This window comes from Echiichthys vipera (assembly GCF_963691815.1).
Source record: "Echiichthys vipera genome assembly, chromosome: 10".
Lineage (NCBI taxonomy): Eukaryota > Metazoa > Chordata > Actinopteri > Perciformes > Trachinidae > Echiichthys > Echiichthys vipera.
Window position 1 is genome coordinate 936,545 of NC_139835.1, and position 72,089 is coordinate 1,008,633.

General features: G+C 41.9%; 3 protein-coding genes across 4 annotated transcripts in view; 1 reads left to right on the top strand and 2 right to left on the bottom strand.

The window, feature by feature from the left end:
* Positions 1-9,677: 9,677 nt before the first annotated feature.
* Positions 9,678-24,121, bottom strand: LOC310953210 (uncharacterized protein). 2 transcript variants are annotated; one of them, XM_083922172.1, is made up of 7 exons: positions 23,874-24,121; positions 23,601-23,662; positions 19,665-19,770; positions 14,506-15,657; positions 13,100-13,163; positions 11,521-11,645; positions 9,678-9,979 (listed from the first exon to the last, which is right to left on the bottom strand). In XM_083922172.1, exons 2-7 carry the CDS (start codon positions 23,643-23,645, stop codon positions 9,948-9,950), a joined length of 1,524 nt encoding a protein of 507 aa, XP_083778298.1. In that variant the 5' UTR covers positions 23,646-23,662; positions 23,874-24,121; the 3' UTR covers positions 9,678-9,947. The 2 variants fall into 2 exon arrangements, with proteins under 2 accessions (XP_083778298.1, XP_083778297.1); XM_083922171.1 differs by having other exon boundaries at positions 23,601-23,667.
* A 323-nt stretch (positions 24,122-24,444) lies between these two features.
* wdr4 (WD repeat domain 4) lies at positions 24,445-53,854 on the top strand. Its single transcript, XM_083922320.1, has 11 exons — positions 24,445-24,539; positions 27,736-27,804; positions 29,752-29,898; positions 30,184-30,340; positions 36,442-36,554; positions 38,071-38,131; positions 38,876-38,980; positions 42,823-42,887; positions 45,843-46,029; positions 50,616-50,685; positions 53,506-53,854. Exons 1-11 carry the CDS (start codon positions 24,457-24,459, stop codon positions 53,664-53,666), a joined length of 1,218 nt encoding a protein of 405 aa, XP_083778446.1. The 5' UTR covers positions 24,445-24,456; the 3' UTR covers positions 53,667-53,854.
* A 17,951-nt stretch (positions 53,855-71,805) lies between these two features.
* The window catches only part of pde9aa (phosphodiesterase 9aa), a gene marked incomplete at its 5' end in the record, with an annotated part of 78,828 nt that continues 78,544 nt past the window's right edge, over positions 71,806-72,089 (bottom strand). Inside the window, 2 exons of the mRNA XM_083921497.1 lie at positions 71,806-71,942; positions 72,032-72,089. The exon at positions 72,032-72,089 is cut by the window's right edge and continues 7 nt beyond it. Coding sequence (XP_083777623.1) covers positions 72,046-72,089 — 44 coding nt within the window. The 3' untranslated portion in view covers positions 71,806-71,942; positions 72,032-72,045. The remainder of the gene's footprint in view (positions 71,943-72,031) is intronic.

The following is a 72,089-nucleotide window of genomic DNA, read 5'->3' on the forward strand; positions in this document are numbered from 1 at the left end:
AAACTGCACTACAAGATGCAATTAAAAAAAACAAAGACCAAAAAGAATCCCATAAAGATGAAACAAGAAGGGTATGAGGATACGGAGTATTGAATGAAGGCTGTGGAAAAAAGAAAAAGTAAAAGACAGATACTTGAAAGTGTAGAGAAAGCTAAAGCAAAAGATGTGCTGTTTTATAGGAAGGAGGATGATGAGACAGGGCCAGTGACAGGAAGAAAGGAGAGACATAGGGATGAGGAAAGTGAAGAAAAAGGAGCTGCTGCAAAGCCAATGGTTGCTGCAGGGCCAAAGGTCGTAGTGCAAGGATTATGTTGGTATTTTCTTTCAGGACAGGAAGAGGAGATTTACTACCAAGAGGTTTCAGAGAGAGCAGAACAGACAGGGACACAGGGGAAGTGCTGTTAAATGATCAGGACCTGCTCTATATGCATAGTATAAAACCAGAGGTCATTTTGTATGTGAACGGTAAACCTTTTACCTTTTTATGTGACATAGGTGCCTGCCGGACTACCTGCAGATAACTAATAGATAGATGAATAGATAGATAAATAAATCGTCATCGTAGCAGCGGTAAAAAACAATCAGGAGTAACATAAATTAAAAAAATTATAATAATAAAGAATGAATAAAATACAATATAAAATACAAAATATAAACTATAATAAGAGTACTGTATCGCAGATACATACTATATTAAAATATACTATGTGGTTACCAGGGTTTAAAACAAATCAAACAAGTGTCACTGTGAGATCTGCCAGTGGAAAGCTGACTCAGGTGCCAGAGACAGAACCCATGTGGATAAGAGACCCAGATCCATCTGGACTGTCTTGTCAGCTGTCCATCTTAATGTTTCCAGAATGTCCAGTCAACCTTTTGGGCAGAGACACTTGTTGTTGTTAGGACTAGCACGAATACCTACACCTGGACCAGATAGAGAATACGAAGCTAAACTAGGGAAAGACACTCCTGCTAAAATCACTGTAACTTATTTGTATGGAGATTCAGAAAGTACAGCAGTCTGGTGAAAATTCCAAGCTGTATCGGATGTGGACCCCACCTCACATCTCCCTGTATAAAAGTAAAAAATCAACAATGGAAAGATTTGGGTAAAATAGTGCAAATGGGGGAGAGTGCAACAGACGGGGTTGCCACATCAGTGAACACGTGGTACAGCTAAAATACAGGTATGACCAGAAAAGCATTGTTTTGGACAGTTCAAGTACAGGGAGGTACTCATCTGGACCAAAGAGCTCAGTGAAACATTATGTTAGTGGAAAATGAGGAAGAACTGCTAAAAAGTTTTCCAGATGAATTATGGTCTAAAGGACCAACTGATGTGGGACAAGTAAAAGGAGCATTACCAGTGCAAATAAGACCTAAAACTGAGTACAGACCATTTGTGAGACAATATCCATTAAAACAGGATGCACAAGAGGGAATAAAACCTGTAATTGAGGATTTAATTGCTGCAGGAGTAATGATTATATGCGAAGACTCCCCCTGCAACACTCCTATTTTTCCAGTAAAAAAGCAAGCACCATCTGAAGGATGGCGCATGGTGCAAGATTTACAAGCAGTAAATAATGCTGTAATTCAAAGAGCTCGTGTGTTCCTGACCCTCATACGCTGCTAAATACTTTAAGACCAGATGCAAAAGTGTTCACTGTAGTAGATATCAGTAACGCATTCTTTTCGGTGCCAGTAGAAAGAAAAAAAAGAAAAAGAAAGGTCAATTCTGGTTCGCCTTCACCTTTGGGGGGAAAAGATACACATATACCAGACTTTCCCAAGACTGAGGGTCCAACTATTTACTCACAAGTGATGAGTGCAAGTATGGCTAAATTCCAACCTCCAGGGGAAAGCCAAATGCTCCTGTATGTAAATGATATTTTACTAGCCTCCCCTGATATGGAGACATGTAAAAAGACACTATAGCACTCCTAAAATATTTAGCTGAAGAAGGTCACAAATCAAGTAAAAAACAAGCTTCAGATGTGCAAAGAGCAGATAAAATACTTGGGACACAATCTTAGTGCAGGAGGACGAATAATAGTGGAAGACAGAAGAAACTGCAATCATCCAAGCTCCCAAACTAGTGACTAAAAAAATAGATGATGTCATTTTTAGGATTGACAAATTATTGTAGAACTTGGGTGCCTAACTAAGCAGAAATAGCAGCACCCTTGAGTAAATTAATGTATGAAGAAGATCTAAAAATGACATCCCCATTATGCTGGAATGCAGAGGCTGAAGAAGCATTCTGCAAAATAAAACAAGTTTTGGTATCTAGCACAGCACTAGCATTACCAGATTATGGGAAACCTTTTGTTCAAATGGTAGATTGCAAAGGATATTTTGTGACCTCTGTATTAGCTCAACAACATGGAGACAAATTGAAACCTATAGCATATTTTTCATCTAAACTAGACAGTGTAGCATGTGCATTGCCTCACTGTGTAAGAGCAGTCATAGCAGCCTCCGCGGCTGTAGAAACAAGTGCTACAATAGTTTTGTTTCATCCACTGGTTTTGAAAGCACCACATGCTACTACTACAAACAAATATGACATTCCTGTCACCGGCTAGACATCTGTCTTGCATGTCTACTTTGCTGTCACAACCCCATCTGACCATTGAAAGATGTACAACTCTGAATCCTGCTACGTTGTTACCCCTCCCAGAGGATGGTATACGACATGATTGCCAGGAACTAGCAAAACAGACAGCTAAAAGCAGAGCCGGTCTGAGAGACCAACCATTACAAAAAGGAGAAGTGATATTTGTAGATGGTTCTTCTAAAAAGAATGAACTACATAAAACCCTGACAGGAGATGCAGTTGTAACTCACACGACGGTGCTAAAAGCAGAACAACTGCCATCACATTATTCAGCACAGGCTGCTGAATAAATAGCCCTAATTGAAGCATGTAAATTAATGAAAAAAAAAAGAAGTAACTATCTATACTGATAGTCAATATGCATATGCTACAGTTCATACTTTTGCACAATATTGGAAGAACAGAGGCATGATAACCTCAACAGGGAAACTAGTAACACATGTTGAACTTTTAACAAATCTATTGCAAGCAGTGCAACTTCCAAAAGCATAAGCAATATGTAAATGTGCAGCACATACGTTTGGCACAGAGTGTTTCCCTAGGAAATGCATTTGCAGACGAAACAGCAAAAGCAGCAGCAACAGGTCACACAACTGTGTTGACAGTGCAAGAATGCACAACTCTAGATCAAACTACCTTAAAAGAAATGCAAGAACAAAGTCCACAAACTGAAAGAGAAGTTTGGATAAAAAATGGAGCAAAATTACAAGACAACATATTCAAATGACCAGACAGCAAACCTATCCTACCAAGAAACTTGTATAAATGGGCAGCAATATTGAGCCATGGGTTAACACATGTCTCAACAGGAGGGATAGATACACCAACCTATGGATTCAACTCTTATTCAAAATTTTTTTTCTGTAGAACATGTCTGACGTGTGCCAGGCCCAATCCACAAGGTAATCTAAGTCCGCGTAGAGGAACGTTTCCTACACCTAAATATCCATTCCAAATAATCCACATGGATTTTATAGAATTAAACCAAAGTGAAGGAAAAAGTGGGAAAAAGTAGTCCATTCATAATAGATGCATTTTCTAAATGGATTGAACTTTTTCCAACCAAACATCCAGATGCTTTGACAGTGGCAAAGGCACTCTGTAAAGACATCATCCCTAGGTACAGGATACCTGAGAAAATCTATAGTGATAATGGAACTCATGTTGTAAACCAGATAGTAAAAAATATAATATAATATAATGTTTCATATTGATCTGAAGAATCATTGTGCTTACCAACCACAAAGTGCTGGAATAGTAGAAAGAATGAACGGAACTATTAAAAATAGATTAAAGAAGTGCATTGAAGAAAAGACATGGACGCAATGTTTAGATTTAGTAAAATTATACATAAATATCACCTTATGAAATGTTCTTTGAAAAACCATATAGACTACCCCAATTTAAAAAAAATAATAGGAAACGGATGATGAGGCTAAATTAGCTGATTAGATGGGGTCCATGTTGGAAAAACAAAAACAGAAACAAACTAATGAAAAACCTTTCTGTCCCTCAGCAGGAACTCCACCTAGTGGAACTGGGAGACTGGGTGTTAATAAGAATCATAAAAAAGAAACATTGGTATTCACCTAAGTGTGAAGGGTCGTATCACGTATTGCTGACAAACCCCACAGCAGTAAAGATAGCAGAATGATTAACATGGATCCATTTAATACACTGCAAAAGGATCATTTTGGTTAAAGACTCCGTTAGGGGGAGTGAGCAAAATCTGATAATAGGGTGGATTCAGACGCATAGAGGCTGGATAGACCCGAAAGTCAGTGAAGCGTTTATAAGACACCAAACCAAGTAGAGGAGATACATTTAGCCAAAATGATCCAAAGATGGTTAGGAGATGCCATTTATTGCTGAGTGACATCTATCGGTTTAATAATAATGATCCTTTGTTCCTAATAAGTCTATGCATGTATAAATGTAGTGAACAAGGAGTTTTTGCATTTGAAGAACCTACAGTAGCGTATACTCCAGATGAATGGTTCCAGGCAGCAACAGGGGTATCTGGACATAATAACAATTGGTTATTAATGGTTGAACAAGCTGCTAACATGTCTAAACAGAATTGTGTAGCATGTATGAGTCCTAGACCCCTCTTACAAATATTCCCAGCTATAATTATCTAAATATGTGTAGCTGATATAATGAATAACACAAATCCTAGGGAAAATTGTAGATACTGGGATTCTATTTTCCCGATCACTGCGATCAACCTTAAGAAAGTAATGTTTTCTAAAAAAGTAGCACCAGGCAACTTTACATGTATAAACATGACAGAAGGAGAAAAACGACTAGGCAATCTCTCAAAAGAATGGTGTCAAGTAATTGTGCCCGTAGATGGACAATATAAACCTGTGTCACAAAGCGACATCTGATGGTGCAGTGGTGACAAGAGATTGTTTAATAATTTACCGAGAGATGTGACGGGATACTGTGCTCTCATAACATTGCTCTTGCCAATATCTATTCATCCTATGTCTGCTGCAGATTTAGCAGCTACTCGATCCAACGAAATACCTGAACAGTGGCAACGTGTGAAAAGATCTGCAAAATGGATATATGTAAGAGATCCAACATACATTGATGCTATAGGAGTTCCACGAGGGGTGCCAGATGAATATAAAATAGCTAACCAGATATCTTCAGGTTTTGAATGTATTTTTTGCTTGTGGTGTACAGTTAACAAGAACGTTGACCGAATCAATTACATCCACTACAATGTGCAAAAGCTAGGTAATTGGACACAAAGTGGGTTCGAAGCAGTTCATGATCAATTAGCTGCAACTTCCCTCATGGCATTCCAAAACAGAATAGCCCTGGACATGCTATTGGCCGAGAAAGGAGGGGTATGTGCAATGTTCGGTGAACAGTGCTGCACTTAAATCCCTAACAACACTGCTGCTGATGGCAGCCTCACCAAGGCAATAGCAGGGCTCCGTACTCTCAACAGTAAGATGAAGGAGCATTCTGGAGTCTGTACCACTATGTGGGACTCCTGGATAGATGCTTTTGGGAAGTATAGAACTTTGGTGTCCTCTATCCTAGTCTCAATAGCAGTTTTTGCTGCAATTTTAACCTTGTGTGGATGCGGTTGTGTTTCCTGTATGTGTGCTTTGCTTAACTGTCTCATTACTACAGCTATTTCACCCATGAAGAACAAAATGGAGCAGCTGTATCCTTTGCTTGGCAGCGATCCCCAAAGTGATGATGAAAGCAAAGATGACGACAACCAGGAAACTCCTTTTGATTTGACGAAACTGTATCCTGATCCATCCAACTATGACTCTGACATGTATTAAGAAACTTCCGACTGTAAATGTATTTTGTGCTCATGAAAATGATCTTACAGCTGAAAATCAAACACGTGGCTGACTGAAAGTGATATGAGAATTTGAGCAAATATGTGATAAACAGGAGGGAAATGTTGGATTAAATGTGCATAAAGTAATCTCATATTTACTCAAATTGCCTTTACATATAGTCTTACCTTACTTGGTGTGTGTGTATTGCCAATTCGTGCTAAGTGGATGCAGGTCAAGGAAATCAGATAAGCGTGACTGTTGAGGAGTCACCAAAAGGGGGGGTCTGTGAAAACACAGACCCTGCTCAACTGATTAATGACAAGACATGTTTTAAGGCTTCTTTAGAGTTGTAAAGTCATAAAGACAATGAATTGTCCATATGTCTTGAGTTGCAGATGTGTGACCCTCACCTTAAGAATGGTAATTCATTGTAAACATTGTAACCACCAAAAGCCAATAAAATCAAGGGGTCCGGCAGAGATTTCCTCAGATCGGTAGGAGATTTGTAACTGAGCAGATCTCTGTCCGTTCTCCTTGCGAGTAAAATAACTCTTGTCTTTCCCTCTTTTGTTAAGTTTTGGGTGTTTTAGGTTGCTTAAACCTGACAGATTAACATGTCTTTATCAGCAAGTTATGTACCACAGTCTTTTAAAGTAGCTGTAATTAAACCTCTTCTTAAAAAGCCCAGTCTTGATCCTGAGGTACTAGCCAACTATGAACCTATATCTAACCTTCCTTTTCTCTCTAAGATCCTCCAGAAATTAGTCGCCAATCAGCTGTGTGACTTTTTACATAATAATGAGTTATTTGAGGACTTCCAGTCAGGATTTAGAGTAAATCATAGTACTGAGACAGCACTGGTAAAAATTACTAACGACCTTCTAATAGCTTCAGACAAAGGACTTGTCTCTGTACTTGTTTTACTAGATCTTATTGTGGCCTTCGACACTATTGACGACCACATCCTGCTACAGAGACTGGAGCATCTAATTGGCATTCAAGGAACCGCATTAAGCTGGTTTAAGTCTTATTTATCAGATAGATCTCGGTTTGTAGATGTTAATGACAAATCCTCCATGCACACTAAAGTCAGTCAAGGAGTTCCACAGGGTTCTGTCCTTGGACCGATTCTATTCACCTTATATATGCTCCCCATAGGAAATATTATAAGGAAGCGCTCCATACATTTTCATTGTTATGCTGATGATACACACTTGTATTTGTCGATCAAACCGTAAGAAACCGATCAGTTAGATAAACTTCAAATGTGCATTAAGGAAATAAAAAGCTGGATGACCTACAATTTTCTGATGTTAAACTCAGATAAAACTGAAGTTATTGTACTTGGCCCCAAAGGCCACCGAAACTCAATAGCTAAAGTTATTGTTACTCTGGTTGATGTTGTGTTGTCCTCCAGCACCACAGTAAGGAATCTGGGTGTTATTTTTGACCAGGATATGTCCTTTGATTCTCATATAAAACTAACAACAAGGAGTGCGTATTTTCACCTGCGTAATATTGCGAAATACTAGGAACATTGTGTCTCAGAAAGATGCAGAAAAACTAGTCCATGCATTTGTTACTTCTAGGCTGGACTACTGCAACTCCTTATTATGAGGCTGCTCCAATAAGTCTGTAAAGAGTCTCCAGTTGGTCCAAAATGCTGCAGCTCGTGTACTAACTAAAACAAATTGAAGAGAACATATTTCTCCTGTATTAGCTTCTTTGCACTGGCTACCTGTAAAATCTAGAATAGAATTTAAAATCCTTCTCCTTACCTACAAAGCTCTTATTGGTCAGGCTCCGTTGTATCTTAAAGAGCTCATAGTACCGTATTACCCGACTAGATCGCTGCGCTCTGAGAATGCAGGGCTACTTGTCGTTCCTTGAGTCTCCAAAAGTAGAATGGGAGGCAGAGCCTTAACCTACCAAGCTCCTCTCCTGTGGAACAAACTCCAAAGTGTTATTTAAGAGTAAACTTCAAACTTTCCTCTCTTATAAAGCCCGTACGAGCCCTTAGCCATGTTGTTATTTTTAAGCTGATTTTGTTCTGCTTAATGATGCTGCTATAGGCCTAGTCTGCCGGGGGATAATCCTTTTCCTGATACCCTGAGCTTCTCTCCACTCTGTTTGTATCATTCATGTCTCATCAATGCATGTTACTAATTCAACTTCTTCCCAGTAGTTGTTTGTGCTTTGTCGTCTCTCAGTTCTCTGCTGATCGTGGTGGTGCCTGCTGCCGTGGTCCTGCATGACGCTTCCTGCTACTATTATAACTATTAGTCATATACAGTATACTATCACTAGTCTTATAAACTATGGAATTTGTAGCAATAAAAACACCATCGGTGGTATGTCTCGCTGTATCGTAGCTGCTATTACCATTACTCATCATTGATCATATTTACCACCATAATTATCATTTCCATATTCACCTTAGCTGTGCTTGTTTCTACTATTCTGCTATATTAACTGCCATAACATATAAGTCATATTCTCATGACTATAGATATTATTATAGTTACTGTTACTTTTGTGGTTGCTTGCATCTCTGGAAGTGTGGCTGTCTCTCTGTCTGTCTTTGTCCCTCTCTCTGTCCATCTGTCTGTCTTTTCTCTCTCCTTTTCTTCCTCCCCAACCGGTGTAGACAGATGTCCGTCCTTCACAGAGCTGGGTCTGTCCCACGTTCCTGTCTGTTATAGGGAAGGTTTTCGTTGCTACCGTACTCTATGGGGTAATTGTTGGGTCTATGTAAATCATAAATAGGTCATAGAGTGTGGTCTATACCTACTCTATAGTGTCCTGAGATAACCTTTGTTATGATTTGGCACCATAAATAAAATTGAACTGAAATCAGGCATACAAACAGGAACAGACGTGTATGCAGTCATTTATTAGAACAGTCTTCTTTTAACCGCGTACGGAGACATTTGATAACTTTTGTACATCCTGAAATTATATGAAGTCACGCAAACAGAGCTTCATCTGAATCGTGGTACACTTGTTCATAATAGATCTGACTCCTGCTGACGTATACTTCCGAATGCCCAGACATATATAGTGCTCCTGTCTCGGGTTTGTTGGCAGAGGTCTAGCTCAGTGGTACATCTGTCACAATGTCAGTACGCCTACTCTAATCGGTCCTTCGGCCGCAAGTTCAACCACGGGCGCTGTCCCCTGTCTTTTACTCGCCTCTGCTTTAAGAATCAGATCTTACCGTACATTCACACTAAAAGCGATGGAGGCGATTAAATCACCCGGTCAGCGTGTATCGCGTTGCTTGCTCACATTTGTCACACTTTTGATCATCGCGTCTATCGCAGGTAGCAGCTGAGGCGGCTAGCTAACTGAAGCTAACCTCCGGCTCAGCCTACCCTGCTGTTGTCCTAAATGGAAGCCCCCTGGATATTTAATGGAGAACTTCGATGACGCTTACCGCAATCTCAACGCTGATTAGCTGTCGCCGCACAGCTTCATGCGATGTCGCTTGAAAAGTTAAAATTTTTCAACTTCAAGCGACACACGATGAGGCGATACTATGGCGTGTCATCGCGTCATTTACATTGATTTTGAACGGCAGCTTGACGCTTTCATTGCAAGTTCATTTCAATTAACTTACTGTGTGTGTGTGTGTGTGTATAGACTTAAGTGTCAATTGCTACACAGTGATAAAATGTTCTATTGTGACATTTTCGCACTTTCACAGACAGCGTAAGAAACACATGCAAACAACAAATGTGAACTGGAATTTGTTTTATTCACATTCAGCTCAAACATGGATCAATCTACACAAAGCTTATTTTCACAGCTCTAAGTTTACTTTGCCTACCAAAAATGTACATCTAATGCTCCATCTTCCATTCCCTTAAACATGAAGCCACTTAATCAGCTCTATTCTATCATACAAAGCTAGATTGCAATGGTTTTATTGTAACATTGACATTAAGCAGACGGTTTACACTCAGATGTACAGGGAAAAAGCAACATTAGAAAAATTCAAGTGCTGATGTTCACTTCTGGGAAACTTCATCAAACTTGGGCTCTGAAAAACACAAAGTACAGATATTAACTAAGTGCATGTTTGAGCATGTGCTTATATTTACATTTTCTAAACCTCATCAAAGCATCCAGACAACAATCTCTGAGGCAATTTATCAGTAAAACACCACCATGAGCTATCAAATCAATAAGGGTTATTTCCCTGGGAGAATTAGAGATCAATGTATTTTGTTTAAGGACTGTGCAAGAACAACACTCATGTAAGTTTATTGCATATCACACTGTGTGAGATGGGTCTAATAAAATCCTGGTTCCAGTCTGTGTCAGACTATAGTATCAATGTGAAGTGGTCACATTGTTCAGTTAATGCGAGGTGAATTTTAGCACTAGTGTCAATAGAAAATAAGCGTATGAGAGCAGACGCACATCGTCAGTTCATGAAAAAGGAGCAAAAGACTGAGCAAGTTGAGGCCATAGTGCCGACACATGGCAAACAACTTTGCAGATCACTGTTGATTAATAACCAATAACATATTTTTCTGTTGCTATTTAGGGCCCGTCCACCAGGAGATGTATTTTCCTGTAACTGCACAACTTTAGTCTGGTTTAGTCGCCCATCCACAGCAGCCGGCGTTATCGGAGACTGAAAACAGGATCTTTAGAAACCGGGTCTAAGAGTGGAAAGATTTGAAAACGCCCCCCATGGCGTTGTCATCTGGACGGTGAAAGCTCATACTTTGTTAAACAATAGCGCATCGCCCCACCTCCGACCTTTAATCCTGCGACGTCACATACCAACAACAGTGCTGCTGCGTGAGAGGAGAGACACAGACCCATAGACTGTTTACTGAACTGGACTCTGAGCCACATGCATGGGAATGAATTAGGCCGAGCACAGATTTCTCCCTTTTCCCTGATGCTCTGAATAAGGAGCTAAACTGATCTCTAGTCTCTTTTTTTCAATCAAGTTTTAAGTAGGTGTGAAAAGTCTCTAAATCTAGTGAGAAAGCGGCGCCTGTGAGTGCTTTGGGATGGGGAAGGGGCTCCCAGCAGCACCCTCTGCTCTTTGAGGACACTAACTGCAGAGTGATTGGTGCATCAGAGTTTAAAACAGCACAAAAGTCTCCACTAACACCAGAAACAGTGGACAGATTTCTCTCTAGGATGGAGGAGGATTTGGGAAGTCTCCAGATTTGGAGAGAAACTCTCCGGTGTTAGGATTCTCCACAGCGTCTCCCCATCTCTTCTTCTCCTTGTTGGTGTATTTCTGTGGAAGTTACAGCGCCACACCCAGGCCTGGCATGTGTAATACAGCGTTTTTAGCCAGTTTCACTGGTTTTGTGTGGACGCAGATATTTCTTGAGTCGAGGCTGTGTGATGGAAAACTTTTTAAGAAGGACAGAGATAAAGGAGGTCGTTTTCGAACGTGTGGACCTACCCTTGGTTTAAAACCCTTCAGTATGAAAGAAGACTTTGTTCAGGTGTCAACAGCAGGGAGTATACCACACACACCAATAAGAGTAGTGCTGTTCAGAGTGCAACAGAGTTTGAATGGTTGCCCAGTAGTTGATTAACTTGACTCACCTGTGAATTTGAACTCTGGAAAAGATGTGAGGTCTCCACCACCATAGAATCTCTGAAGCTTTGCTACCTCCTCAGCCAAGGCCTTTTCATACTCGGAACCTGCATCGACTAGCCCCCCAGTAGTCCTACAGGAGGACAAAGATCAGGATTTAGCACCAAGCTCCATTTAATTTTCTCACAGATGTAATGCTCATGGCCATGGCATTCTTGGTTAAGTCAATACAAATCAGCACATTCAGATTTTTTTTTTTTTAAACTTTGGATGGAACACAAAGCAAATGCAGACTCATGCTTCATTTGTTTACAGGTCTTTTACAAGAGTTTTGTAAAGGGACATACACACACACACGCACAACTATATTTAGTCTGAATGAATTTATTTTTTAAAATGACGTTGTGTTTCCATGGTAGCAGCCAATAGCGTTGGGCGTTGCTGGTTGCCAGGGTGGTCTGTTGTTGGGTGCTACTGTAGGCTGACACTGGGTGAAATGGAGTTTACTAATCCTGCAGCTGCTTCAGAGCCTCAGTGAAGGGGACGTTATTTGTCCCAGCAGCTGAGTGAGCGGAGACGGGCAAAAACCAGAGTCAATATAGGCCAAGCATTCCCCTCCATGGACTGAGAGAAACGCCATTAAAACGCACGCCCAAATGGCTACGGTTCTCCTTAATCGCTAACATTGCTTTCACCTTTACTTAGCTGGAACGGCTAACGCTAACTGTCAGTCAAACTTGTTTTTTGGTATGATTTGCCGGAGGGGATGGGTTCAGACAGGCTCAAAGGTGGAGGACTACAAATACTTGGGAGTGGTGATCGACAACAGACTGGACTGGAAATCTAACACAGAGGCTGTGTACAAGAAGGGGATTTGCAGACTATTTCCTGAGGAAGCTGAGATCCTTCAACGTGTGCAGCAAGATGTTGGAGATCTACCATTTTCTTTGCTGCTGTGTGTTGGGGCGGCAGCATCAGAGCCAGTGACACCAACAGACTTCTTAAAATCATCAAGAAGGCTGGCTCTGCACTTGGTCTCAGACTGGCGTCTTTTCAGTCCGTGGTGGAGTGGAGAACGCTGAACAAACTGTGATCCATCATAGACAATGATCAACACCCTCTCCATCACTCAGGGGTCAGACACAGGAAATCTTTCCTGCCACATGCATCACACTGTACAATAACAGTAGAACAGAACAATCAGAAGCAACTTATGTTTTTCTCATAATCTGTCCACTGCACTTTAGATTATTATATGTTTACATTTGCACTACAATTAGTCCGCTTATTTATACATTTTATTTTTAGGTACCTTTATATTGTATTTTTATATTACTGCTTTGATGTGTCTTTTTGTAATGCTGCAATTTTCCAGCTTGGGATCAATAAAGTATTTCTATTCTACATATTCAACTTTTAAGCTACCAGATGTGGTCCAGCTCAACAGGTTCTTGTTTTGAACATGCCACTACAGTTTAAAACTCTGACACTTCTGGATAAGCTGAACCTGTACAGAGTAACAGCCCAATCAAGCTGAGAGAAGTGGGATGAAATCATAGCCTGCTTTGTGGAGATAATGAGACTTACTGGCTTTTTGTGGAGTACTCGCGTATAGAGTCCAAGAAGAGCTTCTGAATCGGGTCTATTTGAGCTGAGAGTCACAGGGAGAAAAAAACAAATTAATTTCTCTTCACAGAAGTATACTCAGAAACCAGGATCATGTGTTTGGATATCATCTGTCCATTTGGTAAGAACAAACAAATAACAACCAATCCGATTTTAAGTGTAACCCTCATGCATATAAGAGCACCTGGGAGTAGACAGAGTAGCCAGCTACAGGGGTCAGAAAGGAAGGAACATGTGAAAGGTCAGGTCAGTTGACAGGGTAAAGGTTACTGTGATAGGTCATGCCAGGCAACATACTTACAGAACTGCTGGCAACAGTCAAACAAACATTTATCAGTCAAGTCCAAAGGACCAATTTAAACTTTGTCTCCACACACAGTAACCAGGGAGCAATCTCACCAAGTGCTTTTACCATGAAAGAAAGTTAACTTTTACGCATTATCCATTAACAAAATACACCCAGCAACAGGATCACACATATTACTTTTAACATGCAATTCCCAAATAAGTGAGAGAAGTGTAAGGGACGGAGGAGGAGAGAAGTTTAAGGAAAAAATATATATATAGATAATAATAATGTGAAGGCTGCAACATTCTCCTTCACCAGTGGAAACAGTACCTTCAACATTTAGCTTTAGTGTTTGACAATCACAAATACAAAAATCCAGCAGAACAGATCCATTAAACCACAACGCAAAACAAGGAGACAGTGCTCATTATTATTTTTTATCATGTTGGGACTTGTTAGATGAAACCAGGTATCTTAAAACCAAAGAAAACATCTGCAGTTAGGAGAAAAAAAAGCAATGAGTAAAAAAGGCAGCAAGGACGGATCATAGTGACTTATGCAGGAAGATGGAAAGAAGTTCTAGAAAACTAACAAAATGAGTGCAGTAAGCAGGCAGACATTAGTAAGTGTTAAACAAAAACTTGAATAAAAAGGTGTTCGGAAATAAACCATGTCAAAAAGCTCAAGGCAAAATGCTGTGTAGTTAAGGCATGTGTCAAAAACAAGATGACTGAAGCAGCACAAACATATTAGACAATGAGTAGAACTACAGCTACATGACAGATGAACCAGCCACATGGGGCAGGGGTGCAATATGGCATTAAGACGGGAAGATATTGTTTGAGAGTTATGGGCTAAAATGGACCAAGTATCAATAAGGACTATTATAAACAACCTGTGCAGGGCTACAACAAAAAAAGTGTGTTTGTGATGTCAGGTATCTTTATGGTTTATCCTTATGCTCATCACAAACGGCTGCTGTTTATTCAAATAAATGGAGATGAAAATGCTGGTAGACTGCAGGGTCCACAGAGGAAAAGAGAAGGATTGTGGGGGTGGGGGAGGTTGTAGTGTGTACCCTCAAATGGTTCAACTGGTTCAGCTGGGGCATCCGCCTGCAGCTCCTCTCCTGCAGCTTCAGCTACGACTGGTGCAGGGTCCACCAGCTCCTCGGTGCTGTCAACAGGAGCAGAAACTTCAGCTGGAGCCTCAGCAGGGGCAGCTTCAGCCAAAGGCTCGGCAGCAGCTTCACCAGCTTCAACAGGGGCAGCCTCCGCTTCAACAGGGGCAGCCTCCGCTTCAACAGGGGCAGCCTCCGCTTCAACAGGGGCAGCCTCCGCTTCAACAGGGGAAGCCTCCGCTTCAACAGGGGAAGCCTCCGCTTCAACAGGGGAAGCCTCCGCTTCAACAGGGGAAGCCTCCGCTTCAACAGGGGAAGCCTCCGCTTCAACAGGGGAAGCCTCCGCTTCAACAGGGGAAGCCTCCGCTTCAACAGGGGAAGCCTCCGCTTCAACAGGGGAAGCCTCCGCTTCAACAGGGGAAGCCTCCGCTTCAGCCAAAGGCTCGGCAGCAGCTTCTACAGTGGCAGCTTCAGCAGCTGCAGGCTCTGGGGTCGCCTCTACAGGGGCAGCTTCAGCTTCGACATGAGCAGCTTCAGCCACAGGCTCTGCAGCAGCAACTTCTACAGGGGCTTCAGCAGGGACAACTTCAGGGGCAGCTTCAACAACTGGTGCAGCTTCTGCAGCAGGAGCTTCTTGAGCAGCTTCAACAGGAACTTCTGCAGCAGGTCTGGCAACAGGTTCTGCTGGAGCAGCTTCAGGGGTTGGTGGTGCTGCTTCAACAGCAGGGGCTTCAGCAGCAGCAGCTTCTACTGGAGTTTCAGCTGCAGGGGCAGCAGCTTCAGCTATAGATGCTGCAGCTTCAGTAACAGCTTCAACCACAGGTACAGCTTCAGCAACTGCTTCTGCAACAGCCTCAACAATAGTTGCAGCTTCTGTGACAGCTTCAACCACAGGTGTGGCTTCGACTGTTGATGCAGATTCAGAGACTGCTTCAACTACGGGAGTAGCTTCAACCACAGGGGCAGCAGCTCCAGTCACAGAGGTATTTGCCAAAGCCTCAGGTGCAGCAGCAGCAGCAGCTGCTGAAGAAAGGTCTTTCTTGGGGAAGTCATATGCCTTGTGCTGGACAAGTTTCTCTATATCGAAGTACGTTTTAGCCTGGTCTTTGTCTAGGACAAATGAGGAGGGCAAGCAGACAAGATGCATTATTTTTTTTTAAAAAGACATGTATATGAATAACAAAATGTCCACTATAAAACCACATTTAACAAAATGCTAACATTTTACACAGAAAATCAAAAGATATAGTGGAAGGTGGAATCTGGTACACAGTGTGGGTTTACAGAAAAAATGAATTAAAGTTATAATCAGTAAGAATTGAGATACCTTCTTTCTAGTGGCCCCTTTAGAAATAAGATGTAATTGCAGGCAAGCCTGTTCTTTCAGAGCCCATCATCTTGTAATGTTCATGTTCACAATGTGTGTTATTTTTGTTTTTTTGTAAACTTTATTGAAACTCACCTCACCTATTGAAATTCACCTCTCTACTTCTGGACCGTCCCCTAAAGGTTATCCTCTTAAATCCACCTGGGAACCTGGCATGTATTCTCATGTATGTAATGCTGGAGGTTTGATAGCCAGATGGAATAGTTCTGATGACTGGTTGAGTAAGTGTCATCACCGAGCCCTGAGGCTGACTCTGGGGATATGGAACATCACCTCTCTTTGGGGGAAGGAGCTGGAGCATGTGCGGGAAGTGGGGGGGGGGGGGACTGACTGTTTGTCCATATGCGCCACATAGCAGTTCGGAGTATTCGGCCTTCTTGGAGACCCTGAATCCTGCATGGGGCTCCAGTAGGGGACTCCATAGTTTTGTTGTGAGACTTCAATGCAATGATGAAGAGACCTGGAAAGGCTCGATTGGGAGGAACGGCCTCCGAGTGGTCGTCTGTTATTAGACTTCTGTGCTAGTCATGGCATGTCTATAACAAACATGCTCAAACATAAGGATGCTCATAAATGTACATGGCACCAGAGCACCCTAGGCCAAAGGTCGATGATCGATTTTGTAATCTACTTGTCTGCTCTGAGGCCACATGTTTTGGACACTCGGGTAAAGAGAGGGGTGGAGCTGTCGACCGATCACCATCTGGTAATGATTTGGATCAGAGGATGGGGAAGATTCTGGACAGACCTGGTTTGCCCAAACGGGTAGTGCAGGTGAACTGGTAACATATGGGAGCTATGGCCTCAAGGTCTTAGGTGCCTCAAGGGGAGGTAACCCTCATCAATATTCCTGGTGGAAGTCACTGAGGTAGTCAAAGTACTGACAAAGAACTGCAAAGTAGCAAAACTCCAGGGATTGATGAGATTCATCCAGAAATGCTGAAAGCTTTGGGTGAGGAGGGCCTGTCTTGGTTAACACGTCTCTTCAACATTGCGTGGAAGTCTAGGACAGTACCAAAGGAGTGGCAGACTGGGGTGGAGGTCCCTCTGTTCAAAAAGGGGGACCAGAGGGTGTGTGCCAATTACAGGGGTATCGCACTACTTGGCCTCCCTCCCTAGCCTATCTCTGTACATTCAAAGCGAGAACTGTGTCCAGATTCTCTGTAGTAAGTCAGGGCTGCGTTTTGTCACCCATCCTGTTTGTGATTTTCATGGACAGGATATTGTGGCGTAGTCGTGGTGGGGAGTGGTTGCAGTTCAGTGTGCTGTGGATCTCATCTCTGCTTTTTGCAGACGATGTGGTCTCGATGGCATCATCGATCAGTGACCTTTAGCACTCACTGGATCGGTTTCCCAGCAGTGTGAAACGGCTGGGATGAGGATCAGCACCTCTAAATCTGAGGCCATGGCTCTCAGCAGGAAACCGGTGGATTGCTTACTCCAGGTAGGGAATGAGTCCTTACCACAAGTGAAGGAGTTCAAGCACCTCGAGGTCTTGCTCGCAAATGAGGGGACGATGGAGTGTGAGTTTGGGTGGAGAATCGGAGCAGCAGGGGCGGTATTGCAATCACTTCACCACACTGTTGTGACAAAAAGAGAGCTGAGCCTGAAGACAAAGCTCTCAATCGACTGGTCAATCGTCAATCTTACCCTCAGCTATGGTCATGACTGAAAGAACGAGGTTGCGGGTACAAGCAGCCGAAATGGGTTGGGAGGGTGGCTGGAGTCTGCCTTAGAGATAGGTTGTGAAGCTCAGCAAACCGTGAGGAACTGGGAAGAGCCGCTTTGAGTCGAAAGGAGCCAGTTGAGGTGGTACAGGCATCTGCCCCCTGGGGCATGTCCAGCTGGGAGCAGGCCTCAGGGAAGACCCAGGACCAGGTGGAGAGATTATATCACCACACTTTGAGCCTATCAATACTTCGCTATTTCAAAATCTTGCCCCGGGGCAAATTTAGAACAGGGTTTCAGTACCCATCCCTAGATTGATAGTAAGTGAAAAATTAGTTCATAAAGAGGTTCAACTGTCCAAGATTACAGTCCCTTGGTGTGTCTTAATTTCTTATGAATGCTGGATTGAGATTAGAGTCTGTAGTTTAGACTAGTAATAGAGCGATTAATGACATTTTGACATAATCAGCAGTGGCAGATGCCTTTGCACACAAAGCCGATTAAAAATCAAAGTCAGTGCTCCCCTTGGGTCATCGTCACCATTCTATTGACAGACATCAGATTTGTCATTTGGGATGGCAAATCCACATTACATCGGAATGTTTTGAAGATTTTCATGTTAAAAAAAGAAAAAGTGCTGCAATACGAAACACAGCTGGCTCTAGTAGCAAAAGGTTAAATAGGCTTTTTATTTATTTACACACCTGCTGACAAAGCAAGCAGCTGCTGCATGTTACTACAGTATATGTGTTTTTACCATGACATGAGCCATGTGGGTTGGAATCTCACTCCTCCTGACCTTTCCTGTAACATGTTGAACGCTAAAACGCACCTTTATACTGGTCAATGTTACATGGTTTCTACAGCACCACCACTAACTTGGAAATACTTAATGTAGTAGAGCTTGAAAACTGCTCTGTAATGCAGTTAAAGGGCAGTAGAAGAACACCACTTGAGATTGTTGAATGTAAAGTCCAATACAAATAAAATGTATTATTAACACATCTCCATCAGTATCAAGATAAGCCATGTTGGATTCAGGTCAACTAAAGCCCAGTTCAGAACAATGATGCGCAATGCAACAAAACTGTTTTAGAACGTTGCAGCGGTGTGAACTGACCCTTCTCGTCTGGACTCAAACCGGCTGATGCTGTCACCAGCGATTCAACTTGTCAAATCACCAGAAGCTGGTTTTAGAACACGTCACCTGTTTCAACAGCCAATTAAGTCTTAGCAAAGTCTGCTGGTCAAGTCACCTACAAACTGTCACCTTGTTGAAAAAGGCAGACAGACAGACAGACAGACAGACAGACAGACAGACAGACAGACAGACAGACAGACAGACAGACAGACAGACAGACAGACAGACAGACAGACAGACAGACAGACAGACAGACAGACAGACAGACAGACAGACAGACAGACAGACAGACAGACAGACAGACAGACAGACAGACAGACAGACAGACAGACAGAGTCATAATCCAGAACAAAGCAGTGAATCAGGGACATAAAATGGTATTTTCACCATTTCATCACAACTAGAAATGCAGCTGTAGCAAGTATCTCACTATCTCTGTCATTTACTGTATATTTTATGATGCTACAAATTATATCAAAAAGCCTGAAAAGTTGGAGGCTAGAAAAGAATACAGAGAGTCGTTGCTATGGAGATGATTGACTCGTCTCACTCACTCACTCACTCACTTGCTCGCTCACTGCTGTGAACTGAAAGGTTTCAGAACGTTGCAGACCTGCATGATGCAAGTTGCAACTTGTCTCGTTGTCTGAACTGGGCTTAATGTTTTTTCATGGTTCACTAATGCAGTCAAGACGCTGCTTTATATTTGTAACAGTGTGTCCGTGTTCTAGTGAGAAATTGACAAAACCATGCCTTGAATCGCCAGTGATGTGCAGGCACTCTATGTCTATGAGGTTTTTCAAGAGTACTGTTTTGGTAAATGTATTTAAATCTGAACAGAGCTTCGTCACAGAGCTTCATCCCAGCGCTGATAAAGGCTCAGACACATGTTGTGACAGTAGAAATGTCTCTGAAACCTACCGGAGTTGGTCTTTTTCGACGACTTCTTGGAACCCCCGGACTTTGAGCTAAAGGCTACCGCTGCAGGTGCTCTACTCAGATTACTCCAGCTCTTAGCCTGCAAACACTGACAACACACGTACGCATGATTACATTCAAAGATTTTCTTACCTCAAAACAAAAACAAAAAAAAGAGCAGTGACTGAGCATTGTCAAAATGCACAATTTGCCTACACAGGTGAACACCACACACACAACGAAATGACCATTATAACAATTATGTGTGGTGTGAGAACATTGTAAAAAAATTGCCCTACAATAACTGTTGCCTCACAAGTATCAAGTAGTATCAAAGTATCAATATTGTGTAAAATATGTTAGCCTAAATAAGAAATACAGAGATTATTATTATTATTATCCTCTTCAGTTTGTCAGATAATCAGTAATCCTCTTACTGAAACAGATATGGCTATTACAGGTTTTTTTGATTGCTTTGACACAGTAGTCGACTCAAAATACATTCTTCAAAACTGTTAACGCAAAGGCCTAAACCGTGGCACCAACGGTCAAAATGACTCATTTTGCCTGCAAAAGGCTCTTACTCCGCCAAAACAATTAAAATATGGACCAAAAGCAAATTTTGCACTCAAAAAACCCAACTTGCACACAAGTGCATAAGCGCTTCCAATCAGTCATTAGACAAGGGGCATCAAAATACAACATTCAGCTCTCAATGTGAATCAGTGCTGCATTACTGGTCAGCAGCTTACATATCAGTGCCAATTTGCTTTCTTGCAAAAAGTAGATCCAGAATCATATACAATGATTTTTCAAATTTTATTGAATGCAGTATTCATTCTTTTTTTTTTTTTAGATTGTGGCTAAGAAATGAAATATTCAAACAGAAACCACAGATATAGTATACAAATCCATCACTGTGTAAGACATAAGGAAAATGAAAATAAAAATTCTGTACAATAAAGAAAAAAATCTCTTCTAGTCAATTCTCTCTTGACGAATGGGCCACATGGCCTCATCTACATCGCACTCAATATTTTCTCTTGCGATGCACCTAGGGAAAAATCTTCTTGCTTGCCTGATCAAGCCTTGGCATGCATCTGCATCTATATCTTGGGCAGCAGCGGTCATTGCATCGATCAAGGGCATCTGGTCATAGGGGCGCTGTTGTACTGTCACTTACTTCAGTAAGAAATGCTGCTATACTATACTGTCACTTTATACCACCACTACATCACTTATTTTGTGGTACTGTAACTTACTGCGGCTTCACTTTACACTGTCTCTTTATATCACCACTACATCACTTTATTTATTTATTTAATGGTACTGTAACTATCTGCTGCTACACTTACTGTGCTTTAGGACATGCTGCTACATTTCACTGTGGTTCTGTAACTTACTTCAGTACGAAATGCTGCTACACTCCACTGTGCCATACTGTCACTTAGTTCTGTAGGAAATGCTGCTACACTTTTAACATTTTTAACACTTACAACTTATCGCTCCTCCTCACTTATTTAGTTTGTACTTATTTAATTTCAATCTGCTGCTAAACTGCACAGTGCGTATTGTTGTATATTGTATACACCTACGCTTAACCACGATGTCTGTTGCACTCTGTCACACTTAGTTCATTGCTTGATTTATTTTACGTTAGCTTTATTTTGATTAGATTTATGTTAGCTTATTGTTACTCTGACCCTTTCCCACCTTTGTATTGAAACTGTTGCAAAATAATTTCCCTCTGGATAAATAAAGCTTCTTGAATCTTGAATCGTAAACCTTCCATCTCCATGCACTGAAGAATTCCTCTATAGGATTTAAAAATGGAGAGTATTGAGGAAGCCTGCGTACTGATTGCAAATTGAAAAGTTTTGTGAAGCAGTGTCAAACAGGTGCTTCAGTGATTTCATACTGGTCAAGAAGTGTCTAAGAGATTGGGACATATATGTTCTGTTTGGTTACCACAGCTAAAGCAGTGGAGTTTGGACTGCTTGAATGACATCTGCGTTAACTGATTTGCAAAAGGGTGCGGGAAGTGTGTCAAAACAATGACAATGGGTTAACTCATTTGCAAGAGGTGTCTTTTGCTCTGCTGAGAGAGTGATGATGAAGACAGAGGTTACCAGTTTCTTCAACCAGGTCAAAGCAATCAAAAAAAAACTGTAAATGTAGTTAAACTAGTATAATATGTAACATAGCCTGCCTTCATAAAATCTTATATGATGAAAGATTTTGGAGATTAATAAAATAATTTGAACTGTTCTCAAATCAGTTCAAATCTTCCCTTACACTGAATGGTATGACCTTAAACCTCACTTAGACCAGGTCTGCTCTGCAGCAGGTTTAACTTATCCCTCAGATATGATCACCTCTGGGGGCATTAGGTGATGACTACAAGACACCCGAGCTGCATTTAAGAGACTACAGGATTTTTTACAGACAACACAAACCTTAAACTGCTACTAAGCTAAGAAGTAACATCCCCCAGGTGTCCGGGATTTTTGTTCTAAAATAGACTGTACTCCATTCTAATTGGCTCAAGATGGACTGTGCACTTTTCCCCACTTTTAAAAACAGCCTTTACATTCTGACTTTGCTGATGTCTTAATTTTTGCAGAGTCTTGGCTTCCCATATGTTCTCTTCATCATATGAAACATCCAAGATCTCTGCCAGGTTCTGGTCATGTTTTTGTAGTTTTGAATAGTTGTCAATACAGATCAATAAGAGAATTACACTTCTTAGATGGCCCATTTGAATGTTCTAGCTACATGTCTTACTCAAATATTAAAAAGACCACCTCCAATGAAAATCAAGTGTATAAACTTTGTTGACATGCCCATGCAGTGTTTTTAAATATGCGGAGTGAAAGGAGCAGTCAACACCATGGCTGAGCATATCTGCCTTGAAACTGCAGGGATTCATAAATCACATACCTAAGGAACCAATCCTGTTAACTTGTGGCTGGGGAATTCAATAGCATACCCTTATAGATGACAGTAACACATGAGGCCACGCCCCTATTCCGGTGAAAAACTACCGGCTTTGACTTGCGGTAAATACAAATTCCGCCGTGATCTGTCCCAATTTCACTTTACCGGCCTGGAAACCTCCTGGAATGACTAACATTAGTCAGACGGAGAGCTACATTACGTCGTTGCCGAGCGATGATCTGCGTTACATGGATAAAATCAAAGAGTTAGTGAATGTTTGTACAGTTTACTGGAGGAAAAGTGGGTAAAGGAGGCCGGTCAGTGTCCAGAGGTGACAGACACACACATTCCTACCTCATTGAATCACCAGGTAATACAGAAATATGACAACAATCCCTTTCTCTGTCCTTAATATACTGTTGTTTTAGTTTAGCTCTGTGAAACAAGACAAACAGCCAAGGCTTTGTCTACCTTAGACACACACCGCTGCCTTTCACTGTCACACACACACACACACACACTCACACTCACTCTACTGTAATCATTGACTCTGTCGTGGTGAATGCTCACTAACCTTGCACAAAGATGCACATACAACCTAAGTTCTTGAGAACATTTAAACTTCCGAGTTGAGTAGTAGAGCTTCAGCAGCCAGGCCTGCGTGTCTGCTTTTAGCCTGCTCCACTGAGACGTGCACTTAAACAACTAACAGTCTGCAATAACTACCTCTAGTTTGTGCTTCATCATTCACAAATGCACCAAATCGTGCTTTTATTGTAAACACGAACAACAACACACATTTGCAGTACTATGAAACAGCGTCCATAGCTTCGGGGAGGGACAAAATAACGTTGTTCTAATTGAGCTAACCGCAACCACGAAGACGACACAGACCAGTGATAACTCAGTCCAAACAATGACAGTGTAATGACACAGTAGGTCCGATATTGACCCGACAGTTAACAAATACATGCATGTTGTTAACGCTGGGAAGTATATTACCTTGAGAGTGCACAGTCGTCCTATTCTCAGCAAGGAGGCCGCCATCTTTCCGTCCAGCTAGCCTGTGCTGGACATACACCATGGCATGAACACATACACGATAATTCAAGAGAAGAACCAAGACGGTAGAATAGCTTCAACTTCACTTAGTTAGATTTATATTTGAAAATAGTAAACAACCAGCTGTGATAAACTATCCAGCTTTGCCTCAGTGAGCTCCAACGCAGCCTGAAATGCAAGTTACTTCTCAGATAGTCGTGGTTTTGTTGTTACCTTTTGATAAATGTAGGTTTTTTTTGCTTCTCTCTGGTGGCCAGTGGTCCAGCGAAAGCAGCTCACAGCAGCATGGACCCAGACACGGGGTAGCCCTCACGGTTAGCGCTTTTTATGTAACACATGGATGGAACAGTCGACGCCCCCTTCCTGGCTAAAGCCCTGCATATGTTGTCTGTTATGAATGTGTCCCTTTATTGTCACAGTATGTGTGCGATTAGCTGTTATGTGGTTAATACTCTGCACTGTTGTTCTATCTACTGTGATTGTGTGGACGCTGGACTGTACAGATATGTGCGGTCTGCTTCCTCTCTTCTCATGCTAAATGTAATTATATTTGAGTGGTTTATCGTGATCAATGGCAGCTATAGGATCGCAACTTGCTTTACCCGAACACTGTGTTCCCATGTAGAAAGCTAAATGGATGTACTTGGTGTATGAAAGCCTTTGTTTCCTCATGAACAGGTTCATCAGTGTACATTCTGTACCTTTTCAAGGGGGCGTGTGTTGTGTGTGGCTGGTGACGTGATCTGCGCGCGACAAAATAGGGCTCTCAGCGTGTCGCATGATTCCCTCACCAGCCATGAGTGCTGTCGGTTTCTGTGGAGAGTGGTTCATCTTCACCGGCGACAAGAAACTCGTAGCAATTGACACCAAACAGTCCAGGTTTGAATCCCTTTAATGAATGTAATATAATTGGCCTGTGGCTCAGGTGCTCTATACTGGCTAACACTTAGAGCTAGCTGGCCGTCACTGGTCACCCTACACAGGCTGGACAGACTGGGAGAGCATGGAGAAATGTCTGGCTTCATTTCAGTTCCTACCATACAGTCTGTGGTTCCTACACAGTATGGAATTTAATTAGTCATTTGCAGGTCTGGGAAAATGTTAGTGTTTCCAGACTTTTATCTCACTTTCTAGAACAAAATAAAATGTATGAATACATACAAATCAAGACAGGCTTACTACCGCAACGTAGCCTACCCGATTTATTTCTATTTCTCATTATTTAATTTATTTACAGTAGGTTTACTCCATCTAAAGCCAATGAAGCACAGACTCATGTTTTCTTTTGATGTTCCTGGTTAATTATCCATCTTTACCGTTCATGTCTGTAGTGTTACAGGTTCAGTTATTCATTTAATTCTCCATCTCTACTGTTCCTTTCTCTAGTGTTACAGGTTCAGTTATTATTTGAATTATCCATCTCTACTGTTCCTGTTTGTAGTGTTACAGGTTCAGTTATTCATTTAATTCTCCATCCCTACTGTTCCTATCCGTAGTGATACAGGTTCAGTTATTTTAATTATCCATCTCTACTGTTCCTGTCTGTAGAATTACAGGTTCAGTTAATAATTTAATTCTCCATCTCTACTGTTCCTGTCTGTAGTCTTACAGGTTCAGTTATTCCTTTAATTATCTATCTCTACTGTTCCTGTCTGTAGAATTACAGGTTCACAGTTATTCATTTCACTCTTTTAGAATTTAGCTTTAATAAAATGCTCGGTTGATGACACTTGATGACAATGCGTATGTAAAAATGTCTTGTAATTACTATGGCAACATAATGGCATACATAGTCAGAATTTAAAATACATGTTAAAAGTTGGATTTTAAAACCATTTATTGACACAATAAGCATCTAACAAGTGGTATTCAGATGAGTAATATTGACTGAGAAATATAAATATTGTCTGGAAATTTGAGTCTGGAAAAATTTGGAATTTTAAAATGGAAAATCTGTAGGAACCCTGTAATTTCCAGGTTTTTATAAGTAATGAAATTGCATTTACGTTTGGAAACGTTAGTGAAGAGCTTGTGGCGGCTCTGTGACAGAATTTGGCCTTCATCTTATCAACATCATCGTACGTTTGAAGCTGTCTTCACTACAAATTGATATGGTCATAGTTGCAAGGGATTAAAAGAGCATTTGTAATATCAGCCACCTGAAAAAGCTTTGGGGCTAGATTTTTACTATCATTCAAGTTGAGAACGTACTTGTGTGTGACTGAACTGTTCTGAGAGCTAGTATGGTTTGAAGGCTCCTCTGAAGGGCTGTGTAGTTTGAAAATGTCAGCATTTACCTAGAGAAATATAAACATACAAAGAAGACAGTTGTTCTTAGATGTAAAATGTCTAACACAAGTAGCTGAATAAAACAATTATATTTTATTTATAGTGCCAAATCATAACAAAAGCTATCTCAAAACACTTATAGTACCACTACCTACTGTATATACACTATCTTTAATAACAATAATGTACACACTGGAGATCAAAATTATAGAACAAATTATTAATACTTGTTCAGAATTTGATAGAACATCCTCTGTGTGTATACCTCTGCTGCACTAGCATGTTTTTTTTTTAAATAACCAAGGCACTTCAACAAAACCTTTATTTAGTGAGAAAAAAACAGTGATTAAAATTAAATTAGAGAATAGCAACCATTGTGTCAGAAGAGAAGATTTCAACAATATTTTCTTCTATGGGATTAAAAAATGAACAGGAAGTGTAGAGGCCACAGCTTTGAATGACTTCAGCACATCTGCACCCACAGGACATCACTAGTTTCTCACACTGCTCTGGTTTGATCTTGGTCCATTCTTCTTCAGTCTCTTCCACATTTCAGTAACTGGAGTGGGTTTCTGAGACATTACTTTGTCACCAAGGATTTTCCAGAGATTCTCTATGGGGTTTAGATCTGGACTCTGGGCTGGACATTTCATTGTTTCAATATTCTTGCTTCGAGGAACTGCTTCACCTGTCTTACAGTGTGACAGGGGACATTGTCTTGTATGAAAAGTGCAGCTGATTGGGAGAGTGAAGGTATTGCATGTTGTTGAAGGAGGTTCACATAAACATTTGCATTCACCCTGCCATGTAGCTGTACAAGAGGCCCAACTCCTGCTGCAGAAACCAAACCATGACACTTCCTCCTCCAAATGGAACTAACTTCTTGACCCACTTTGGTCCTGTGCCCGACAGAATGTTTCCATCAGACCCAAATAAACTGAACGTCCTCTCATCACTGAAGTCACTCTGGACAAGTTGCTCCTCAGCAAAGACAAGTCTAGCCTTTTGATTCTTTCTGCTGATGAGAGGTTTGGTCACTGCAGAGTGGGCTTTCAGTGCTAAAAGTCTTAAACGGTGAGACACTGTGCAGAGACAGATCCTTGTCCTGTTCAGAACTGAACTGGAGACCAACTCCAGCTGCAGAGTTGAACTGATTCCCCAATGAGAGTCTTCTCATAAACCTGTTCTCTCGTGCACTTGTTTTCCGTGGACGACCGGCCTTTTTGAGGGACTTAAATGAATCTGTGTCCTTGTAAAGGTTCAGTATTCTTGAAATCACAGACTGTGAACGCCCAACCTCTCTCTGATGGCTGAGAGGATCATCCCCTTGGCCTTCATCTGGACACATTCTGGACTCCGTTTTCACCTGTCTGTTTCCAGAAAAATGTTTGTTTACACTAACGCGTGGAAATATGCTGTCAAGAGCATGCCAAGCCTGTAGGTGTCAGTGTACAGAGAAGCTCAAGCCCACTTTAGTCAATGATCCGTGATCACCACAGCTAAATGAAAATGTAAACATAGGTCGTACCTATGACGCAGATGCAAGTTCTGCAAGTAAACTGTCATCAAGTGCCACATTAACACCAATACCTGAGAGGTATAACAATATAAGTAATAATATATCCTTAATTCCTCTACTTAATGGAAATGTCATTTTGAGTGAATTGGCACTTGTAAAAATCCAGGTAAAATGAACTCAGCCTATATAAGATGAATGATTACAAGTACAAAGTGATTTTGAAGTGACACTTTGCAGGAACTCATCCAAATGTACATTTTGTTGCAGAGACTCATTTGTGTTTGACTGCAGCACTGCTGAGAAGAAGCCAAAGAATAAGAAGGATGATAACAACAGGTGAGAGAGTGCATAATTCTAGGGGGCTGTTGCACAAAACCGAGATAAGGGATTGAGCCGGGATTTTCCAGTTATCCTGGCTTACTTTATCCATTATCCGGTTCCCCAAAAGCAGAGGCACTTATGTTACCATGGAGATTTATTCTGTGCTGTGAGCCTGCTCCACACCAGGCTCACAGCCAGGCTTGATTCATCCTCCTGCTTTATCTGTTCAGTCAGCTATCACTCCGATCACAAATCAAACAGGTTGCTGTCAGAAGTTTGATAGACTATGATTAAATAGAAAGAATATGTTTAAATGTTGGGATGATTATACATGACAGATAAAGTTGCAAATGAGGTTTCAATGACGTCAAACCTCATTCGCGTTTTCCTGTAACCGCAACTATAGTATCATTTTTGCCGACCATCCACGCACAGCCAACGTTATCGGAGCTTGTCTGAAACTCCATACTTTGTTAAAGGATGGCGTCATGGCCCCACCTCCGACCTCTAACGCCCGCGGCGTCACATACCAACATCAGTGCTGCTGCGTGAGAGGAGAGAGACGGAGCCATAGACTGTTTACTGAACTGGACTCTGAGTCACATGCATGGGAATGAATTAGGCCGAGCACAGATTTCTCCCTTTTCCCTGATGCTCGGAGCTAAACTGCTCTCTAGTCTCTTTTTCTAAATCCAGTTCTAAGAAGGTGTGAAAAGTCTCTAAATCTAGTGAGAAAGCGGCGCCTGTGAGTGCCTTGGGATGGGGAAGGGGCTCACAGCAGCACCCTCTGCTCGTTGAGGACACTAACTGCAGAGTTATTGGTGCATCAGAGTCCAAAACAGCACAAAAGTTTCCACTAACACCAGAAACATACTTCTCTCTAGGATGGAGGAGGATTTGGGAAGTCTCCAGATTGGGAGAGAAACTCTCCGGGGTTTGGATTCTCCACAGCGTCTCCCCATCTCTTCTTCTCCTTGTTGGTGTATTTCTGTGGCAGTTACAGCGCCACACCCAGGCCTGGCATGTGTACTACAGCGTTTTTAGCCGGTTTCACTGGTTTCCTGTGGACGCAGATATTTCTTGGGCAGAGTCTGTGTGGACAGAAAACTTTTTAAGAAGGCGGAGAAAAAGAAGGTCGTTTTCGATCGTGTGGACGTACACTAAATCATGCACGTCACTTGCAATGGGGGTAAAAAAACAAAACAACTTTTAATTAGGGGGTGCAGTCAGGTTGGGCCCCATTAGGGAGGTCTGTCAATGCAAATTTTGTGATTGTCACTGCTGTAGTTAAAGTTTGTCAACCATTAGTAGGCCCCCTACTTGCCTGGGGCCCCAAGCAGTTGCCTGTGGCAAGGAGCGCCTCTGCCCTAATGGGTCCCATTGATGTCTGATCTGTCTTTCATAATGGCGTGTCCGTTTTTGAATAATGTGATTGACAACAAAGAAGAGAGGCAGAGATTTCAGTCACATTCAGTATGTTTGCTATTGTCTGCTTCCCCTTTTCTCATTGTTTAATAATGGTGGCCGTATTTCCTTTTGTACACATGATACATGCTTCACCTTGTCATAAGTTTCCATGAGAGTTTGCTGTCCGGACGTCAAGTAGAACGCTGCATGTGTCTTTTCCATGTCTGCATCAGTGAATCTGTGGTCGACCTAGGGATCTTCTTTTGCAACTAATTAAGCCAGAATGATCTGACTAGACTTGGTCAAGGCTGACTTTTTCATTATCCCAGATTTCTAAATTCTGCATTTGTTCAAGTCAAGTAAAGTCTGTATGTTTTGCAAAGAAGGCAACCTGATGTATTTTTGTGAGGTTTCCTTTGATGAAGTCTACTCTAGAAGTTAAAACATGCTACACTGTTGCGCCCAAATACACTGAAATGCATACAAAAAGGAATGAAGACAGAAAAAGGTGGAATTGTATTTTCAACAGCTGTAGATTGTCTCCTCTGTCATCAGTGATGGCTGTGCCTCAGAGGAAACGGGAAGTGACAAAGTACTCGCCTTCACCGTGTCTCCATCTGGAAAGCTGGTGGCGCTGACTGATGACACCAAGAGACTGGTCCTGTTTCACTGTGAGCCTTCATGGCAGTGTGTCAGCATCAGGTACAACTGAAACTCTGTCCTCCAGTCACAGCAGCTTCATGTGCTGTACAAGTTGTGCACTGACAGGTGTGTGTGTGTGTGTGTGTGTGTGTGTGTGTGTGTGTGTGTGTGTGTGTGTGTGTGTGTGTGTGTGTGTGTGTGTGTGTGTGTGTGTGTGTGTGTGTGTGTGTGTGTGTGTGTGTGTGTGTGTGTGTGTGTGTGTGTGTGTGTGTGTGTGTGTGTGTGTGTGTGTGTGTGTGTGTGTGTGTGTGTGTGTGTGTGTGTGTGTGTGTGTGTGTTCCACAGGTGGGTGGTGAGGAGGTGCACCTCCCTGTTGTTCAGCCAGGCGGAGGACGAGCTGCTGGTGGCAGACAAATCAGGAGATGTGTACTCCTTCTCAGTGGTGGAGCCGCAGAGAGACGGCGAGCTGAAGATGGGCCACCTGTCCATGCTGCTAGCTTTAGTAAGGAACACCAAGCCACTGCAACGTGGGGCAAACAAAACCATCCCAACTGTAGTCTGGGGAAGTGATAACAATATGTGCTTTAAAGATATAATCTGTAAGATTTTCATCTAGTGAACTGTCTGTTAAATTTAGGGCTGCAGCTATCGATTATTTTAGTAATGGAGTATTCTATCGATTATTCCATGGATTAAGCGAGTAATCGGACACAAAATGGTTATTATAGCGCAATGCTATATACAACAGAGAAAATAAGACGGGTCTCTTAAAATTGACAAGTTACGGGTTTCCTTTTTAAAATAACATTTTTATTTGTTAGATTGCACATTCTGGGCTAAAACTCTGACTTGCAAAAACAAATAATATTTATATTTAAAAACACTAAATCAGGTAGTAAGCCATAACCTATTAATTATAAATAATACATAAACATTTCCTTTTAGGTTGTGCAACTTTACATTTAGAACAATAGGTTCCTCAGGCATAACAGAAGCCTGTCCTCTTGAAAGGCTTTGGGCTATTTTATTTTATGCATCATTGTAAGTTATTTGTGTGTATTCAATTAAGTTTGATTGCAGTGAATAGAGCAACCGTCAGCATAGTAAGTGAATGCACTTGCCAACACATTGATTTACATGGTTAACTATGGAAGTAAATCGCTCAACGGATTTTGAAATTAAAAAGCCCTTGAATTTCTAGCTCTGAATATTTACGCATTGAAATTATGTATCAGAATGTTTTGACTCTCAAATTAACTTTATTTGTTTCTTCAATGTTCACAAATTTAATGTTAAGAATTTCTGTACAGACTCTTTTTTTCCCCCAATATTTTTATTGTCAATTTTCAAAGTAACGAACAATATACATACAGTAGTAAATAAATAAATACTTGACCAACCATGACATGTTGAACCAAAGTGTCCGAGTTGAATGTCCACTTTAATGTGTGTCAAATATATCAGAGTAGGTACTCTTCAAATACACATGGTAATAATAATAACAATTAAAAAAAGATAATGAATTAAAAAAAAAAGGATAAATAAATAAACAAAATGGAATTCTTTTTTTATAAAAATAAAAACTTGACGGAAACCATAGCATATCAAAACAGATTACACACAAAGAGGCTTAGTAAAACATTGGAGTTGAGTGTCCATTTGAGTGCATCAAATATAGGTACTCTTCAGGGGGTTTAACTGCAGTTCCAAGTACTCCAGGATAGGTCTCCATATACCATGGAATTTCTGTGAGTTGCCAGATATCTCGTATCTCAGTTTTTCAATATGGAGAAGTCCTACCAGCTCCCTCAGCCAGGCTTCAAATTTAGGTGGTGAGTCAGATTTCCACATTTTCAAAATGCATCTCTTTGCTATGACCATACCATAAGCCACCTTCTCCATGCTAAGTAAAGCGGTTTCAGGATCAGGGTCCAGGTTTACTTTAAGTGCATGGGAGTACCATCTGAAAATTGAACACCAGAAATTCTGAATCTCAGGGCATAGCCAAAATTGGTGTGCAAGTGTGCTGTCTGATATCTTGCAAATTTCACACAGAGGAGAAGTTTGGGGGACGATTTTATGCAGCTTAACCTTTGAATAGTGTAACCTGTGAATTACCTTGAATTGAATCAGCTGTAACCTAGCGTTAACTGAGCAATGGTGACTGTCATTTAAAGCTTGTTACCATATTTCGTCTTGAATGGTGATGTTAAGATCAGCCTCCCACATCTGTTTAAATTCAACAGCAGTTGTGCAAGTTTGTGAGAGAAAATACAAACCCGTTTTGAAATCAAACCTTTCACTTCTGGTGGGCCAAGTAAGAGCTTAAAAATAGTACTTTCTTCTGGCAAATAGTCAGATGATGAAATATGTTGTCTTATGTAATGACGCAAATGTAAATACCTAAAGAAGTTTGATTTTGGCATGTCATATTGTTTTTGTAAAAATTCAAGTGAACATAGGCGGCTGTGGCTTGGTGGCAGAGTGGGTCGTCCTCTGTTCGAGAGATTGGTGTTTGGATCCCCATCTCCCCCCGGTCCACATGTCGAAGTGTCCTTGGGCAAGACACTGAACCCCGAATTGCTCCCCGTGCTGCGCATTGGTGTGTAAATGTGGTGTGAATGGTTAGATCAGATTAGATGGTATGTAGATGTCCACTGCCATCAGTGTGAATGTCTGTGTGAATGGGTGAATGTGACAAACACTGTGAAGCGCCTTGAGTAGTCAGAAGACTAGAAAGGCGCTATATAAGTACAAGTCCATTTACCATTACCATTTACATAGATGTTAATTGCAGAGAGATATTTTATGGACCCCATTCCTTTCCTACTCCACTCCTTAAAAACTGTATCTGTGATTAAAGAAAGAAGGGCATGGTTAGGCCATATAGGGTCGTGCACTTTGCATGTGATGACTTTGGGAAATCACAAAATTTTCTGATAGATATTGTGTAATGCTCTCACTTGCAAGTGGCTCTTGGCCTTGGTAGTGAAAAGAGAATTGCCCTGAGGGAGGTTTTTTGGCGTAGACTTTGTTCTATTGCTAACCAGGATGGTATCTCAGTCTGTGGATCAGGGTTATCAGCCAGTTGTCAGTAGGCTCTGCTGTTAGCGGTCTAGTAATAATGTGGAAAACATGGTAGGCCAAGGCCTCAAAATTCCATTGGCTTTTGAAGATGTTGTTTGTGAAGAGATTCTGTGTGCCTTTATATCCCAAAATAAATGGTAAAGTCACAGAGTCAATCATTTTAAAGAAGGACAACGGGATGAAAATTGGAATATTCTGAAACAAATAAAGGAACCTTGCAGAGGGACCATTTTAATTGCATTTATACGCCCTATTAATGACAGAGGCAATGTTCTCCATTTTTCAATATTCTTTTTCAGGGTGTCTAACCTCTCCATGAAGTTATATTTAAAAAGTAACTCTGTTTTTTTAGTGAGTTTAACACCTAGGTATTTAACCCAGTTCTTTGAAATGTTAAACTGAGTTGAGGTCACAAATGCAGGGTCTAAATCAGCTGTGAGCGACAAAAGGTCACTTTTTCGCCAGTTTATAGTGTATCCTGAAACCTACCAAACTCATCTATCAGATTGAGCAAATACGGGACAGATTGTTCAGGGTCTGTCAAAAATATACCAATGTCACCCAGAGTGATATTTTGTGGCTAATACCATCAGTAATGACAGGCTTAATAAAATAATTTTCCCTTATACTGACAGTGGCTCAATGGCTAGCACGAAAAGTAATTTTGAAAGGGGACACCCTTGACGGGTGCCTCTCTCAAGCGGGAAGGGATGTGATCTTTCCTCATTCGTGACCACAGAGGCAGCTGGATTAAGGTAGGCCATCCGTGTCCAGGAAACAAAAGTGTCCCCCAAACCAAATAATTCCATCACTCCAAACAGGTATCCCCACTCCACTTGGTCAGATGCCTTTCCGGCGTCTAAACATAAAATGACCTGCTTTGAACCTGTAGCAAACTTGTAATACATGATATTTATTAGCCGTCTTGTATTGAAAAAAGAATATCTGTTTGGAATAAACCCCGTCTGGTCTCTATGAATAAGGGATTCAATATACTGGTTTAGTCTGTTGGCCAATATTTTGGTAAAAAACTTAAAATCCACATTGAGCATAGAAATTGGACGGTAAGAGTTGGGGTTTGTGTCATCTCTATCCGGTTTAAGTATCAGAGCAATGTCCGCGTTATATAGTGTTGGTGGGAGTCTTCCTATTTCAGCAGACTGGGACAGCATCCTGAGCAGGAGTGGGGATATCTGCCAAGAATTTTTTTTAAAGAACTCTGGTCCAAAACCGCCCAGCCCGGGGGCTTTCCCATTAGTAAAAGATTTGATAGTCCGTCATTTTGTTTATAGTTATTGTCGCATTCAAAGCCTCTTGTGAAGCATCATCTAATTTAGGAAGAACATTTTTAAGCCAAGAATCCACATCGCCATTTGCCTTGTAGAGGTCTTGATAAATCTTCACGAAATGCTTATTTATTGATTTTGGGTTGGTGAGTATATCTGCAGTACCAGATCTAATTCTAAGTATAGCCCTGCTATTTTGTTGCCCCCTTAGGTGACGGGCTAGCAGCGTGTGTGGCTTGTCTCCAGACTCTAATCTTCACTTTGAATCAGAAACTAACCAGTGTAGCTTGAAAGCATGGTGGAATCATAGATTATTACGTTTATATATCTATATTATGTGGCAGAATTAGCAAAATAGCCAATCAACTAGCAGTCACTCTTATCACAGCTCTTCTTGCTCGACAACATACACCCGATCTAGAATCTAGAATCCATTGCTTTTCCCTGGGCTTCCGGATGTTAACACCGAATTTTATATATTGAATTTTGCACCTGAATTTGGCCTGTTAAATTTTTGAACGTTGAATTTTATACATTGTATTTTGTGAATTTGGTATATTAAAATTTTTAACATTGACCTTTTTAATGTTGTATGAAAGCACTTGTTGCCTCTCTGCTGAGTATTCCAATCTGTGTGTCTGTGGAGACCTTCCCTCTCATGTTAAATCTTAAAGAATATGACTTTAAAGATTCACATTCAAACTGAAATAGTCCCAATGATTTTTATCCCAAGATCCTTATTGATGTTTCCAAAGTGTTCAGCCACATCCTGTGTCTCCTCAGTGGATTTATTGAAGATGCTCGGCTTGAAACAAACTAGTTTGTACAACCTGTACAAGTCCAATGTGATTACAGCTGTTCTGATCGGCCACATTTAGAGAGGCAAGGTAAAAAGCCTGCCATCATAAACCCTTTTCAGATATGGAATACACATCATTGCAGGCCTAGAGACTGACTCTCTTCCCAGTGGCTTGCAGACCAGTAGGACCCTTCTCTCAGTCCTCTGTCTGTTTCTACACAGGATGCATTCAGGCATAGTATTGGGTGTAGGTCTCCCCCTCAGAACCTAATGCACAATCACTGTAGTTCTGTGTGGAAAAAAGGAAGAAAATAGACTTGAAGCTTAAAAATAGGCTAAGGGCCCGTCCACACAGAGACGCGTTTTCCTGTAACTGCACAACTTTAGTATTGTTTTGGCCGACTATCCACAGCAGCCGGCGTTATCAGAGCCTGAAAACAGGATCTTTTAAAACCGGGTCCCAGAGTGGGAAGATTTGAAAACGCCACCAATGGCGTTGTGGTCTGGATGGTGAAACCTCAGGCTTTGTTAAACGATGTCGTCATCGCCCCACCTCTGACCTCTAACCCCTGCAGCGTCACATAACAACAACAATGCTGCTGCGTGAGAGGAGAGAGACAGACCTATAGACTGTTTACTGAACTGGACTCTGAGCCACATGCATGGGAATGAATTAGGCCGAGCACAGATTTCTCCCTTTCCTCTGAATAAGGAGCTAAACTGCTCTCTAGTCTCTTTTTTAAAATGCAGTTCTAAGAAGGTGTGAAAAGTCTCAAAATCTAGTAAGAAAGTGGCGGCTGTGAGTGCTTTGGGACGGGGAAGGGGCTCACAGCAGCACCCTCTGCTCGCTGAGGGCTTTCAACTTTCAAGCTATTAAATACTGTCTACCTCTAATGTTCAAGTACTGCTCCATTTCAAACCACATTTTGAAAGACCGCAGCGACCCTGGCTGCTTCTTCATCTTTCTGTCCCCTCATAGAGGGTTGGAAGTTGATAAGACCTTACTGATAGCAGCGTCAGTATGGATTTTGCTCATCACTCTGATTCTTCATTGATTTCTCTTCCACTTGCTGTGTGGAAAAAAAAGTCGGCCTTTACAGTTTTTCAGCTTATGAAAGTGTTTTATTACTGCATTCTGAATGCAGTGTAGATAAGAGAATATTTGCACAGCTTCCATTTCTGTTAAGGTTTTCAGTCTTACTGGAGCTCAGGGGCATGCTCTTTACCGACCACCTGACCAATGTAACAAAAGAAAAAACATGAGTCACCCATATCCGGTCCGTTCAGGATGGGGTTGGTTTTTTCTTCTCCTGGCAACAGCACCAGTGTACTCATGACACATATATCCTCGCATGGCCTTTGGCTCACTGTGGGCACTTGATAATGTACTATTGACTCATGTGAATGTGATTGCCGTCTGCTGTCTTTCAGAGCATGTCGACAGACGACAAGTACATCATCACAGCCGACCGTGATGAGAAGATTAGAGTGAGCCACCTCAGGTCTCCATACAACATCCAGTCCTTCTGCCTGGGACATCAACAGTGAGTAACTCAACCTAAAGGGATGCCTATAAAAAATTATTATCGATATAAAAAATAAATAAAACACTGTACATTTAGTTAAAGGTTGAATATGTAGAATGAGCAGAACAGCTCCATGTAGTGTCTAAAGATCGTCGTCGGAACAACTAAAAATAATTCCAACACTCAGGTTGCCAGGTTGGTCAGACCCGGCCCAATAGCTACAGGGGACCGGCGTCTGTTTGAGCCTGTTTGACTGACCGTTACCGTAAGCTGTTAGCATTAGCCGTTCCAGCTAAGTAAAGATGAAAGTGATGTTAGCAATCAAGGAGAAACGTAGCCATTTGGGTGTGCGTTTTAATGCCGTTGAACTCCTTTCTCTCAGTCCATGGAGTGACTGCTTGGCCTATATTGACTGGTTTTTGCCCGTCTCTGCTCACTCAGCTGCTGGGACAAATAACGCCCCCTTCACTAAGGCTCACTGAGGAACGGGACAGAGAGGTCATTGTCAAACCCGTCAAAATTCTTTTAAAATATTAATTCAGACTATCTCATCTCATCTTCATCTGCTTATCTGGGGTCGAGTCGCGGGGCAGCAGCTTTAGCAGGAGACCCCAAACTTCCCTTTCCTGGGCCACATTAACCAGCTCTAACTGGGGTGATCCCGAGGCGTACCCAGGCCAGCGTGGAGATATAATCTCTCCACCTAGTCCTGGGTCTTCCCCGAGGCCTCCTCCCAGCTGGACATGCCTGGAACACCTCCCAAGGGAGGCGCCCAGGGGGCATCCTTACTAGATGCCCGAACCACCTCAACTGGCTCCTTTCAACGCAAAGGAGCAGCGGCTCTACTCCGAGTTCCTCACGGATGGCTGAACTTCTCACCCTATCTCTAAGGGAGACTCCAGCCACCCTCCTGAGAAAACCCATTTTGGCCGCTTGTACCCGCGACCTTGTTCTTTCGGTCATGACCCAGCTTTCGTGACCATAGGGGAGGGTAGGAACGAAGATTGACCGGTAGATCAAGAGCTTTGCCTTTCGGCTTAGCTCTCTTTTTCGTCACAACGGTTTGGTAGAGTGACTGCAACACCGCCCCTGCTGCTCCGGGATCCTTGCGAGAATGAAGAGCTGGTCCGTTGTTCCATGTCCAGGACGAAATCCACATTGTTCCTCTTCAATCTGAGATTCGACTATAGGACGAACCCTCCTTTCCAGCACCTTGGAGTAGACTTTACCAGGAAGGCTGAGTAGTGTGATACCCCTGTAATTGGCATACACTCTCTGTTCCCCCTTTTTAAACAGAGGAACCCCCACCCCAGTCTGCCAGTCCCTTGGCACTGTCCCAGACTTCCACGCAATGTTGAAGAGACGTGTCAACCAAGACAGCCCCTTCAAACCCAGAGCTTTCAGCATTTCTGGACGAATCTCATCAATCCCTGGGGCTTTGCCACTTTTAAATATAGCTTTTAATAAAGATTCTACATATTCAACCTTTAAGTTTGATTTGATCAGTAATGTTTTTTGTCCCGCTCACTCTCAGGTTTGTCAGTTCTCTGCTGGTCCCAGTGGGTCATCCACACTGGTTGCTGTCTGGATCAGGGGTGTGTGTGCATTTCTCAAAGTAACATTAACACACATGCACATAATAATAATAACTTTATTTGTACAGCACCTTTAAAAACAGCGGTCTACAAAGTGAAATCCAGTAGGGTAAAACATAACCAGATTTGCACACAAAGGAAAATATTGTTAGTTTAAGGTGCTTTCAAATAAAGACACTAAAAAGATGATCACAGGAAGGCAAGTCTATAAAAATTAGTTTTAAGAAGTGATTTAAAAGAGGATACTGAATCAGCGAGCCTCCGCAGGCAGGCCGTTCCAAAGCTGAGGCGCTCTGACAGAGTCGGCACGGTCACCTCTGGTTGTGAGCCTTGGCCTTGGAACAGTTAAGAGAGACCTGCCTGATCAGTAAAATCTTAAAATAAATTCTAAAAAGTAGAAGGAGCCAGTGGAGTGAAGCCAGGATCAGAGTAATGTGATGTCGTCAACATACATGTTGTTGAGGGTGGAAGTCCTACTTATCAACAAATACTTAAATCTAATTAATTAATTAAGGACGCATTAAGAGTCCGTTTGAAATTAAACTTTTCATGAAACACGAACCAGAAAATAAACTACTTTACTGTGGGGCACACGTTTGTATATAATGCCGGAAAGATCTCCTGTGCATGAAACTTAATATCATAATATCAAAGCTAACCCAGAGGTTCCATCAGGGACAGTTCAATAAAAACCAGTTTGCACTTAAATTTCAGTGTAATGTGAAGTGTGTTTGTGTTTGTCAGGACGGGACCATGAAGCTGTGGGAGTATGAGTCCGGCCGTAAACTGCAGAGCTGGGACCTCGCTGAGCTGGAAGAGACACCGAGCTCTGAGGCTGACAAACAGAAGGTAACCACGGTAACCGCAGCATGGCTGACCCTACAGGACAATAAGGCTGTGACCTGATGACTTTGTTGGATACTTTTGCCTTTCACTAAACTATCTTCACAGCTTTTGAATGCATGGTCATGAACAGGTTCAGACGATGAACCTGACTTTGTTGATTCCTGAACACACCATGAGGTTGACTTGAAATTTGATATGCACAACCATGTTCCCTTCAGGATAAATTCTAATGATTTCGGAGATTCTCTGACTCTTTGGATTATGACCAAAGCACTACTTTGTGTCTCGTGATAGTTAGCAAATGTTCGTATATAGCTCAAAGAACCACCATGCCTAGGTACAGCCACTCAGAGCTGCTGTATGAAACTCTTCTTTGTGTGTCTGTGTATGGTTTTTCTCTGACCAGTGTTGCAGAGGGACAGTGAAATGGGTCACGCACACAACGTACTGTAACTCTAAGCTTCTTTGTCTTTGTATCTATGTCTATGTGGACAGCTACAACATTTGCTTCAGTTTTTGTACAAAACGAGGACTTTTCCTTTAGAGAGGGATCACCTCAGTCAGTATGGAGAGGAGCAATGATGATAGTGACCAGTAGCTGTGTGAGAATTCTATGAGGATAGAAAAATAATCATTTGTTTGTCAGTAGGACCTGACCAAGACGAATACAAAGGCTGGTTCAGGTTTTTATATCAGAATCAGAATCAGGTTTATTGCCAGACAATTTTCATTGCAAGGAATTTGACTTGATTTGACAGTGCCTACATAAATATAAACATGAACACAAGCAAACTAAAAATATGGCATTGAATTATATACATGAAATATAAGTGACTGTATTTGTATGACCAGTGCAGGTTGTAATGTGCAAGTTAAAGTGTCCAGTGAAAAAGGGTGGGGGGGGGGGGGGGGGGGGGGTGTTAATATAACACCTGTGATTTGGGTACGTTAATGTAACGTGTGAGTTCCAGATGTAACGAATGACAGTTAAGTGTCTTTAACAGAATTCCAGAGCCTGACGGCAGAGGGGAAGAAACTGTTCTTGTGGCGGGAGGTTTTGGTCCTGATGGACCGCAGCCTCCGGCCAGAGGGGAGAGGTTCAAACAGGTAGTGTCCAGGGTGGGAGGGATCAACAGCTATCCTCCCTGCTCTCCTCAGGGTCCTGGAAGAGTAGAGTTCTGGGAGAGAAGGGAGGTTGCAGCCAATCACCTTTTCTGCAGAACGTATGATACGCTGCAGTCTGCGCCTGTCCTTGGCAGAGGCAGCAGCGTACCAGACAGTGATGGAGGAGGTGAGGATGGACTCGATGATGGCAGTGTAGAAGTGGACCAGCATTTTCCGTGGTAGATTGAACTTCTTCAGCTGCCTCAGGAAGTACGTTCTCTGCTGAGCCTTCTTGATGAGGGAGCTGATGTTTGGCTCCCACCTGAGGTCCTGGGAGATGATGGTTCCCAGGAAGCGGAAGGACTCCACAGTGTCCACTGGAGAGTCACACAGGATGATGGGGGAGGGTGGGGCTGTGCTCTTCCTGAAGTCTATAGTCATCTCCACTGTTTTTGAAGCATTTAGCTCCAGGTTGTTCTCCCTGCACCAAGTCGCCAGTTGGTCGATCTCCCATCTGTAGGCAAACTCATCCCCACCAGAGATGAGTCCAATGAGGGTGGTGTCATCCGCGAACTTAATTAGCTTGACGGACTGGTGACTGGAGGTGCAGTTGTTAGTGTACAGGGAGAAGAGCAGGGGAGAAAGAACACAGCCCTGCGGAGAGCCGGTGCTGATCGTCCTGGAGTCCGAGGTGAGGCTTCCCAGCCTCACGTGCTGCTTCCTGTCAGTCAGGAAGTCGGTGATCCACCTGCAGGTGGAGTCTGGCACGTTGAGTTGAGAAAGCTTGTCCTGCAGACGAGCCCGGATGAGCTGTGGTGGTAGGAGGTTTACAGTCTCTATTGTGGTGGTGGGGGGAGAAGGGCTGATGGGCTGGAGCTGGTGGGTAGTGTGGTGTGGTGTGAGTACTGTCCAGGTGATCTTCAAAGCGACAGTAGAAGTCGTTGAGGTTGTTGGCAAGTCGTTGATCGTTAGCAGCAGGGGGGGCTCTTGGCTTGTAGTTGGTAATCTGCCTGAGCCCCCTCCAGACGGAGGCAGAGTCGTTAGAGGAGAACTGATGTTGTAGCTTCTTGGAGTACAGCTGTTTAGCATCCCTCACCGCCCTGCTAAACCTGTACTTGGCCTATTTGTACTCTGCTCTGTTGCCACTTTTGAAAGCCCTTTCCTTGTCAGACCTCAACTGTCGCAGTCTGGGTGTGAACCAGGGCTTGTCATTGTTATAAGTCACCCTGGTGCGTGTTGGTACACAGCAGTCCTCACAGAAGCTGATGTATGAGGTCACAGCTTCTGTGTACTCATCCAGACTGGTGGAAGCAGTCCTGAAAACATCCCAGTCAGTACAGTCCAGACACGCCTTTAAGTCCTCTGCAGCTTCACTGGTCCACTTTTTTGATGTCCTCACCACAGGTTTAGAGAGTTTTAGTCTTTGTCTGTAGGCAGGAATCAGGTGGACCATGTTGTGGTCAGAATGTCCCAGTGCAGCGCGGGTGACGGCGTGATAGGCGTTACTGACTGTTGCGTAACAGTGATCCAGACTGTTCCCCTCCCTGGTTGCACATTTAATAAACTGTCTGTATTTGGGCAATTCGTGACTGAGGTTACCTTTGTTAAAATCCCCGAGGACAATAACTAAGGAGTCCGGGTTGGTCCGCTCCACTTCCAGTATCTGGTCGGCGAGCGCGCGCTGTGCGTCCTGCACGTTGGCCTCCGGTGGAATGTAAACACCGACCAGAATGAAGGAAGCGAACTCACGTGGGGAGTAGAATGGTTTGCAGTTAATAATAAAAGTTTCCAGGAGGGGAGAACAGTGCCGTTGTATCACCGTTACGTCGTTGCACCAGCCGCTGTTGATGTAGAAACAAATACCTCCACCCTTTGTTTTGCCAGAGAGCCGCGTGTCACGGTCCGCTTGGTGAAGCTGGAATCCATCCAGCTGTAGCGCAGAGTCCGGGATGTTCTCACACAGCCATGACTCGGTGAAGCACAAAACAGAGGATGAATTAAAGTCCTTGTCTCTCCTCAACAGGAGCTGAAGTTCGTCCATTTTATTGCCCAGTGAGCGCACCTTAGAGAGAAATATTCCAGGTAGCGGCGTGCGTCTTCCCCTCTGGCGAAGGCGCACGAGCGCACCGGCTCGTTTCCCCCTGCGACGGCGTAAAGTTGTAAAAGCGAGGGCACCTTGGACTAAAAAGTTCACAAGAACCGATGTGGGAGCCAGAAATTCGGGAAACAAATCCCGCGGAGTTGTTACCCGAATGTTCATGAGCTGTTCTCTGGTGAAAGACAGCCGTGAATCCAGACAAAAAACACTGTTTACAAACAAAACAAGGCAAAACAAAGTGCACCAACAAATCGAGGCAGCCATCCGCGGCACCATATTTATCTTTTATATGATCCAAGGTTTCCACCATAGTTATATAAGTTTATAAAAATATGTAGACCATCATGCAAAACAAAACTCAGTGAAACTCAAATACATAATATTAATGTTATCTCAGTTTGTAATTGAATTGAACATGCAACACTAGTAGAGATCAGTGTCAGTGAGTGTTCCCCCTCCTAGATGTCTCCAGACTTTCTTAAACAGTTAATTCATGGCAACATCAGCTGTGCTCTGACCAAGGTCTGGTGTCAGAGAGTTTCCTCTTAAATAAAGTTTCTCTTACATAGTAATTAGCAGTACACAGATATAGTCAGAACTCTGCGATAACTCCACAAATGTCTGTCTTTGTTGTATTTCCCAGAAGCCAACTGTGTGCCGTATCACCAGCTCTCCTGATGCTCACCATGTAGCTGTGCAGTGTGAAAGGTGAGTGTGTCCTTTGACTCTGCAGGTCGAGGGAACTGACAGGACTGCAGCTCTCAGTTGGGCTCAGAAATCGACCACAAACCTCGTCATTTTTTTGTAGGGCTTTGTTGTTTCCCGTGTTTCCTTTCTGCATGGTTCACTGTATAAAGTGCAAATGAAGAAAGAGTTCAATCAGATTGGTCTGACAGCATGAAAGTATTGGCAGGACTGTATGTTGTGGCACCACGTGCACGCACATGTGCAACTTGAACCAAGTGCATGAGATCCATGCAAAACATTCCTCTATAGCCAATGCACGGTGCGCTGGCCAATACACTTTGGTGTTAAAAGTTAGTTTAGGAATTGTGTAGGAATACAGCTGAAGATTATTTTCTATTAGTCTGTTGATTTTTTAAATGATTCATTGTTTAATCTCTAAAATCAAAATCTGTCAAAAATGACATCTTCAAATGTCCTACTTCTTCAGATCAACAGAGATAAAAATTTAGCGGGCATTCAGATGAGATCATTAGATGGTGAAAAACGCAAGTCGCTCAGTCCCTCCGTCTCTTTTCTTTCTCCGTAAAATTAAACCGCCGACTTGCCGTAGCTGCTTGAGGCTGTGTGAATGCAGTGTGGCAGTGGAACAGAGACAAGCAGCAAATCATCACATTGGAGAAACTGGAAATAAAGACTGTTTGAGCACTTGATAAATAACAACGTATTTCAACTAATCATGTCAGCACTAAACATCCACACTGTCCTTTTTTACTAAAAGACCACACAAAGGTTTTCTGCATGTGTAATGGCAAAGAAAAGTGGCACCACTGTAAAGTACGTTTGGTCTCAAGCAACATGTATAGATATATACAGTAGATGTAAGAAAACGGGTAAAGCGACTCCAAACGCTGTAATACACATGCCAGGCCTGGATGTGGCAATGTAACTGCCACAGAAATACGCCAACAATAGAAAAATTTTCACACTCTGGGACCCGGTTTCTAAACATCCTGTTTTCAGGCTCTGATAACGCCGGCTGCTGTGGATGGTTGACCAAAATGATACTAAAGTTGTGCGGTTCCAGGAAAACGCGTCTCCGTGTGGACGGGCCCTTTTATTGTATATGATTATCAGCCAATCTTTCTTAAGTGATATACTCTCTTTGCAGAAAGGAGATAATAATCTATCCAAAGGAGTTATGCCAAAAAATTTCCCACTGATTTCCCATAACTGAGCTTATTGTTGAGCTGAAAACCTCAAGCTATTTAATATTTCCAGTTAATATTCACATACAGGTTTTTTCAGTGTCTTCTCATCAACCAATGCTCTTCAGTCATGCACAACACTCATCAAAATGTTTGTCCACCGACTTGTTTCTTGCAACAATGGTGATTGACCAAGTGACCCACTAATGAAAGCACTTGTTGCCTTTCTGCTGAGTGTTCTAATGACTGTATCTGTAGAGACATTCCCTCTCTTAATGTAAATAATCCTCCATGTTAGTGACTCTGCTGACAGCATAACAATTTTCAGCATAATAGTTGGTGACGATCTGGGCCGACAGACCAACCGCTGTGTTCGCTTGAGTCAGGCTTGAAGTGAGGACAGAAGTGTGTGTGTGTGTGTGTGTGTGTGTGTGTGTGTGTGTGTGTGTGTGTGTGTGTGTGTGTGTGTGTGTGTGTGTGTGTGTGTGTGTGTGTGTGTGTGTGTGTGTGTGTGTGTGTGTGTGTGTGTGTGTGTGTGTGTGTGTGTGTGTGTGTGTGTGTGTGTGTGTGTGTGTGTGTGTGTGTGTGTGTGTGTGTGTGTGTGTGTGTGTGTGTGTGTGTGTGTGTGTGTGTGAGAAGGGAACATACAGCATAGGGGACGGACTGGAGGTAGAGAGGTGAATGCGTTGCAATAAAGTTTACAAAAGAGCAAAAAATAAAATATAATTGTCAACACACATAGTAACTGTGAACCAGCTCTGAAAGAACAGGGTCACCAACAATAACCGCCACAGAGGCCGCTAGAAACGAAATATCTCAAATTTTATGGAGTACTACTTTAATGTGTCCCAGTGTCTTGGTACATGCTGTTGATATAAGTGTTGTCTATACTGGTATAGGTGATTTGTTGTCAGACCCTACAATTGAGTAAGTGACCACCTGACTGAACAGGTCACCACCACATAAAGAATGTGTAAGCAGTCAAAAGTTCATCACATGTTTGCAATCATCTACTCAGTAACTAGTAAAGGAGTCAGGAGATGAAAGAGGTACAAACTACATCAATCCCCTCTGAAATGAGGAGGAAAATCCTAAGAGAAATCATCTCGAGTTAAAACAGAACTGAGAACATGTCCTGGATCACTTTTTACCTCTGGCATGATATCAGTTCTGTTAAGGGATGTGATCACAGTATGACAGGAAAATAAGTGAAAAAGCAAAAACAGGCAAATGAAAACCATGTAGAAGTGGATTTCTGGGACAGAGGCTAAAAGAGCCCACCACTGTGGCCCAGGTCCGACTCTGACCTGCAGCCCACACCTACATTACTTTCACAGATCGTCTGTGTCATTCTGATTTGAGGATTTACTGACAGTTTCAGCAAATCTGAAACAAAACACATTTTTTACATAAAGTTCCGACTTCAGCTTTAACATTTTTATTTAATGAAGTGCCAAACCTTTTTCTAGAGTTGCTGTGAAGAGGAACCCTCTCAGGAAGCTGCCTTTAACTTTGACATGACAGTGACACCTCAGCTGGCGTAAAGCTATTTTTTCTTCTGATCGTTAAATGTATTTTTGGACCTACAGAGGCACAAGGTCACTGTGGAGCTGTCAAGTGTATACTCTACATATGGGTCAGAGGCAAAGAGGAGCACGAAGTGGAGCCACCCCTTCAATGCTCCACATTCAGAATTGGTGATACAGGTGAAATATCAACCTAGCGGTCACCTGGCTGATTCAATAGTGTTCTGTGTCCTGTGTGTCCTCAGAGTGTCCACTGTTCACTTTTTCACTCTGGACCAGGAGGCAGAAGAGAAGCTGGTGCCCCACTGCAGGCTCTCCCTGCCCCACTGTCCCCTGGACATGACCTTTGACCCAGAAGGCCGGCTCTGGGTGCTGATGGACTCCAGTGATGCACCGCTCCAAATGTACACACACAGACAGGACTTCTGGGAGGTACAATGTGTTATTCATACACATGTAGATACTCATTGTAGATTTTAGTTTTTCTTTTTCACACAAACATTTCTACATATGATTCAATGAACATATTAGCTACATTTGCACTGAAATCATGGGTCTATCTTTGATGCAAAGTCACTCAGACTTGATGCGACTGCTGGGCAGCTATGCTGAAGAACAACTGCAGAGGCCAACAGGTGTCTTTTATTAGGCAGTTCACAACTCTAGGACTCTCCTGGTATTAACATTAGGGCCCAACTGATAAGAGAGAGTTGTTTTTTTTATTGTAATGATATGTCATCCATTACCCATTTTATATAAACGATGTCAAGATGAGAACGTCTTTTTAATTCATTTTTATATATCAATAATGTTGGTAAGTGAAGCACCCAGTGATTGCCTTTGTCATAATGACAGCCGATGAAAATTAAAAATAGGTTATACCTGTATTTACTGTACAGGTTTAGGTTATTTTAGTATTTTGAAATAATCTACACATACAGCATTGGATTCATACAAAAACATCTTTGTTTTTTGGAAGTCTGGCTACTATTATTCCATAAACCAATATGTTTTTTCCACCTAAATGTATGTACCTTCTGAGCAGAATGTCAAAGCAAACAAAAAACACAGACCAAAGAAAAATTGTATACGCACACGCAAGAAAAACAAAGGAAAAGAACATACAGGACCTTACTGGAGCTTTGCGTAGTGCTCCCCTAATTGACTGTCATCCCTGATATGAAGAATCACAGTCCAGTGATTTCAGCTAATTGTGTTTTCTACCACTTAGACCATCTATTTTCAAATACTTTAAGTGTCCCCTTATTGTATTAGTTAATTCCTCCCTCTGATATATTTGTTGAACCATTTCTCTCCATTTATTCATCAAGGGACATGTTTTTTTAAGCCAATTTCTTGTTATCTGTTTCCGTGCTGTTCTACTCAGTACCCTTAACAAATATTTATCATTGCAGTTTGCATTTCATCCACCTTTTAGCCTAGCAGCATAAAGTCTTTATTCAAGTGAATAACACCATTAAAATGGTATTCATTTCCTTGTGTATAATGTTCCAAAACAATCGTAATGATGGGCAGAACCAAAAGATATAACCAAAGCTGGCACAGGATTCACAACCCTCCCTCCAGCAGTTAGGAGGTATTTTATTCTTAGATTTAGCTTGTTGCACTGGTGTATATGTGTATATTAAGTTCTTCTTCCCATTTTAACTTTGTCCTTGTATCTTGATGTTGTGGCTATTTTATGACATATCACAGATCGCTGAAATTGAATGTGGTACTCATTGTTATAGTTAGTTACCAGAAACTGCACTAGTGGATGGAGGTCACTGTCTCTTCCTTCCTACTTTATTATTCTGTAGTAGCTTCTCATTTGAAGATATGGGAAGAAATGTAAGGTTGGTAAATCGTGTTGTTGCCTTAAAGATTCAAATGGCATTTGTCCAATTTCCTTCCTTCCTTTTTTTCTTTGCTTAACATTTCTATACATGTAGCCTGTATCCTGACACTGAACTATTGTTGTTGAATGATTTTCCTAACTTTGTGACATATAGACCGCATCATCTGCATATAAAGCCAGCTTATGAAATTCCTCTGATATTCTCACACCTTCTATTTCATTAGTCGCTCTAATATATGCTGCAAGGGGTTCCATACAATCGCAAAAATGAAATGAGATAGTGGGTCTCCTGGTCTCAATTCAATTTTATTTATAGTGCCAAATCCTAACAAAAGTTATCTCAGGACACTTTACAAACTAGTTAAAGACCACACTCAAGGACTTATTTATGATAAACATAGACCCAACAATTCCCCCTGTAGAGTACGGTGGCAACGAAAACCTTCCCTCTTACAGGCAGGAACGTCAGACAGACCCAGCTCTGTGGAGGACGGCCATCTGTCTTGACCGGTTGGGGAGGAAGAAAGAAAAGACAGATGGACAGAGAGAGACAAAGACAGACACAGAGACAGACACACTTCCAGTAACTATAATAATATCTATAGTAATGTGAATATGACTTATATGTTATGGCAGTTAATACAGCAGAAAAGTAGAAACAAGCACAGCTAAAGTTTTAAATTATAATAGTAGCAGGAAGCGTCATGCAGGACCACGGCAGCAGGCACCACCACGATCAGCAGAGACGACAAAGCACAAACAACTCCGGGGAAGAAGTTGAATTAGTAACATGCATTGATGAGACATGAATGATACAGACAGAGAGGAGAGAAGCTCCGAGTATCTGGAAAAGTATCATACCCTGGCAGATTAGGCCTATAGCAGCATAATTAAGCAGAACAAAATCAGCTTAAAAATAACAACATTGCTAAGGACTCGTAAGCTCTAGCTGTAAGCTTTATCAAAAAGGAAAGTTTTAAGTTTACTCTAAAATATGGGGACAGTGTCTGTATTCCGAATAACACTTGGGAGTTGGTTCCACAGGAGAGGAGCTTGGTAGCTGAAGGCTCTGCCTCCCATTCTACTTTTGGAGACTCTAGGAACGACAAGTAGCCCTGCATTCTCAGAGCGCAGCGATCTAATCGGGTAATACGGTACTATGAGCTCTTTAAGATACGGAGCCTGACCAATAAGAGCTTTGTTGGTAAGGAGAAGGATTTTAAATTCAATTCTAGATTTTACAGGTAGCCAGTGCAAAGAAGCTAATACAAGAGAAATATGTTCTCTTCAATTTGTTTTAGTTAGTACACGAGCTGCAGCATTTTGGACCAAATGGAGACTCTTAACAGACTTATTGGAGCAGCCTGATAATAAGGAGTTGCAGTAGTCCAGCCTAGAAGTAACAAATGCATGGACTAGTTTTTCTGCATCTTTCTGAGACACAATGTTCCTAATTTTAGCAATATTACGCAGGTGAAAATATGCAATCCTTGTCGTAGATTTTATGTGAGAATCGAAGAACATATCCTGATCAAAAATAACACCCAGATTCCTTACTGTGTTGCTGGAGGACAACACAACATCATCCAGAGTAACACTGTCTTTAGCTATTGAGTTTCTGAGGCCTTTGGGGCCAAGTACAATGACTTCAGTTTTATCAGAGTTTAACATCAGAAAATTGCAGGTCATCCAGCTTTCTTATTTCCTTAATGCACATTTGAAGTTTATCTAACTGATAGGTTTCATCTGGTTTGATCGACAAATATTATTGTGTATCATCAGCATAACAATGAAAGTTTATGGAGTGCTTCCTTATAATATTTCCTAAGGGAAGCATATATAAGGTGAATAGAATCGGTCCAAGGACAGAACCCTGTGGGACTCCTTGACTGACTTTAGTGTGAATGTAGGATTTGTCATTAACATGTACAAACTGAGATCTATCTGATAAATAAGACTTAAACCAGCTCAGTGCGGTTCCTTTATTGCCAACTAAATGCTCCAGTCTCTGTAGCAGGATGTGATGGTCAATAGTGTCGAAGGCAGCACTAAGATCTAGTAAGACAAGTACAGAGACAAGTCCTTTGTCTGAAGCTATTAGAAGGTCTCGTTCCCCGTTTTAACTCAAAACAATCTGACAGGGTCCCATTTGCGCTGACCTGTGCTCTGTTTCATTCAGTGCTTGAAGCCATTTGATAAAAATGAATAAAAAAGGCCAAGACACCCTGTCAAATGCCTTTTCCGCATCATAAGTAAAAATCATAGTTTGAATATTCACTTCCTGTGAGTAGTCTATTACGTTCAAGGATCGCCTTACAATAACAGCCTGTTTGATCTGGATGTGTAACATGTGGAATAAGCTTTGATAGGAGATTGTTTTAAGACTCGTTCTGATTTCAGAGGGAAACTTCACTGAAGTGATTGCTGATTTTTGAGGTTGGAATGAAAATAGATCTTTTCTATGGGGATTGTGTGCTGATTTTGCATCAGTATGCAAATGTTCTCTCACACACTCACAAATAATAGACTATTTAACATTATTATAAACAGTAGTTGTTTCAAATATTTTTTTTGTGAAGCAGACAGAATATCAAAAATGCATCCTTCTTTGATTCATGCAATTCTCCATTATTTTGTAATATAAGTTACAAAGGTGTCCTACAAATAAGTAAATAAATGAAAAACAATAGATGGGAAATTTGAAAAATGTACAAAAATAAGTAAATAAATATATTTATTCGAATCAAGTATGTCTGGATCAGTGGGGACTGGTCCGACCAGTCCGGACCAGTCCCAGCCTGGTCAGATGCGTACATGAACTGATGAAGCCTCTTGGATAAGAGGTGAAACGTCTTCCTAGACAAACAACCACTCCAGTTGTTTTTGACTGAAATTGCTTTGAGGAAAATAGACACCATGTTCACTGTCAGTCATTGCTGATCATTTAAATAAATGAAAATAAAATAGCTATATGACACCATTTCCCAAGTATTGTTCTCTGTATTAAATGTTGTATGGAAAAAGGTTTTTATATCACCATATATCAGAAAACATAGATACCCATATGTTTGTGATTATGTCTGTGAGGCAAATCTCTGCCAATAATATCATCTGAGTGGTAGAATCCTGCCTGACCTGTGCACTCTCCTGCTCCCTCTAGTGTGATGCTGAGAGCCCTGAGCTGAACAGAGTGACTGAAGCCTTCAAGCCACACTGGGAGACACTTGAGGGTGAGTCATCACACACACACACGCACCTCCATTGTCAGTTCATCTCCTCCCTGGCATCCTCCCCCTCTCCTCCTCGCCCCACTCACGCCCTCTAGGCAGAAATAACCTGTGCTGTCACACATGACCTCACACACTGCCTCCCCCAAACATTTTGTGCCTCAGACACAGACTGTTGCAGGGCTTTTGTTCCTCTGTAATGACACTGTGTATGATAACATTATTGTTATTTATATAGAGGAATGTAAGGAATAAAATGATGATATTGGCCATCATTTTTAGGATATAATAGTGCTGTGTCACTGCAGCTGCACAGAAGTTAAGGAATTATTAAGGAGCCATTCAGCTCTACATTAACTATTTTTCAAAAATCAAATGATTAATTTTGAGCAAATCTCTATTAAATTGTCATGTTTGTTTTATTTAGTATCTAAATAAGACATTGCTCACATACAGTGAAGAAAATAAGTATTTGAACACTCTGCTATTTTGCAAGTTCTCCCACTTAGAAATCATGGAGGGGTCTGAAATTTTCATGGTAGGTCCATGTCCACTGTGTGAGAGATAATCTAAAAAAACAAAATCCAGAAATCACAATTTATGATTTTTTAACAATTTATTTGTGTTATACAGCTGAAAATAAGTATTTGAACACCTGTCTATCAGCTAGAATTTTGACCTTCAAAGACCCGTTAGTCCGCCTTTAAAAGTCCTCCTCCACTCCACTGTATTATCCTGAATCAGATGCACCTGTGTGAGGTCGTTAGCTGCATAAAGACACCTGTCCACCCCATACAATCAGTAAGACCCAAACATTCAGCATGGCTAAGAGCAAAGAGCTGTCCAAAGACACCAGAGACAAAATTGTACAACTCCACAAGGCTGGAAAGGGCTACGGAGAAATTGCCAAGCAGCTTGGTGAAAAAAGGTCCACTGTTGGAGCAATCATTAGAAAATGGAAGAAGCTAAACATGACGGTCAATCTCAATCGGAGTGGAGCCCCATGCAAGATATCACCTCGTGGGGTCTCAATGATGCTAAGAAAGGTGAGGAATCAGCCCAGAACTACACAGCAGGACTTGGTCAATGACCTGAAAAGAGCTGGGACCACCGTTTCCATGGTCACTGTTGGTAATACACTAAGACGTCATGGTTTGAAATCATGCATGGCACGGAGGGTTCCCCTGCTTAAACCAGCACATGTTAAGGCCCGTCTTAAGTTTGCCAATGACAATTTGGATGATCCAGAGGAGTCATGGGAGAAAGTTTTGTGGTCAGATGAGACCAAAATGGACCTTTTTGGTCATAATTCCACTAAGCGTGTTTGGAAGAAGAAGAATGATGCGTACCATCCCAAGAACACCATCCCTACTGTGAAGCATGGGGGTGGTAGCATCATGCTTTGGGGGTGTTTTTCTGCTCATGGGACAGGACGACTGTACTGTATTAAGGAGAGGATGACTGCAGCCATGTATTGTGAGATTTTGGGGAACAACCTCTTTCCCTCAGTCAGATCATTGAAGATGAGTTGTGGCTGGATCTTCCAACATGACAATGACCCAAAGCACACAGCCAGGAAAACCAAGGAGTGGCTTCGTAAGAAGCATATCAAGGTTCTGGAGTGGCCTAGCCAGTCTCCAGACCTAAATCCAATTGAAAATCTTTGGAGGGAGCTGAAACTCCGTGTTTCTCAGCGACAGCCCAGAAACCTGACTGATCTAGAGAAGATCTGTGTGGAGGAGTGGGCCAAAATCCCTCCTGCAGTCTGTACAAACCTGGTGAAGAACTACAGGAAACGTTTGACCTCTGTAATTGCGAACAAAGGCTACACTACCAAATATTAACGTTGGTATTCAAATACTTATTTTCAGCTGTATCACACGAATAAATTGTTAGAAAATCATAGATTGTGATTTCTGGGTTTTTCTTTTTAGATTATCTCTCACACAGTGGACATGGACCTACCATGAAAATTTCAGACCCCTCCATGATTTCTAAGTGGGAGAACTTATATAGCAGAGTGTTCAAATACTTATTTTCTTCACTGTATATTTCTTGAACCTGGAGCTCATTCAACCTTCTAATCAGAAATCATGACTAAAGAAAATACTAATGAAAAAGAAACTAATAATGAATAAATAAATTTAAAAATGGGTTGTAGAAAGGTATTGTTCTATTCAGACAGATACAGATGTAAAAAATCCTTTTTCTTTGCAATTGGGCTCTCCATGATATACAGCGGCCTGTCTCATAGTCCACTGTTCCACTGTAGGGGCTTGATTTTGCAACCAAGAAATGACTATCATTTTTCTTGCAATTAACACTAATGCTCTGAAGATGTGCAAATGATCTACCTTGCGGTATACATCCAGTATCTAATACTGTGGTTTCATCTAGGATTGTTATCTCACTTAGAATATTCTCCCAGTATTTCTGCAGGTTCAGATTATCCCAGCCTCCAGTTCCCATCTTTCTTTACACGTCCTGTACTCAACATTCACAACATTAATATAGCAGCAGACAAACATTATCTATGTAAAGATACAGTGGAGTAATGGCGCCCTGAGCAGAGAATGAAGTCACTGTCTTTGTGGGTCCTGCCACGTGCATAATGGTCTTCCAAAGACACATTCTGATGAGAACAACATGACTGGAGGAGTTTAAGAGTCCGATATGCCCCGTCTGAAGATGAAAGTTTTTGGTTTCTGTCCCCACCTCTGCTATGTTTGGTGTGCATGTGGTTCTCTTCTCAGAGAAATTTCAAAGTGTTGAGCTGTGGTTGCTGTCACTAACCTTTTCCTCCTGCCGTTCTCTTAACAACAGCCTCCACACGGACCGACAGCCGCTTCGAGCACCTGTACAAGGTGAGCTATGACAACGTGACGGCGTACCTGCAGAAGAAGCAGCAGAGACTGGAGGAGCAGCAGCTGAAGAGGGGGGTGGCACAGAACGCAGATGGCAACAAGAAGACCAAGAAGCTGTAATTGGTCATCTATCTGAACGGACATTTGTTAAGAGAGCTATCATTTCCTTTATGTTTGATGCTTTGAATGATGGATCTGAGTTGAAAGACTGCATTTGATGAAGTGGAGTGTGTGTGCTTTACCACATGGATTTTTATTTTTGCCTCAAATTTCTGGCTGATTTTAAAAAATAAACCTTTGCAGCTATCATTAAACTGTGCCTTTTGTTTGCCAAATGCAGTATGTCAAAAATACCAGTATTCAATTCAGTTCAATTTTATTTACAGTGCCACTTCATAACAAAAGTTATCTCAGGACACTTTATACAATCTATGACTTATTTGATTCTTATTTGAGGCTCCGCCTCCTGCTCTGGTACGTGCTGACGTGTTACGGTGACGTATTACGTTATTTCCGGTGCTTGTGTGTTGGTCACTCGTTGTTTCACTGTTAGCTGCTCTCACTAAATTCAACTGTTTTTGCTATAATATTCACCACAGCGGCTAACTACCGCTTAACATTTAAACATCCACTAGTTCTACTCAAGCACTCACAGCTCTCCTTCTTTCAGCCGCTTTCTGGCTAATTAATCGTTACACGCTGTTAGCCACTTTAGCTTAGCAGTTAGCTTCACGGCTGGTGATGGCTTCCCCCGCTCTCTCTCTTGCTCGGAGTGTCGTATGTTTAGCTACTCCTCTGCCTCCTTTAGTGATAATGGTAAGTGCAATAGGTGTAGTGTATTTGTAGCGCTGGAGGCGAGGCTCAGTGAGAGACACGGCTCCGCACCATGGAAGCTCAGTCTTACGCTACAGTAGCTAGCCAGCCACCTACAACTTTAGCCGGTGCGAAGCCACATAGTGTAGCGTTAGCTCCTGCTAGCCCTCCCCCGGCAATCCCTGAGCAGCCAGGGTCCTCCTGGGTGACTGTGAGAGGAAAGCATAGTTCTAAATCGAAGCCCATGGTTAACCATCCGCCCGTTCACGTTTCAAACAAGTTTTCTCCACTCAGTGACACGCCTGCTGAGGAAACAACACTGGTTATTGGCAGCTCCATTTTGAGAAAACGTGAACTTAGTGACACCAGGGACAATAGTAAAATGCATCCCAGGGGCCAGAGCGGGCGACATTGAATCCTATTTGAAACTTCTGGCTAGGGATAAACGTAAATATGGTAGGATTGTTATTCACGTCGGCGGTAATGACACCCGATTACGTCAATCGGAGGTCACTAAAATTAATGTGGAGTCGGTGTGTTCTTATGCAAAAACTATGTCGGACTCCGTAATTTTCTCTGGTCCCCTGCCCAACTTGACTTGCGATGACATGTATAGCCGCATGTCATCATTCCGTCGCTGGCTGTCTGGATGGTGCCCGGTAAATAATGTGGGCTTCGTAGATAATTGGCAGTCTTTCTGGGGAAAACCTGGTCTTATTAGGAGAGATGGTATTCATCCTACTTTGGAGGGTGCCGCTCTCATATCTAAGAACCTGGACGCAGTTGTTAGCGGTCTAAAACCATGACAACCCAGTGTTGGGATCAGGAAGCAGAGTCGCAGTTTAATACACCTCTCTGCGCTGCCCTTATCGCAGGTGCCCAGGAAGCAGAGTGGCAGTCTTACACACCTCTCTGCGCTCCCTGTGGAGCATTTTCCAGCTCAGTTTAGTATACAAACACTGTGTGCCCCACGATCATTTAAATTAAACAGATCAAAAATGAACAGAAGAGGAGCTATAAAGAAAAACTTGATACAAATCAACGCAAAATCTGCGACAATGCAACAATATCAGAAAATAAAATGTGGACTTTTAAACATTAGATCTCTGTCATCTAAAGCTGAATTAGTAAACGATCTGATATCAGACAACCATATTGATTTACTCTGTCTGACCGAAACATGGCTGCGTCCCGAAGAATATGTTAGCCTAAGTGAATCCACTCCTCCCAGTCATATTAATACTCATATTCCTTGAGGCAGTGGTCGAGGAGGAGGCGTTGCAGCTATTTATGATTCAGGCCTATTAATAAACCCTAAACCTAAACTAAATTATAATTCATTTGAAAGTCTTGTTCTTAGTCTTTCATATTCAACCTGGAAAACTGTGCAGCCAATTATATTTGTTATAGTGTACCGTGCTCCTGGTCCGTACTCTGAATTCCTGTCTGAATTCTCAGAGTTTCTGTCAAATTTAGTCCTTAAATCTGACAAAGTAATCATTGTAGGTGATTTTAATATTCATGTGGACAGCGATAATAATAGTCTCAGTATCGCGTTTATCTCTCTATTAGATTCGATTGGTTTTAGTCAGAGTATACATAAACCTACTCACTGTTTTAATCACACCCTCGACCTTGTTTTGGTTTATGGTGTGGAAATTGATGACTTAATAGTCTTTCCACAGAATCCTATTTTATTAGACCATTTTTTAATAACTTTTGAATTCATATTACAGGACTACTCACCTCTGGGCAAAAGTGTCTACACTAGATGTTTATCTGATAGTGCTATAACTAAATTTAAGGAAGCGATTCCATCTGCATTTACTTTAATGCCTCATCCTAATATTCAAGACTCCTGCACTAACGTTAGTTTCTCTGAAATTGATCACCTTGTTGAAAGTGTTGCAAGCTCTCTAAGAACAACACTTGACTCTGTTGCTCCTTTAAAAAAGAAGATAATAAAACAGAGGAAGTTAGCTCCGTGGTATAACTCACAAACCCGTGAATTAAAACAAATATCGTGAAAGTTGGAAAGTAAATGGCGCTCCACTAAACTGGAGGAATCTCACTTAGCTTGGCATGAAAGTCTAAAGACATATAGGAAGGCCCTCCGTAATGCCAGAGCAGCATATTACTCATCTTTAATAGAGGAGAATAAGAACAATCCTAGATTTCTTTTCAGCACTGTAGCCAGGCTGACAGAGAGCCACAGCTCTATTGAGCCATGTATTCCTATAACCCTCAGTAGTAACGACTTCATGACCTTCTTTAATGACAAAATTATAACTATTAGAGACAAAATCAACTCGCTTGGCACTATTTTTTCATCAAACCCAGGAACCTTACAAACGGTACGACCTGATATATTCTTGGACTGCTTTTCTACAGTCGACCTTAACAAATCAACCTCTACTATTTCAGCATCAAAACCTTCTACTTGTCTCCTAGACTCTATTCCAACTAGGTTACTTAAAGAAGTGTTACCTTTAATTAGCACTCCTGTATTAGATATGATTAACATGTCTTTATCAGCAGGTTATGTACCACAGTCTTTTAAAGTAGCTGTAATTAAACCTCTTCTTAAAAAGCCCAGTCTTGATCCTGAGGTACTAGCCAACTATAGACCTATATCTAACCTTCCTTTTCTCTCCAAGATCCTCGAGAAATTAGTTGCCAATCAGTTGTGTGACTTTTTACATAATAATGAGTTATTTGAGGATTTCCAGTCAGGATTTAGAGCAAATCATAGCACTGAGACAGCACTGGTGAAAATTACTAACGACCTTCTAATAGCTTCAGACAAAGGACTCGTCTCTGTACTTGTCTTACTAGATCTTAGTGCTGCCTTCGACACTATTGACCATCACCTCCTGCTACAGAGACTGGAGCATTTAGTTGGCAATAAAGGAACCGCACTGAGCTGGTTTAAGTCTTATTTATCAGATAGATCTCAGTTTGTACATGTTAATGACAAATCCTCCATGCACACTAAAGTTAGTCACAGAGTCCCACAGGGTTCTGTCCTTGGACCGATTCTTTTCACCTTATATATGCTTCCCTTAGGAAATATTATAAGGAAGCACTCCATAAATTTTCATTGTTATGCTGATGATACACAATTATATTTGTCGATCAAACCAGAAGAAACCCATCAGTTAAATAAACTTAAAATGTGCATTAAGGAAATAAAAAGCTGGATGACCTGCAATTTCCTGATGTTAAACTCAGACAAAACTGAAGTTATTGTACTTGGCCCCAAAGGCCTCCGAAACTCAATAGCTAAAGACATTGTTACTCTGGATGATGTTGTGTTGTCCTCCAGCACCACAGTAAGGAATCTGGGTGTTATTTTTGATCAGGATATGTCCTTTGATTCTCACATAAAACTAACAACAAGGACTGCATATTTTCACCTGCGTAATATTGCAAAAATTAGGAACATTGTGTCTCAGAAAGATGTAGAAAAACTAGTCCATGCATTTGTTACTTCTAGGCTGGACTACTGCAACTCCTTATTATCAGGCTGCTCCAATAAGTCTGTTAAGAGTCTCCAGTTGGTCCAAAATGCTGCAGCTCGTGTACTAACTAAAACAAATAGAAGAGAACATATTTCTCCTGTATTAGCTTCTCTGCACTGGCTACCTGTAAAATCTAGAATAGAATTTAAAATCCTTCTCCTTACGTACAAAGCTCTTATTGGTCAGGCTCCGTTGTATCTTAAAGAGCTCATAGTACCGTATCACCCAACTAGATTTCTGCGCTCTGAGAATGCAGGGCTACTTGTCGTCCCTAGAGTCTCCAAAAGTAGAATGGGAGGCAGAGCCTTCAGCTACCAAGCTCCTCTCCTGTGGAACAAACTCCCAAATGTTATTCGGGAGGCAGACACTGTCCCCTTATTTAAAAGTAAACTTAAAACTTTCCTTTTTGATAAAGCTTACAGCTAGGGCTTACGATGAGACTTTATTCTGCTTAATTATGCTGCTATAGGCCTAGTCTGCCGGGGGATAATACTTTTCCTGATACTCTAAGCTTCTCTCCTCTCTGTCTGTATCATTCATGTCTCATCAATGCATGTTACTAATTCAGCTTCTTCCCCGGAGCTGTTTGTGCTTTGTCGTCTCGCAGGTCTCTGCTGATCGCGGTGGTGCTTGCTGCCGTGGTCCTACATGACGCTTCCTGCTGCTATTATCACTGTTACTCATATATACTATCACTAGTTTAATAAACTATAAAATTTGTAGCTGTATCGTAGCTGCTATTGCCACTACTCATCATTGATCATGTTTGCCACCATAATTATTATCATTTTCATATTCTGTCACCTTAGCTGTGCTTGTTTCTACTATTCTGTTGTATTAACTGCCTTAACATATACGTTATATTCACATTACTATAAATATTATAGTTACTGTTAGGCTTTGCTTGCATCTCTGGAAGTGTGTCTGTCTGTCTCTCTCTGTCCATCTGTGTGTCTTTTCTCTCTTTCTCTCTCCTTTTCTTCCTCCCCACCGGTCAAGACAGATGGCCGTCCTCCACAGAGCTGGGTCTGTCTGACGTTCCTGCCTGTTATAGGGAAGGTTTTCGTTGCCACTGTACTCTACGGGGGAATTGTTGGGTCTATGTAAATCATAAATAAGTCATTGAGTGTGGTCTTTACCTACTCTGTAAAGTGTCCTGAGATAACTTTTGTTATGATTCGACACTATAAATAAAATTGAATTGAATTGAATTCAAAGACTCAACCATTCCTCCATGAGCAGCAACAAGTCACACTATAATACAAGAAGTAATAATTATTAAAGTTATTATATACAGTATTAATCCAGCAATCTTGTGCACACAGTAGCTATGAAAACATTCCCTTTAACAGCAGGAACGAACAGCTCAGCTCTATGGAGGACGGATATCTGTCTGCGCCGGTTGGAGAGAGAGAGAAAGATGTACTCCTACATCCCAGCAGATTGTGCAGACAAACAATCCTTTGCAGCAACAGGGTCAAAGTTCAAGGTGCAATTTTATAGAACGGTAAATGGACTTGTACTTATATAGCGCCTTTCTAGACTATTTTTTAAATGACCAGAAGACAGATATTGTGATATATACATACAGTATGTAAATATATATTTATTAAGTTGCAGTAGGATTGTATATAGTGTATCAGGTGTGCAGTTAGTATGTATCGGGGACATATGGTCAGTGTGCTTTTCTTCCTGGGGCATGTCACAATATCTTCTGTGAAAACCACCAACACAATGCCACACTGTGTCAGATTTGTTACTGAGAAAAAATAGTTGAAAATGTTTGACTCAAATGTGTTTACCAATATCGGTCGTTGACAAACACCTTCTAAACTCAAGGTCAATTTAGCCAATCATGTGAGCTGATTGTCCTCAGCAGATGGACTTTGCTTCTCCTCCATCTTCACACTCTGGACATAAAAGTGTTTGTTAAAACCTTCACATGTGCTTTCAATCCATCTTTTTCATACTGAAGTATGGGGATGATCAAGGACACCTTAGCAAACAGTGTGTGAACCGCACATGATACTCCGTGTTAGCAGTTTCTATTTACACATCCAGCAAACACAGAGCAACATCAGCATGCATTTCAAGCAGGAGAGACTTGTTCAATTCAATTCAATTTAATTTACAGTGCCAATTCATAAAAAAAGATATCTCAAGATACTACAAATGGAGTAGGTAAAGTCCACACTCTATATGTGATGGAGACTGGGGGTGAAGGAGGGTTCCAACAGTTTATCCTGAGATGTTAACTGACAGCAGCCGATCAGAGAGCACATTTAAAGTTTGCAGCAACGATGTGACGGGGTTAAAAACACTCAATCATCCTTTGTTGAGCCCTTTAAACCAAGAGCTCCATCTAGTGGACTCAACAAATACAACTAATGCTAAATGAAGCTTCATTTGGACTTCACTACATTATCAGCATACACAGATGTGCAAGTTACCGCTGATGCCATAGGCACTAACACACCCCCATACCATCACAGATGCTGGCTTTAAACTTAGCTCTGATAATCTGGATGGTCCTTTTCCTCTTTGGCCCAGAGGACACGATGTCCATGATTTCCAAAAACAATTGTAAATGTGGACTCTCAGACCACAGAACACTTTTCCACTTTGGGTCAGTCCATCTCAGACGAGCTTGTCCCAGAGAAGCAGCAGTGTTTCTGGTGTTGTTGATAAATGGCTTTCTCTTTGCATGGTAGAGTTTGAACTTGCACTTGTAGATGTAGAGATGAACTGTTCCTGAACCCGCGCGTTCATATCCTTAACAGAATGATGTCAGTTTTTAATGCTGAGGGATCAAAGGTCACAGTCACTGTTAGTTTTCAGCCTTGCTGTTCTTATGTGCAGAGATTTCTCCAGATTCTATGGTAGAACAATGTATTATAAAAAATAGAAAGGTTTACAAGAAGGAGTCAGCAGAGAGGTCTCACAGCAATCAAGGAGAATTTATTGAATCAAGGTTTAATACACTCATCACAGAGTTCCAAGATCCACAATACCAAATTCCAAGTGTCTCTTAACAGAACTTCCCGTCTTATAACGAGGCTGACAACGTTTTCACGCCCCGTCTGGTTTTTCCAATACATACTCAGTACATTTACAATCAGTGGCGTCTACTTAGTGTCCAGACGTCATCATGCCCAAATACAGTTCTATTGTTTTCTAAACAGAATGTGCTTATCAGGCCTATGTCCCCAGAACACTGTGACCTCGTCCTGTTATTCACTTTCTCAATCATGTTTTCTTCCACATATCCCTCCTGTGAGGGTTTTTAACCCTCATTAAAGTAGTATCGTTAGAAATCAATTCGCCATCCGCGGCTAATGCAGGTGAAAAACCTCCGGCCTTCATTTCGTCATCATGTAACCATTCTTGATCATCTCATCATTCTGTGGAGGCAAAAAGTCCTGCATAGTTCCCATGTCCTCTGTTTTGACATACATAGATAATAGACGACTGCACTGGGCGCGAGCAACGGCTGCATTGATTTCTTCACGTTAATCTTTTAGCGTGTGATGCAAATTAACCAGTGATAAAACATTTGTAAATGAAATTATACAAAACTAAGTTATTAAACTGTAACACTGTGAATTATAACTGCAATCATGATATAGTGTTATTACCTGTAAAACTTTCAACTGAAATCATCAAATGTAGTGTAAGCCTGAGCAACTATGGATTAGCGCTTACCTGCGTTGTGCAGTTGTGTTAAATCAGAACATGAAATTAAAGTATATATGTGTGTCTATATCTGAAAATGAATCATAATCTTTAATTACCTGTAAAACTATCAACTGAGTTATAAATGTAGTGTAAGCCTGAGCAACTTTAAACTAGCGCTTGCCTGCGTTGTGCAGTTGTGTTAAATCATGTTTCGATTGGAATAAAAATGAAACTTAACCTAACTGAATATAGTTGTTGTTAAATCATGTTTTGATTAGAATAAAAAATGACTGAATGAAAACACTCCTTTCTTCTTTCCTGACTCTCAACTATGCAGATCATCCGCTGTGATCTGGTGCTTATAACCATCTAATCTGTGTGTGTGTTTACATCCACCATACCATATCCTTCCTGAAGTCACTATATGTGATTTACCTTGATTGTCTTATTACCATAAAACCTGTAATTATTCTCTAGTGTATGATTATGATGTAACCTTTATACTGCGACTTACACTCTAATATTGGAAAGCATACCCATATGAAATGCATGAACATTCTTGTACAGTCTTAAACAATAATAGAATAATATGTGGGTTAATATGTGTTGGCATCGCCCATCATCAGTCCTTGAAGTCGCCGACTCCACCAATACCAAGATTCAGTTGGGCAATATTTCAGCGTGATAGGATGTCTCATGGCACAGTCCTGATTAGCTCTCTCTCAGTTAGTTTGTGTCCATTTCACCATCCTCCTTACTGCTCCAAAAGAGAAAAAGAAAGAATCAGAAACCATGTAGACATTCCATAGTTCATAAGTAGTAGTAGTTCAGTTGACCAACTCCAGTTGAGCCATTTGTAGTCTTGTGTCCTCCACTGCCTGCTTATACAACATTCCCTGGATCCACCTTTTCAGTATGGGTATGATGCAACAGTGTAGGGATGCTACAATAATTAACACTATGAAAATGATCGCAATAGCTTTTACACATAACGCTCCCCACTCTCCGGTTATTGCTTCTAGTCCTCTCCACTTACGTGCATCTCCAGCCAGCATTTTTTGTCATTTCGGCCCGCAAGCCCCTTCAATTTGTTCATAGCACTAGAAAAAGTTCCATTAGCGGCCGTATTGTTTGGTATGTATGTGCAACATTGCTCCCCAAACATGTAGCATACTCCTCCTTGTTCAGCTAGCAGCGAATCTAACGCCAGCCTGTTTTGTCTCGTCATTTCGGAGGTCGCATGTAACTGTGCACCAAATACTTCAAAGCCCTCTAAGGTGTAATTGAGCAGCCTCTGTTGGTTATAGTATACGTAATTTATCCACTCTACATTCTTGTTAATGGTGATCCACGGTATGATAGACTCAACACCTGCTTTAATCTCATCTCGGCCTTAAACTCATGGAATTCCTCGTGGTTGTCCTATCACATCCAAGTACACTTCCCTGTCCTCAATAAGACCTCTTCTCATTCGGGTCCTTCCTGCAACTAACTCGTCCACTCCTGAATATATCACAGTTGTTGGCACCTTTAACCTTACTAATGTACACAGCCCAACCCACCTTGCTGGTAAAACATTTATCACTCTATCCCCTCCACACATCCAATAACTGTCACCGAAAAAAAAATTATGTGGGCAAAGTCATGGTTACATTAGCACAATACTGTTCTATAGTCTCTGAAGGGTTTTTGAACCCCACTGGTGATGTAATTGATGTCTTGCTTACATGTGGAAACCAGGATAGTACCCATGTAACACTACACTTTACGGTGGTGTTTCCTACTTCAACACCACCTTGGTCCCTGAAGACTCCGCTCGCGAAGCACTCGTACTCAGCCTCTCGGTCTATGTTGTAATTTGTTGGGGGGGGTGTCGTCTTCAACCGTCTGTGTCTTAAAATCGGCACATTGTATGTCCTATTTATTGTCTCCAAACCTCAAATATGAATGTATTCTCTGAGAACCATATAGTAATCTACATCCAAGACCACACACAGGTTGGCGAAAGAACATCGGTGCATGTTTATTCTTAGAAAACTGTCCTTTTTTACAGACTTGTCTCTGATACTCTGCACACTCTCTAGAGTTATATTTTTCTGGGATTACCGTAGGTCTCGCTCCGGGACTTTTAGAACACATTAAACAGTCGTTTGTCGTCAGGTCTTTGGCCGTAGCCCACACACTCTTGTACCAATAGTTCTGTGCGGCTCGGGCCTCCAGCTCATCTTTAATCCACTACACGTCACGTCCACAAATACCTCCAGCCCACCTTGAGGATCTTTACACTCTACTTTAATTTTAGTTGCATTGTCTGTTCTATACATTTTCTGTACTACTACTTTTGTGGTCTTGATTACTCCTGTGGTCACTTGTTTTGGTTCTACTGTGGTGGTTCTCTGGGTTGTTGTACTGATTGTAATGCTTTATGTGTGGTCGTGGTTCTGGCTGGTGTTGTAGTACTCTTGGTTGTAGTAGTCATCTTAGCTGGTGTAGTAATACTTTTAGTTGTAGTAGTAGTCTTAGTTGGTGTTGTAATACTTTGAGTTGTAGTAATAATCATACTCACAGGTGTAGTCACTTCTTCACTTCTCTGGTACCTCTGGTCTTGTAACTTGTTCTGGAAGTATTTCTCTATCTTCCCAAATCCATGCTGTATGGCTCTGTCTTTTCTTTCGCATTTTTTATGCTTTCCTGTGTTAGACGCTCAAATGGGTTTGTAAATTTATTTCTATCTGACAATGGTGGCAGGTGGCACAGAGTGTTTAGTTTTGCATCATACTCATCTGTTTTAGACTGGTGGATCCTTGTCTGGGGCTGGATCGCCTTTTCCTCGTCTCCGACTCCTCCTTTCTGTGGACTCTCGCTTGTCGGTACCTGGCTTGGCATGGTTCTGCTCTCCACAGTCATCATACTCTGAACACACAGGAATATTAGAGTCAGTTTTACCACATTTCTCATCTCCCACTTCTGCCGTTGGGTTCCCTTCATCCTTGATTCGCGTGTTTGTGCAGTGGTTCAGATGATACCACGTGGTGCTCCCTTCGACCTGGACAGCTGTCGTCGTCGCCCTGACCACCTGGTACGGTCCTTCCCAACATGGTTGATGCCACTTCCTCCAGAACACCTTGATCCACACCAAGTCTCCTGGTTTCACTGGCGACTCCCCCTTCTGCTCCAGGCTCTCCTCTCGTGCGCTACCCTGTGTGTAGATAGTTCTATGGATCATAGTTAGATATTTCATATATGCTTTCAGCTCATTTTGCAATTGTGCAAGCGGTGGTCCTTTAAAAGGAACTCTTATCTGCGGTGCTGGCATAGGTCGACCTGTAAGCATTTCATGCGGTGTTAAATGCGTTATTCTATGCGTTTGCATGCGATAGCTCATTAGTGCTAGTGGCAAAGCATCTACCCAGTTCAGCTTAGTGGCGGCACAAATTTTGTTTAGCTTAGCCTTCAGGGTTCCATTTACTCGCTCAACCATTCCTTGGCTTTGCGGATGATACACTGCTCCTAAACGTTGTTTGATTCTCAACTGTTGTAGGATACCTTTTGCAACTTTCTGCACAAACGCAGACCCATTGTCAGAGCTGATTTCTGATAGAATCCCAAATCACCGGATTACTTCTCTTATCAGAAACTTGACAACCGTCTCAGCGCTCAAGTCTTTAGATGGTGTAGCTTCAACCCATCTGCTGAATCTGTCGATTACCACAAGCATGTATCTTTTGCCTTGAACTGATTTTATCATATCGACATAGTCCATAACTAGATGTTTAAATGGACCTTCTGGTATTGGAATATGTCCGACAGGTGTTTTCACACCTTTCTTTACATTATTTTGAGCACATACTTCAAATTGGTTTAACACCTACTCATTGCTTGCATATAAGGCGACCAGTAGCCTTGTTGTTGAATTTTCTTCATCACTTCCCCCCTACTGGTTGATCTAGACTGTGCAGCTAAGAAATCAACATGGACAACAATGTCACTGGGGCCACCAACAAACCGTCTTGTGGCCTCCATAACCCTTGTTCACTCATTGTTGCCCCTCGCCTTCTCCAAATGTCTCGTTCATCCTCAGCTGCTTCTTTTTGTATCAAAATGATGTCTTCCAGGGTGGCCACAGGCTCCAATGTCACCATTGGGGCCAAAATAGCTATTTGACACTTAGCAGCTGCCTTTGCTGCTTCATCAGCTGCATTGTTTCCGTGGATAACGTCATCGTTCCCTTTCCGGTGTGCCTGGCACTTTATTATTGCTACCTTTAATGGAAGCATCATTGCTGCAATTAACTCTTTAATTTGGCTGCAATGTTGAATTCGGGTCCCATCGGATCTCCGGAACCCTCTTTGTTTCCACACAGACCCAAACAAATAACACACTCCATGTGCATATGCTGAGTCCGTATATATGTTGGCAGTTTTTCCTTTTGCTAATTTACATGTGTCAGTCAATGCTTTTAGTTCTGCTAGTTGTGCTGAGCATGGCTGCTCACACATTTCCGCTTTCTCTATTATGTGCTCGCTACCCTCCTGTTTGACTACCGCATAGCCCGCATGGGTCCCTATATGGTCTCTGTAACATGAACCGTCAACAAAATATGTAAGGTCGGTCTGTAACAATGGTGTAGACTCCATGTCAGGTCTTAGTCTGGTATATTTCATAGTTTCAGCGACACATTCATGAGCTCCCCCTCTTCCTCTGATGGCATGAAATTAGCTGGGTTTGATGTGTTGCAACTCTTTATGGTTACGTCAGGATACGTCAGCAACGTCATGTACTGTAAGCATCTTGCCTGGGTTATGACAAACTTGCCTTGATTCACCAACTCAACGATCTTGTGGTGTGTCAGGATGGTAACTGGGTATCCCATGATCACCGTTGCCGCCTTTTCATATGCATAATGCACTGCAGCTAGGCCTTGATAACATGGAGGCCATCCCTGCACAACATTATCTAACTTTATGCTGTAGTATGCTACTGGTTGTTTTCTCCTACCGTGACATGTCTCTTGCATTAATACTGATGAAGCATACTTGTTTTGTTTGTTAGCTACATACAAAAATAACTGCTTTTTATAGTCAGGTGTTGCTAGTATTGGTGCATTTTGCATGTCCATTTTTAGAGTTTCAAAAGCTATATTTGCCACTGTGGTCCACTTCAGTGGAGCCTTTAAAACCTGGGTGCCTGCCTGTTTCATTAGTTCTCGTAGCGGAGCTGTTTTTTCTGCTTAGTCTTCCATCCACTCAGAAATAAATCCTGTCATTCCTAAGAATGTCATCAATCATCTGTCCTACAGTACGTGGTTTTGGAGCTCTAGCTATACCCTCCAATTGGGATGGTGAGATTGCTATGGTTCCTTGTGAGATTTTTTGTCCCAAATACTCAACCGTTGTTTTGCAGTACTGAAGTTTTGATTTTGATACTCTGTGTCCTCCTTCTACCAATCGCTGGATTTTGATGGAGTCTTTGTGGCAGTCTTCCAATGTCGGTGCGCAGAGCAACAGATCATCTATGTACTGCAACAGTGTGCCACTGAGCTCCAGTCCTTCCAAGTCTTGTCTTAGTATCTGGTTGAAAATGTTTGGCGATTCCCGAAATCCTTGCGGGATTCTGGTTTAAGTGTACTGCTTTCCCCTGTAAGTGAATGCAAATAGGTACTGTGAATCTTCATGTAGGGGAATGCTGAAAAATGCTGAACACAGGTCAATGGCCGTGAAAAATTTTGCATCCGGTTGAACATTAGTGAGCAGCGTGTGGGGGTTTGGTACCTCTGCTACTTTGCCCTCTACTTGGTCATTTACAATCCTTAGAACATGCACTAACCTGTATTTGGACTTATCAAAATTTCAATACTGGATATATTGGAGTGTTTCTATCAGAACCCCTGCTTTAAGCAGACCAGAAATGTTCTTACTTATTCCTTCATCCGCTTCCGGCTTCAGCGGATATTGACGGCGATTGGGGAGGGTTTCCTCTGGTTTAAGATCCACCTTTACTGGCCTGGCAGACTTTACCAGTCCAACATCAAAATCGTTCCTTGGCCACAAGTGATCCGGCACTTGTTTCAACATCTATTTCAACAGGTTGTTTTCGGTCACTTCTACATATGTGTCCCTGTGACTCAGAACTTTTGCCATTATATTTACTTCCTGTGGTTTGGCCAACATCGATGTTCCGCACAGAATCTTGATCATCCTTGAGTCTTGCGTATGAAGTATCAACAGATTGTCGGTTGCTTTCCATTCTGCTTTTTGCACATTTCCATCATGGGACCCAAATCTCTGGCCTTGGCCTTGCTACTTACCAGCAGAGTGATGTGAGGCGCTGATTCTGGAACATTGTGCCATTTATTGATGAAATCATCTGGTTCCACGCTGAGAGCTGCACCTTGTTCACCTACAATGATGTACTGTGTGACCAATTCTACATCTGTTCCTTCTGTTTCTGTTCTACACTTTCTTTCAAACTCTTCACTTCTAGCCACATCATAAAAGATTGTACAGTGATAGTCTAGTGTTGGTGTTTTTGCTTTTGGGAGTTGTACTTTTAAATATTTCCCCCACTTCTGGAGTGCTTCTGACACTGGCTATGTTATGTTCCCCAGCCAATATACTTTAGCCCTTTCTGATTGAACGGCCATTTGACCGTCAATGGTGTTTTCTACTGAATTTTGCATATTTTTTGACGAGCACAAAATTGTCATGTTTAATTTACACAATGCATCTCTTCCAAACAAATTGACAGGTGTTTGTTTTGAAACTAGAATTGGGATTTTAATTTCTTCGTTTTCTGTGGTTATTTTCATTGGAGCCGTGATTTGAATAAGCTGCTTTTGTCCCGAGAATCCAACTGTCTCAACAAATCTTTCTGACATGGGGAGGTGCTTCGCAAACTTTGGACCCACACATGTGTGAGTGGCTCCAGTGTCCACTAGCATTGGTACTTGTCTACCTTCAATTTGAACCTGCAGCATAGGTTCTTCATCAGCCTCCACCGTTATCACTGGAAACTGACCCTCCCCTTTAGGATTCTCTGGGCACCTGTAGTATCCAAAATTAGGTCTCCCCCAGGGGCCTGCCGAGCCTCTAGTCCCACGTTGCATTGTCCTGCCTCTGCCCCCTCTAAATGCATTGTTCTTTGGACATTGGTCTGCAAAATGTCCTGGCATGCCTCACTCCCAGCATTCACCACTGGTTCGCCGTGGTCCTTGTCCTCTGTAGGGACCTCCCCCTGAACGATATGCGTTTCCATATCCACCCCATGCACCACGAGATTGTTGGTATCCATTGGCAGCTTCTGGTGGTTGTTGCGCTGGTGTTAACGCTTGTGCAGGTGGTTGTGGGATCTGATTTTCTTGTATCTCCTGTACCACCATAACTTGTGACTTTTTGTTCTTTCCTTGCAGCTCGTTGAGTTGTAACTGTGTCAGTTTCCGCTGCAAGTTTCTTTCAGCTTCCCCTTCTCTTTTTATGTCTTAACGATGTTTTTCTATCGCGTGTACCACATTGTCCCGAAACTGTTGGTCTGACATTGATGTCAGCCCTACCACCTCATCCAGCTTGCTCTGGACTGGGGCTGGCATGGCCTCCACAATGGCGTTCCTGAAGAATGTCATCAGCACTGGGCTGTTCTCAATCTCCTCCTCAGTTTCCTGCTTCCACCTTTTCATCTGCCTTGTGATGTACGTGGCTGGGTTCTCAGTCTCTGAGAGCAACTCCCCCTTAAGCGCCTTTGGATCAACTCTTGTGGGGTATTCACTTCGCAGCTCCGTCCACAGTGTGGTGCGATATGCGTTGAACTCTGTTCCATCTGCTCTTGGTTCTAACATCCACTCATTTTGGCTGTGTTTGAAAAGGTTCTCCATTGCTGCCGCCCCAAAACATCTTGCCCATATCGCTTTTATGTCACTGAGGGCCAGCATTTTTCCCACAGTTTCCTCTTCAAATGCTCTTATCCATTTTCTGGCTCCTTCGTGAATGTCAGGGAGTCTTGAGACAAGACCTGCAAGGTCGACTGTTTGCCACGGCACATAATGCCCCTAAGTGCCCTTTATTAAAATTGGATACTGGCCTGCCTCATATCTGTCTGGTTTACATATGTTTGGCCTGTATCTAAGGTCAAATTCTTTTTTGGTGGCTGGGGAACCTCTGACCACTGTTGGAGTTCTCCATTTGTCTGTCTGTCCTGTGCTCTTTCATGGTATACATCTATGTCTTCCTCCAAGTCTTGTATTTGGGATTAATTCAATTCTCTGTGTAGGTCAGTGCATGCAGTATCCATGTTCAGCCAGTAGGACTGTCCTGCTTTGCTTGCATCTAGGTCCTTGTAGCAGTCCAATATGGATGTCCTTTTCCCTGTGCTGCAAAACTTGCAGGGAAACTTGGCACCAGGCCTGATTGGCAATTAGCTCCTGTCAGAGTTTTGTCCGTGTCGTTGCTCACACCTTGTTTCTGTGTTGTCATACTGTCGGGGGCCCTGGCCTGCGAGGCCTGAGCTCCACATATCTCATCCATCTCCCTTGGCTTGGGTTGTGCATAAGGCGGAGGGGCCTGTGGTGAGGCATCCCTCACAGTGGCCAGTGATGAGGAAGGTGTCGGGGAGTGTGTCACCACTGTTGTTGGTGTTTGTTCCTTGAGCAGGTCAAAGCCTCCAGTAAATTTGACCATGCCAGCTAGGCTGGGGTAGATTCCTGCAGCCTGCTGTTTGTACGCCTTCATTTGACTGTGATTTATCATGTTCTCTCTGATTTTTTTCTCTGTATCTTTCACCTTCTGTTTTGATTTTGGTTTGTAGTTTTTTATTTGTCCCTCCATGTCCTCGCAGGCTCCCACATCAAATGTGCCCTCCTTCGGCCACGGTGCAGGCATTTTTTCCGTGTGCTTTGCCCATTTCTTTGAAAATCTTGGGATATCCTTAATGTATTCTGGGTATTTGGCCCCCATTATCTCAATTGGTCGTGCAGTCATTGTTGTGTTGCTGTTTTATTATTGCGATGATAATCTTTGATAGCACTTTTGCAGAGGTGAATGCTATTTCTATGTTTTACTGGTGGTAAGTTTGGGCCTAGTTTAACTTGGTTATGCTAAGCTCGTTTTTAGTGATATTTGAAATCAATTGAACCATTAATTCTTTAGCTTTATTGCTAGCTAGTTCAGCCTTAGCTATATTGGTTATGCTAAGCTAGGCTATGGCAATACCCACAGTCTAATTTCATATGCTAGTTTTTTTTCTAAAAAAATGTTAATTAGCTTAACCTTAGCTATGCTAGTTATGCTAAGCTTGTCTATGGTTACACCCAAAGTCTAATTTAATGTGCTAGTTTTTTTTAGCTCAATGCTAATAAGCTTAGCCTTAGCTATGCTAGTTATGCTAAGCTAGTCTATGGTTATATCCAAAGTCTAATTTAATATGCTAGTTTTTCCGCTCAATGCTAATTAGCTTAGCCTTAGCTTTGCTAGTTATGCTAAGCTAGGCTATGGTAATAGCTGTAATCAATTTAAATGCTAAGACTTTCCTTTCAGGTAGCTATGCTATTTGGGCCTATAGCTAACTGCCATGTCCTCTCAGTTGGTGCTGTTACTTCCCCCTCCTGTCTGGCAGTCTTCCAAGCCACTCCTGGCAAAAATGACGTGTACCAAGAATTTAAACTGCACGTTTGATTCAAAATGGCGATCAGGTTTTAAATGGCGGCCCTCCAAGCCACACCTAACTCCTAAATTGCAACAACGCCACAACTCCAAAATGGCGATTGATAACACAACCACAACTATTTCTGTTTTTCTTCTTCGCCACTGTTCCAAAATGGCGATTGGCCTTTATAGCCACACCCAACTTCTGAATTACAACTGCGCCACAACCTAAAATTGACAACGCAAATTGTCCCAGCTTTTTTTGAACATGTTACAGGAATCAAATTAAAAATTAGTGAATATTTGCAAAAAAAACAATACATCCGTATTAGTACGGAGTTAAGAGGGATTAACAGGCCGGACAGGATTTTATAATTAAAATCATCTTTTTATTTTTTTTGTAGGAAAGAACAAAGGTCACTAAAAATCTGTACAATCTGTAAAAAAACAACACATTTCAAATAAAAAACAATGCAGATATGTATCTTAATATTGTTCACTGAAGTAGCCTGGGCTGTACAAATGTCAACATTTCCTGAAAAAGGCTTTGGACGGTCCGTCTGCTCCTTGAGTCTGTCAGCAGATTGTAACATTGGCTCAGATCCATGCTTTCACACTTGTGTGGCACACTGGAGATCGGCTGATCTGCTGTTGCTCCACTCTTTAACAAGAACAAGTGAGGAGCTTTTCAGCTCATCCCAGACCAATGTGTCAGACAACTCCAGTTCACTCTCCGTCACACTGCTTCACTAGTGCTGGAGCACACAGAAAATCCATGTTAGAAACCCTGCTGTACACTTGGAGCCAACACTTATTTGTGTTTGCCAGTTGTGTTCAGTCCTACCTTTCCACAACTTCTTACTTCTTCTTCCCTCCCATGGTTAAGTTCTCACTTTTCTTTT

Coding starts and splice junctions, on each gene's coding strand:
- LOC310953210 (XM_083922172.1), bottom strand. CDS start 23,645: ATGGCGGCCTCCTTGCTGAGAATAGGACGACTGTGCACTCTCAAG. Junction 19,771..23,600: donor GACGACTGTGCACTCTCAAG/GTAATATACTTC, acceptor GTGTGTTGTCAG/TGTTTGCAGGCTAAGAGCTG. Junction 13,164..14,505: donor ACCAGTTGAACCATTTGAGG/GTACACACTACA, acceptor TGTGACTCTCAG/CTCAAATAGACCCGATTCAG.
- wdr4 (XM_083922320.1), top strand. CDS start 24,457: ATGAGTGCTGTCGGTTTCTGTGGAGAGTGGTTCATCTTCACCGGCGAC. Junction 24,540..27,735: donor ATTGACACCAAACAGTCCAG/GTTTGAATCCCT, acceptor ATTTTGTTGCAG/AGACTCATTTGTGTTTGACT. Junction 30,341..36,441: donor TGTCCATGCTGCTAGCTTTA/GTAAGGAACACC, acceptor GCTGTCTTTCAG/AGCATGTCGACAGACGACAA.